The 69,140-nt window shown below is 39.6% G+C and overlaps 1 protein-coding gene across 1 annotated transcript; it reads right to left on the bottom strand.

The window, feature by feature from the left end:
- Positions 1 to 10,436: 10,436 nt before the first annotated feature.
- LOC124620789 (protein deltex) lies at positions 10,437 to 56,019 on the bottom strand. The gene is made up of 8 exons (XM_047147094.1): positions 55,606 to 56,019; positions 52,636 to 52,784; positions 48,516 to 48,690; positions 35,444 to 35,638; positions 31,209 to 31,420; positions 22,997 to 23,308; positions 17,010 to 17,152; positions 10,437 to 13,156 (listed from the first exon to the last, which is right to left on the bottom strand). Exons 1-8 carry the CDS (start codon positions 55,802 to 55,804, stop codon positions 12,817 to 12,819), a joined length of 1,725 nt encoding a protein of 574 aa, XP_047003050.1. The 5' UTR covers positions 55,805 to 56,019; the 3' UTR covers positions 10,437 to 12,816.
- Positions 56,020 to 69,140: the final 13,121 nt, after the last annotated feature.

Raw genomic sequence — 69,140 nt, 5'->3', positions numbered from 1 at the left:
GCTCCTCTGGAACTTCATTTCACTAGCTTGTATTCTACTTTTGTCGCTTTTGTGCATTACCCATGTCTCACTTCCGTATGCCAATATGGGGACAAAGTAGGTTCGGTATATAATTCCCTTGGATTTCTGTGGCACCTCCTTGCTCCAAATAAGCCCCCAAATGCGTTTGAAGAACTGCCCTGCTTTTCTGCACCTTTCATTTATTTCCATTGCGTTTCCCCCCTTACTTTCAATCATGCTTCCCAGGTACTTGAAGTTCTCTACCACTTGTAGTTTTTCCCCTCCACAAGTTATATCCACATTTGGCCTATTCTTCTTCCTTGTTGTGACAATTATTTCACTTTTCATTGCAGAGAAATGCATTCCATATTGTGCTGCCGTTGCCTCCCATACATCTAACTGCTCTTGCACCTCCTTCTCGCAATTTCCCCATAACATCAGGTCATCGGCAAAAAGCACTGCTTTCATTTTCTGATCTCCTATTGCATCTGATACTTGCTGTAGGATTTCATCCATAACAATAATAAACAATAAAGGCGAAAGTGCACTTCCCTGTCGCAGCCCATTTTCCAGCTTGAACCATGCAGTACGTTCCCTCCCCACTTTCACACAACTCTCACTTCCCTCATACATTTTTCTGACTTTTCGTGTTATCTCTTCATCTATCCCTTTTGCGTTCAGCACATCCCAGAGCTTGTCCCTATAGATACTGTCATATGCCTTCTCAATATCTAAAAAGGCCATGATTAAGTCCTTCCCGTACTCGTAGTGCCTTTCCTGCAGTTGCCTTACCACAAATATGAGGTCCGTTGTTGATCTTCCCGGTCTGAAACCATACTGCTCCTCTTGCAGTCTACTTTCAATACTGCTTCTTATTCTCTTCTCCAGGATCTTTTCATAGATTTTTCCACAGTGGCATAGCAGGGTGATTCCTCTGTAGTTCTCACATCTCCTTTTATCCCCTTTCTTGAAGATCGGGACTATAATTCCTTTCTTCCAATCCTCAGGAATTCTGTTCTCCTTCCACACCACCCTCAGCACTCTGTATAGCCACTGGGTTCCTACTTCTCCTGCTGCTCGTATCATATCCACTGTTATTTCGTCCCAACCTGGTGCCTTGCCCCCTTTCATCCTCTTTATGGCTTCTTCTACTTCATTCCAAGTTAGATCATAAATTTCCCCACTATTATAATCATCTGCTGCCTCAGGCTCTCCATCGCTGTTAGTTACCCGCTTGACGGCATTCAACAGATCTTCAAAGTACTCCTTCCAAATCTTTTTGAGCTCATGCATTTCCTCCACAACTCTTCCATTATTATCCATGATCCTCAGGCACTCGCTTCTGTCGTTCCTCTTATTTCTTACCATGGTGTAAAGTACTTTTTTGTTCCCTTCACTGTCCTCTTCTAACATTCTTGTCCATTTTTCCATCCACTTCTTCTTCTCCGCTCTTACTATGGTCTGTGCCGCTTTCTTGCTTCCCTTATATTTTACCCTAGCTTCCTCTGTTCGGGTCTGGAACCATTCTCTGAAGGCTTTGTTCTTTCGAAGTACTGCCTCTTTACATATGTTGTTCCACCATGGGGTTTCCTTACTTCTCCTCTTTGTGCTAGTTCTTCCGCACACAGTCTCAGCTGCCTCAACTAGAGCCCTCTTAAAATCTCCCCATTCTTCTTCCACTGTTCTCTGATCTTCCTTTGGCAGCTTCTTTCTGATCAGTGTCTGGTACTGGGTCCTCCGTTCATCCTCTTTCAGCATCCATGTCTTCAACCTTTTCTCCTGTGTGTCTGTTGCCCTCCTATCTTTTTTCTCTCTCAGGGTGGCTACCAACAGCCGATGGTCACTGTCTAAGGCCTCAGATGGAATGACCTTAACATCTGTGAGGCTGCTCATCATCTGCCTATCCACTAGTACATAGTCTACTACTGAAGTTTGGGACCAGTCTCCACTGTACCAAGTTATTTTGTGGCTACTTCTCTTCTTGTACCAGGAATTTGCGATCGCCAGCCCATTCCTCTTGCAGAATTCCAGCAACAATTTTCCTTCTCTATTTCGGTTCCCCCAGCCCTCTGGTCCCATTATCTCCTCGAATCCTTTCCTGTCTATGCCAACATGTGCATTGAGGTCCCCTATTATAATCTGATTACCTCCATTTAGCTGCTTTTGCATGTCATCTTCAAATTCCTCCTTCTCCTTTTTTGTACACCCCACCTGTGGGGCATATGCTTGGATGATTTCAATGCTTTTTCCTTTCACTCGTACTCTGGCTTTTATCATTCGATCATTGATACCTTCCACCTCCTCCTGCAGACCCTCTCTGACCACTATTGCCACTCCATTTCTTCCCCTCTCATTCCCTATCCAGTACAGTTTACATCCTTTACTTAGTGGTTTTTCACCAACTCCTCTCCACCTAGTCTCAGCAAGTCCCAAGATGTCCAATTTCCTCCTTTCCATCATTTCTACAATTTCTTCTAACTTCCCAGTTAGAGTCCTTACATTTTAAGGTGCCCAGTCGTAAACCATCTCGTAATCCTTTTCCATTGCTTGGTCGGTTTCCTTTAAATCCGTTCCGTGATCCGAGGCATGTTCCCTTTTTGAAAGCAGTTGATTTATCCACTACTGGCTTGCTAGGCCTATCGCAGCTTCACCAGAGCAACTAAAATGCTAATCTATAATCCCTTAAATTTAACTTCTCCGATCCCTGTGGTAACATGGTGTTCAGAGAGACACAAAACATATATACCTTCAGAATTTACCCCATTTTCTAGGCATACAAGAAGCTCATCTATCTTATTTTTCAGATCTCTAATGTTCTGATGAAACACATAAATTTTATTTCTTTGGATACTGCTACAGACATTATGGCACTGTTCTGTTTTAATCTCTTTCAATACTCTTTGTCTGTAACCTGGTACAAGGTACGTATTTACTACATAATTTTAACTGCAGGTTGTATCAAGTGTTTTACCCAGGAAGAGACTATCTTTTGATGAATTAGTGATTTTAGGGAGGGGGAGATTGTCATTTAGACAATATTTACAAAGCAAAAAACAAATATGGCAGCAAGATGTACATGCTAAACAATCTGGATGGTTTTATGAATAAGTGGGCTGTGTGTATGGGAATGCTTGACAATAAGGATAGAAAAACCATGCTGAAAAGGTCACTTTACAGTTGTTGGAGGAGAAATTGTTTGTTTGCCAGCATATTTGTGTGGACAATTCTATTACAATAGCTCTATGTTAGCTATAAGTTCTTTGAATCTGAAAAGTAATTGTACTTGGATATTAAGGGGCGCAGGGCCAGATGTTAACATATTACTTATGTGAATAGGAAACGATCTATTTGCCTAAAAAGCTATTACTTCATGAAACTGACATGCTACTTTTTAATTTGCATTACTTGTATGGCAAATTCTCATGGAAGCCTGTTGACAGCATATGTAGAAACTGTTTCAGCGGTCCTGGAGTCCGTACAATTAAACACAATTAGCAAACATTTTGTATAAAAATGACAATGGTCAGTATTTCTGAATTTCTTCTTTCGTGTGTATGATATCTGAATGTTATTTTCTAAATGTGAGGGGTGTTCACAATAAGTAATGCAACACATTCTTTTTCTGAAATCAGGTTTGTTTTATTCAGGGTTCAATACACAACATTATTCCCCACTAGTTTTGCTACAAAGCCGTATTTTTCAATGTAATATTCATTCAATGCAATGGCCCTATGCCACCTTACCGGGATTGCCAGTATGCCTGCGAGGTACCACTTTACTGGTTGAAGTCAGAGTCAACATCTTGCTGCATCAATAATCTGCCCGTCATCATCATACTGCTTCCTGTGGACTGCTTCCTGTGGACTGCATCCTTCACTGGATCAGACAGATGGAAGTCAGAAGGTGCGAGATCTGGGCTGTAGGGTGGATAAGGAAGAAAAGTCCAATGGCGTTTTGTGAGCTCCTCTTGGGTGCAGTGAGGAATTTGTGATCTGTCGCTCACCTCTGATGAATGTGTTCACATGTTCCAACACTGCAGGAGGCACAACTGTGTGTGGCCGTCACATGGGAGGTGGGACAGGTTTGTACGGCCTTGTAGAGACGATAACAGATGCCTCAAACAATGACTTCTTATGCTTTTGTTCACTGGCAGGTCTCTGTAGACATTCTGCAAGCACCTATGAATATCTGTGATGCTCTGGTTTTCCGCAGAAAGAAACCTGACAGTTCTCTGCTTGGAATGCCCCTCCATAGCAGATGCCATTTTGAAGACTACGTACAGCACCGCCACCTATTAGGACTTCATGAAACTATAAGGGCTGAAGGGGCAATATTTCACAATATCCCACAACAAATTCTGCATTTTTTAAACCAAAATTGGCCAAGGAAAAAAAAAATTATTTTGCATTACTTATTGAATACCCCTCATATTTCACAGCTGTTCTGTGACACACACACTAACATGCAACAGAATACTGTATTTACACTAGCTCTTGCTCTTTTGTCTTGCAAAAGTTCACACCTTCACATAAACACAAAACCACACAGATACCTAAACACTCACAAATGCAGGTGCATTGAGACTGTCTACCAATTACTGATTATCGGGGCAGCTGCCTGGGTAGATAGAGGTGGCGAGGGTTAGGGAAGGATGCACGAGGGGATAGTGAGGTAGGTCTTCAGAGAGATGTATCAGTGACTGCACAAGATGATGAAAGGGGTTCAGAGGTTAGATCATATAAGAGGTAGATGGGGGAGGAAAGGAAATGGCCTGTGAGGCCTACAGCAGTGCTTATTTGAAGCCTCTGTCTTTAATTATAGTGCCATTAGGTTCTTAGATTAATGCCCTACTTAGTGTGTTCAGTGATGTGTTTGGAGACTTTCACCTAAACAGTGTATTTAAACAATGACACACATGATCTGCCAGGCTAAACATCTGCACACAGGTAGTAGTTTCAAGACCACTATTGCTAAAATCATGTAGCATGGACCAACGAACGTGGGAAAATCGTCTTTCTCCACATTCACCTTGGTTTATATCAGGTAGATAGTAAAGATAAAGCAGAAAAGTGATGATGATGAGATAGTAAAGAAAGCTTAAGAGCTACTTTGTCTGCTTCTCATTGTTCAGCATACAGATGGCTTTGTAATGGTTGTTGTTGTTGTTGTTGTTGTGGTCTTCAGTCCTGAGACTGGTTTGATGCAGCTCTCCATGCTACTCTATCCTGTGCAAGCTTCTTCATCTCCCAGTACCTACAGCAGCCTACATCCTTCTGAATCTGCTTAGTGTATTCATCTCTTGGTCTCCCTCTACGATTTTTACCCTCCATGCTGCCCTCCAGTACCAAATTGGTGATCCCTTGATGCCTCAGAACATGTCCTACCAACCGATCCCTTCTTCTGGTCAAGTTGTGCCACAAACTCCTCTTCTCCCCAATTCTATTCAATACTTCATTAGTTATGTGATCTATCCATCTAATCTTCAGCATTCTTCTGTAGCACCATATTTCAAAAGGTTCTATTCTCTTCTTGTCTAAACTATTTATCGTCCATGTTTCACTTCCATACATGGCTACACTCCATACAAATACTTTCAGAAACGTCTTCCTGACACTTAAATCCATACTCGATGTTAAACAAATTTCTCTTCTTCAGAAAGGCTTTCCTTGCGATTGCCAGTCTACACTTTATATCCTCTCTACTTCGACCATCATCAGTTATTTTGCTCCCCAAATAGCAAAACTCGTTTACTACTTTAAGTGTCTCATTTCCTAACCTAATTCCCTCAGCATCACCCGATTTAATTCGACTACATTCCATTATCCTCGTTTTGCTTTTGTTGATGTTCATCTTATACCCTCCTTTCAAGACACTTTCCATTCCGTTCAACTGCTCTTCCAAGTCCTTTGCTGTCTCTGACAGAATTACAATGTCATCGGCAAACGTCAAAGTTTTTATTTCTGCTCCATGGATTTTAATACCTAATCCGAATTTTTCTTTTGTTTCCTTTACTGCTTGCTCAATATACAGATTGTAATGGTGAGAGGGATAATTTCATGGTAGTCTGTCTGTGTTGTATTACCACCTACAGGTTAATAACAACCAAGAATTATACGGACGTTGAAGGTGAATAAGTATATCCTAACAAAGATGCAGTCTTCCACTCGTACTGCTTGGTATTGAGGCATGGTTTGATTGACATGCAGGTGAACATCTGCACAAGCTAGCCTAGTTATCTAACTCTTAACATTCTGAGCATTTTGATCTGTTTTAAAGTATGGAAAACTGCTGCAGACTGCTGATAGAATTAATGCAGAAGCGTATGAAAAAATACAAACTTCCTGCAGAAGCAATTGACAAGTTTTCACTGATTACGATAATGGCCTGCACCGACCATTTAAAAAAAAGCACCAAGATTCCTCACGCTCATGCATTTACCACTATCGAACACCACCTTTCTCAGCGCCCTCAGGTGCCAAACCCACTACCTCATTCTTCACACACCTCAACTTACCAACTATATATTGACACACAACCACTTTTCCTTTGAGTGGAAGGTATACAGGGTGATTCTTATTAATGTTTAAAAATTCCATAGCAACGTAGATGGTGCTAATACGAATAATTTAATATAGGACACATGGGGGCCACAAATGTCAGGAAACAGCCCAAAAGTTGATGACAAATGCTGAACATGTGACATCACAATCAAAATATGGAGGGTATTCCTGAGTGTGTGCATGAAGGGACGACTGAGCAAAGCAATACTTGCATTCAAACAGATGGTGGAAATTTCAAACACCTTTTGTAAATGTGATCTGTTGTAAATGTAGAAGTTACAAAACTATTTCTCTCACTGTAACAAAGCAAAAGCTGTTCTTATTTTGTGTTTCTTTTTCTTTTCCTAGGTTTTTTTTTCTTTACAGACATTATATGGTAAATAAAACATAGGTCACTTACTGGTAATGATGCAATTTGGAAGCTTATACTCGTTTACTTGTGATGCAGTATGGTAGGTTTTTGTTGTACTGTACTTTTGCAATAAACCAGTGGAGACTGCAAAATCTGTAAATAAATTAATACCTCAATGTAAATATATAATTGCCTCATGCAATGAAGAAGAAAAAAAAAAAATAAAAAAATAAACCTGCTTGTTAGATGCATGACTTGAAATCTGAGCCCCATGAGCTCAACTGCTGCACATGCGACAAAGTATGTCATCTCATGACATCACACATTCAACATTTGTCATCCACTTTTGGGATATTTCCGCATGTGTCTTGCGAGATCTGTTCAAAAAATTCTGGGACTTTGTCCATAAAATTTTTCTGCACTTACCTTTTACTTAGTGTGCACTGTCTCCGAAATGCTCTTCTCCACAATTGATACACCGTTCCCAATGCCATTCCACATCCTCTAGCAGTCTTGGTATGCCTCTTGCTGGATCGTGTGAAGTGTCATCTGTGAATTTTCTTTTATCTCTTCTATCATTGCAAATCTTCATCCTTTCGACTTTGAAAAAGCCCGCAGGGGCCAGGGATGGAGAGTACGGAGGATGAGGCAGCACAGTGACTTCATTTTCTGTCCAATAGCCACACACCAACGGGCACGAAAGTGCAAGTGTGTTATTGTGATGCAAGAGCCATGAATTGTCTCGCCACATTTTCTTGCAGGTATTGAAACACATTCTGACAGTACCACCAATTAACATTTTGTCATTGTGGCATGAATTCATGATGAATTAATCCTTCAAAGTTAAAGAAAACTACCAGCATGACTTTGACATTTGACCTGAAGAACCCTTCCCGATCCATTGTGAAGACTGAACCTTGGTCTTATAACTACAGACCCATGTCTCACCACTAGTTATGATTCTTCTAAGGAACATTTCATTCTCATCTGCGTATCCCAAAAGCTCTTCACAGATTGCAAGCGAAAGGTCTTTTTCTGAAATCTCAAAATTCGCAAACTGTGCGACACAATGTTCTTATCAATAGAGTGCTGAACAATAACTAACATACATCCAACAATTAAACTTCAGGCAATTACACATTAAACACAGGCATGTGCAGGGATGCCAACCACATTTTGCTCCATCACACCATTGGCAGAAATTACGAAAGTTACAGAATTTTTTTTAACATACCTCGTACATTAAATTACTTCTCTCAGCGTCATCTACTCCACCTCAGAGGTTTTTAAATGTTAATAAAAATCACCCTGTATAAACAAATCTGCAGCACAGCCATGGGCACACACATGGCATGCTTCTATGCCAACCTCCTTAGAGGGCATACAGAGGAAACCTTCCTAGTCTCCCAAAACCTCAAACCCCTTGTCTGGTTCAGGATCAATGATGATGATGATGATGATGATGATGAAGAAGATCTGGACTCTGGGCCAAGACACCCTACCCTTATTCCTCCACAACCTCAACACCTTCTTTGCCATCTGCATGACCCAGTCCTCCTCAACCCAATGTGTCACATACCTAAACGTTCATCATCGCCTTTCTGATGGCTTCCTCCACACCTCTGTCCATCTTAAATAGACTAACCACTAACAGTGCCTGCATTTCAACAGCTGTCACCCTTTCTACACCATAAGGTCACTCCCATATAGCCTAGCCACTGATGGGCAATATATCTGCAGTGATGAGAACTCCTTTGCCCACTCATTATGCTGAATGTCTCACTAAGGTGTTTACCGACAGGCACTAACCCCTAAACCTAGTACACAACAGACTTCCTGTGCCATATTCTCTCTCAAATCCTTAATTCCCCCACTATCCACAAAAATCAGCTACAAAAGAGCATCCCCCCCCCCCCCCCCAATATCACTCTGGGCTGGAACAACTGAACAATATCCTTCACCAGGGCTCTGACTACCTATCTAGCCTCGAAATGAAGAACATGCTTACCCAAGATCTTTCCCACTCCCTCCTATAGTGGTATTCCGTCCCCCACCCAACCTACACAACATTCCAGCTCAACCACTTGCCACAGGGATGACATGAATGGCCTCCTTTACTCCTAAATTATTTATATTCTACCAGAACCACCCACTATATTTCTTCAAAAAACAATGTAAGATTGATGTGTTGTTACCATCAAAAATATTCCTTCATCATAGTCAATGGTCTTAGAAAAAATTTACTTCCAAAGACTGGCCAATTCTCTCACCAGTACAGCCTGACATTAGCAAAATGATGTGGTACTAAGACATGAATAAAGTATCTCAGTACCATACTCCACTAGAATCTAGTAATCAGGTGCTATACTGATGGTGTAATTCCTTCAGTCATATCCTGAAATATGATAATATCACAGGAAAAAAAAACTTGTTGAAACTACTATGATATCCTTCTTCCACCCAAAACAGTTGTTTTATATTTTTGTCCAATCCTATAAAAGTCTTATTCATGATTGCTTACACATACATCCTGAAAATGTAGTACATCTCATCCATATTACTGGTTACACACACAAAATGGATGGAAATGTGAACTATGAGAGCAGATTATGATCAGTTATTTGACCTGCAAGTTATGTCTATTTGCTATCAAGATAGAATCAACAGGCCTAGGTAAAATATCTACTCCAACAATGCCTGTTGTTCTGTTGCTACACATACTATGGAACATCATGAACATTGCTTTTTAGCACCTGGGTCAGTTGTTTCCCCCTTAAAACAACACTGCTTCGTAATTCCAGATAAGGAAACTAACTGACACATATTTGACTCACATCATCCACCTATTCTTAATTTATGTTCTCACCTCTCCAGCGAATTATTCTCCCATTTCCAGTTTGAACTTTCTAGTTACCTTCATCTATATTTTATTTCAAATGGTACCCAGTAAATACTTCAGCATGTAGCTATTATTTTTGAACTAACAATGACAACTCATTATTAACTGGTTTTAGTACCTGAATGTTGGCTATTCCATTGTCACTTCCAAATCCAATCCTACATCATACATCTCCCCAGATTCAGTTTTTAAAACAAAGTTCCCATTCCTCCAATAATTGCAAATATTACTTACATTCTCTCTCTCTCTTTTTTTTTTTTTTTTAATGAATGAGTTTTTAAAACTTATAAAAGCAAGACAAGCAACCATATATCTTGAGTCAGTGAACTGCCGACAAATTGTTCCTGTATTAGTTGATGGTAAAAAGCTGTTTCTCTCCTGTATTAAATATTGAAAAAAATTTTGGTTTAGCTTTTCTTATCCTAGAAAATGGGCAGTAAAGAAAGAGTATGTCACTAGACGAAAATGAAATGAGCTCCAGCTGATTGTTTATCCAGAATAGAGAGAACTGTGAATAATCATTAGTGAAATTACATTAGTTCAACCAATGAATATGAAATATTATAAAATGTAAACAATTTATTATATTCAATAAAATATAAATTCTACACAACAGCATGATAATTTTAGTGTAAATTTTTGTATCTAATTTTGTTTTCTATTTCACAATAAAATTTGTACATCTCAAAATATATGGCAATTCTCCATTAATCTCATTCTGCAACCATAAATGTCACAGAAAACTTAGGTAAATATATAGTAATACACTGATACATAGAATCTTATTAAAAAAAAAAAAGTGCAAGCACACATACATGCACACTCTCTCTCTCTCTCTCTCTCTCTCTCTCTCTCTCTCTCTCTCTCACACACACACACACACACACACACACACACCTTCACAGGATACATGTTTGTTTTTAATGCAGACACACACACAATATATTACACAAGTAATATGAACTAGTTAAAATGCTTACAAAGGATTAATGAGGTAGTCTGCAGGCATAATACTATTATTCATTGCAATATAAAGGCCACAAAACACTTATATAAACTTATTTGAATGATCAGCACAGTAGTTTAATTACCTGCATAAATATCACAGATACAAGGGGGGGAAACTGAAACTGTATGCTACATGTTTCACACTAATATTTTTAGTTTTTTGTTCATTATATTTAATTTGTTACAACAGGATAGTTGCAAGGGAGGATAAGCTGTAAATCAGATTCAATATCTATTTCAGAGATGAATGGTTATTTTCTTTGTCTTTTTTTGTAACACTAATACTTTCATATCATGAGAGCAGTAAATATTTAAAGATTAAGATTTTTTCTAAAAAATGTGTCATTCTTATAATCTGATCCTTCAGATATCTAATTTGAACATTATCATTTATGGAAATGAATATTACAAAAGGAAACTATATCCCATAATACTGTACAACACAAAATACAAACAATGTACATACACAGACAGCTGCCACAGAATAATTTGAACTGCATTAATACTACTTGTGATGAAACTAAAGACAACACGCTTCAAGGTTTGAGAACTTCCGATAGACACTTTTTTTTTCATTTCTTTTCATACAGGTGCCATGAATTAAGTTTGAACAGAGTGACAGTTGCAGCACTGATGAACCTGTAATTTTAAATCTGACCAAAGCACTAAAGCAGTGTAATGATGAGAAGGTTTAACTGAAAAGTATTCACACTGTGCTGAGAGTTACATAAAAGACATAACTGTAATCAACTTTAATTTGTTTCTAATTAACCATTGGCTGTCTGAACAGTAGCCTACTACTCAGAAGAGGGGTCTGATTTGAAATGGAATTAAACCATTTAAAATATTTTTGTAAATAACCTATTTTATGACTTGCAGAAAAATAGTAAACAATACTGGTTTCAAGATTAGTGTACCACAAGATAATATAAGGTCAAGTGGTAAGAAACCGGCACACAAATATATTTTTGCTTTGTGCTTAAAATGTATATGACTTAGGCCAATATTTGACCAAACAATGTGCCTACTTACTTCACTTACTAAATGGAACAACATCCTACAATACTGAGAGCTAGTTAACTTGAGAACCTCTACACCAGTATTTTATTCATTTTCTCAATCACAACTGTTACTCTTAGTCATATTTCGAAGCACTATTCACAAGCCAAACTTTTGGTAACATACATGATAGTCAGGGACTTCATAGCTACTGAAGAAAATTATTACAATATGTCTTTTGACACTCATACAAAACTCTTAAGAATCTTACTGTATAGACAATTAAAAGCATCATCCAAAAATTGTTCTGGCAGTTTACTTGTTATACAGACAGAGAGATGTGCTTCACAGACCCTATGTAAGTTTTCAGGAATCTAATTAAGAGAAGTCCTTATCTGCCAAATAAACACTGTTCAACCTTTCTGCAGCTTCTCCATTAACTTTTAAATAAGTATTTTTTTATTTTGTTTCTACTTCATATTGCACACTTCTTCTATAGTACTGTCTTAATCTCAGTTCCATGTTCTATGAAAGTCTTAAGATACATCCACATATACTTCAGAATTATGAAAGATCTTATAACCATCTGTTGAAGCTATCGGCAGCTTTTAGAGCCACAGAAAATATTATACGGTATGACAAATACTTAACTTTGTTTCAAAAACACAATAAGCACATTACTTCTACAAACAAAACGTGGATTTTTTTAAAGAGCATACTCCATTAAACAATGCTTCAAAAATTGTGAGACAGAGCTACTACCACAACTTGGAGAATTTACAAGGAAACAGTATTTCTCATTTCATTAAATGAAATGATTTTACATACATAAAAATCTTTTACTCAATGTCCAATGTATTATACATATTAACTTGCAATTTGGCACTTAAGATATTTGCATAAAATTTTAAATGAGACGAGTTTTTGAAAAAATGATCACAGAGCACACAATGCACTGTTATATTTACATCAGACAGAGAACACATTACAGGAACATTTTACAGTTCTTGATACAAACTCTCATCTGTAACTCCATGAGCAGCCAGTTCTCTTAAACAGTTGTCCAGATACCCTGGATCTGGATAACCATGTCCCATATTTGATAATCCTGGCTCAGTCTTATGATGTATCTCATTCCACGTTACCACATCTTCCCTGCCAGTAGTAACTGATCGCCCTATTGTAAATATAAGTCTCCGTTCAAATGCAACTGACAACAGTTTCAGCACTTTCCTCCCTTTCTCGCAATCAGGAAGATAGCATATTCTTGGAAATCCAACAGCATAGTATGGTCGTCCTGGGTTTGGATGCTCTGGGCCCTGGATTCCAGAAGCTATACTGAATTGGAAAAAAAGGAAAGATTGGAGCTTTGTCAAATACCAAGTGCAGAATGCGTTAGATATAACATTCAATAGGTCTATAATTGCTAAGTCGTCTTTTTTTAAAGGTGTATACAGGACTCATTAAGTTTTTGGAAGTATTACTTTTTAACTGCATAAATTCACTGCATAGACATGAAGTTCTTAGTAAAAAAATTCTATCTAGTCACTTGTTCCTCTTTAGACTTCTGCAGGCAGCATATATCAAATAATCAGTTTGCCTTCTAAAGATTCAGGATTCCTTCTACATCCATTTTATTTCTTTAAGACAAGGAGGTTTTGAATGCAAACTAAATTCAGCTTACGTAATATCTTTGACAGTTTGCTGCATATAAAAATCTTACAGCGTCAAAGAAGATTATGATATATCGGAAGTTATATCAACACCACTTATATCAACATCACTTTCAGCATGATACATTCATAACTTTTTTTAAAATGAAATGTTTCTAAATTATGTTAGAAGTAAGCCATTTCTTACTAAGTATATAATTTGACCATTTTATATTCATTTACATGATTTTACTCTTATTAGGTAAAGCTTTTATAAATGCTTATAAATCAATAAGAGATTATTAGGAGAAAAACTTGTCTCTATATTGAAATGCTGACTGAAAGCTGTCCATTCTTAATTATCAGAGTTGCAAAGTCAGTAATACCAATTTTCCAAATTATTTTAGTGCTATATAAAATACAAACTGTGCTCACCAAATTTTACATTCAGTTGTAGTCTAAGAGAAAATATATAAATCAACAGGCTTCCAAAAAGCCAAAAATGCACCCAGATGATGGCATTTTAAAGTGCTGATATCTCGACAGGTGAACACCTAGTCATTTTCAAGCCACAAGTGTGAAAAGAGAGTGCTGAAGAAGAAAATTTAAACACTCAATTGGTCAGACTACACTGCTCAAGAACCATAATATGAATATGTGGAAAGACAATACATGCATCATAAACCACTAGCACCACCACACAACCAAAGACGACCAACGTCAGAAGTTATTGATGCTGGACATTAACTACCAACTGTTGGGCAAGTAACATCATCTTTGTGCCCATGTTGTCTGACCAAGGAAAGAGTAAGATTCCAAGCAGAATTTAGCCAAAAACTTCCTCCTCTATTTATAAGGTCACTTGTTGAGTTTCTCCTGCTGTGTAAGAGGTTCAAACAACTTATTCTGGATGCAGATGGGTGACGCCTTTGACGACTGTCAATATTTTGACGAGAACACCCTGACATTTCACCTTCTAAATAGAGATAGAAGTTTCTGCTTAAATTCTGCTTCGAGACCTGCTCCCTCCCTGGTAAAATAAAGAGCCAAAGTTAATGCTACGAGCCACATTCAGAAAGTAAGTATATTAGATTTTTGTTTCTTTTAGAAGCATATTTGGAAAAAAAAGAGGATATTGTTGATACACTGTTAACCATTTCTCTAATAATCACCATGCTGTTCAATGCATGTGGTGTGCTGTAGCACAAACTTCTTTATGTCCTTCTTGAAGAACTCTCCTGCCAGCTCTTTCCCCCACTTCAGAACCTCTTTCTGCAACCCATCAGCCAAAAAGATAATTCCATAACTCATGCTCACCTTCAGGGAGATTAAAAGAGAATAATCTGAAGGCACCACGTCAGGCGTAAGTGGAGGGTGGTTCAAAACATCCCAACCATATGATTCAAAGAGTGCCTTCAAGGCCAAGGTTGTGAGAGGGTGGACACTGTCATCCGACAAAGCACACTCTTCTCGTCAGCATTTCCCTCCTTTTGTTCTGAATTCTCGTTTTGAGTTTTTTTAGAGTCTCACTATATTGTTGAGTTTTGGCAGTCTCAATCTCCCCCAGGCACAAATTTGACAAAATGATGCCTTTTCAGTCTCAAAACACTGAGGCCATGATATTTTTGCCTAACATTGTGGTTTTGAGTTTTTTGGCAAATGGGGAATTGGTGTGATACCACTGTGATGACTGTATCTTTGTTTCAGTTATGTAATGTTTCATTTCTAATCAAAACAGAGTTTAGAAAATCCTCACCTTCCAATTCAAGTCGCTCAAGAAACACACAGGTCTACTATCCTGAATTTTTCTTGCACTGCTCTGTCAGCTATTTTGGGACCCATCTTGTGTACAGTTTCCAGTATCCCAGTGTTTCTATGTCTTGTATAAAAGAATTCTGGAGAGTTGTTGAAACATCACAGAAATTTCATCCACTATCAATCGGCGATCTTCACAAACAGTTTCCTCGATTTTTTGCACCAACTCAGTCAAAATAGTAGATCTCCAATTCATCTCTTCACTATGAATATTTGTTCTGCTTCCACTAAATTCCCTATAGCACTTAAATGTACTCATTCTGATCATAACATTGGTTGTGAACCGTTACGATTCACAAAAAAATTTCGATACGTATCACTCCATCTGCAAGAAGGAAGCAAATCACAGCACATGGCTTGTGCTTGGTGGGATTTCTTACTGATATTTTTCACACAACTGGACACTATGATGTGAGTTTATGTACTATCGTGTTCCTGCAAAGCTTGCTCTGCTCAGGGGATCCCCGTCTACAACTCGGTGTTGACAACCCTAAAAAAAAACAAAAGATCCCAACCCATTACAGCCACAGTACACTTACTATTTTAACATGCCTTGCACCTCTCAGGCCACTGGCAATTAATAATCACTATTGATGATGCATGTGTTGCCTTCCTGCATGTGCTATATTATGTTGCTCAGTAGGCAAAGCCCTGCCTGCCGAGGATTTAAATTTCCTTGCACAGCACTCTGTCATTGCATTTGTGGCTTGAAAATAAGAGGTGTTCATCTGTTCAAATACTGGCACTTATGGAAGACATCACCTGTATGTGTTCCCATAAGTTGTTTGGACACTTTATGCACTGGAAGAAACTCAAGTTTCACTTCTGAAATTCCTCACTGCATTAAAACTTTATGCCAATATAAGAATGATTTAATATTAAAAGTACAGGATTGTCAATGGCTTAAATTCATGGTAATGACACAAACTCACTTCACTTCACTTCACATTTAAATTTCAAATTTAATATATGTCTTATCCCTTTCCAACAAAAATGGAAGGAAAAAATAGCTAAATTTCTTAAGTGCAGGAGGCTGGTATTTAGCCCCTGCTAGGTTTTGAGAACCTGTTACCAGTGAGGTGATTGCATACTGACTTACAGCTCAGTAAGATGAGCATGGGGAAATGAATCAATAGCCTTGCTGATGGAGGAGTTACACTTACTGCCTTCTAAAGTTATTTTGCAAAAATTGTGGCAAAGCCAGATCTGGATAATTACAACTAGTGCTTGAACATGGCTCTTGCATGTCACTCCAGTGATTTATTTGACACTCTCTCAATTTGTAATAACATTCAGAATACAAAAATCTTTGGAAAGTTGAAAGCAAAGTGGGTACACATTGGTATAAATATGCTGTTCTGCACTGCAGGAGCAGGGAGCAGGAAAAAAGGTATGCAATGAACCTTCCTTTTATAGGAAAAAATGATGGCACACATGTAATGGTATATTTCTTAAAGGCCTTAGTACTTCCCTGCTTTGCATTCAGAGACACTTCTTCCTTTTCCAGTCTTTGATAAATTTTCAAGGATTCCTCTTCTTTTCTGAATTTCATGCTCATATATGAGAGGTCATCAATTATCTACTTCTTTGATTGAAACTTTACATAATAGGCTGTCACCAAGCATTTTCACTTTATCTACATGTTGCAGTCTGTAGCTTTCAATTTTTGAGTTTGATATCACCTGCCTAGCACAGAAAAGTACTCAGTGTGATAAAATACTTACTTATATGTTATCTGTATAGTTCTAACTCCTTGATGTCCAGGCAGAGAATAATTCAAAACTGTCCAGTCCATGCTGCCTTCTGGTTGGTTTCCAAATTTCTCACCATATATTGTCATACATACAGGACACTGGATGAAGAGATTCTGCAATGCAATGAAGCAACATGTTCATATGCAGCACAAAACACACACCTCATAGTACATGACTACAGACATGGTTAGAATAACACTTCGCAAGGACAAAAAAAGTTGGTGAAAGGGTTTTTTGCATCTGACTTTATGTGATGTTGCCTAGGAAATTTGTTGAAGATTAATTAAGTGAGAAAAAAAAACACACACACACACACACACACACACACACACACACACACACACACACACACACACACACACAATTGTGTTAGTCTTTAACATTTCTACCATCAGCTTTCTTCAAAAATTGTCCACGAACTTTCCATGGATGCCACATTTTGGCAATATTTCACAACAAACAGGACTAAATATCTACTATGTAGTCAAGAAAGAAGAATTCTGCTTGTATTACTACGGAATTATTTGATATGGCATATTAGAACATGACTTTTCTAACTGTGTCCTTATGCTGTAACAAGTTTCATTAAAATATACCAGTTCATTGGACCAGGAGTTTACTTCAAAAATTTAATGTGCAAGGAAGGTGTGGCAAAAGAATTGAGGGTGGTGCTGCAAAACTGTGCACTTTAGCAAATATGTTCTATTAGTAGTAATCACTTTCGAGATGGAACCCACTTAACCCTTGATTTTCATTCGTTCCTTTCACAGCTCAAAACATTTCTGCATATTGTTTTCAATGAGCAGGGACATTCACATTTTGTGATAAATGGGAAATAAATGCAAATTATGCCTCAAAATGCAAAAGCATAAAATTATTTAATAGATGGTATTTTATAGTGATCTGTATCCATATGACCTATTTTATCAGAGATAGTTTGAAATAGCTTTATTTTCTGCATATAAATATTGAAAATGTAACTAATTTTCAGTTACTGATACTGTACATCATCTAGCGAAGCCTAATTTGGGAAGATAATGGTGTAGAACCTGTTTGAGAAACAAAAAGTGTACGAACGCAACGATGTATCAATAGGCACAAAGATCTGAAGCCGTGCCAACTGTGGATGGTTGAATGGTCTACTGAAGATACATATCATGTAATGCAATGCAGTAGTACTTAGCCATGGCACCTAGCATTTTACAACAAAGAAACGCATATGTTTGTTAGCCAAATCTCGAAAGATTACATAATGCGGAAACTTTTAATGTGGCAAATTAGGTGGCGGATGTTTTGAACTGTGGTCGCATCAAATACTGCTAGAGGTCGGGCCTGAACTACATTGTTAACAATACACTGCTAACCTCAACAAGCAATTGCATGTAGCCGTCCCCGAATGCCTTGTGTCATACTTTGCTTGTGGTTTCCTTTTCTTATTTTGAAAAAATTGAAGCGATTAATACTGGTCTATCACAGATTTCGATTATCATCCGTACAAAACCAGGTGAGCTTGGTGACATCTGTAACAATGTGTCAGTCCTGCTGTAGACTCCTGCCCTGCTAAAGGAAGGCAGGGCTTGTTTCCCTGCACCTTTCCCCTCTCGTCTGGCTGTCAAAATTCTAGTTTGTCTACACTTATGGCTATCTGCCACTATAGCCAATGATACCCACACTCTGTGCTGTAGTGACTGCAGCAAAATTCTTCCCAAAACATGAAAATACAATTACCATATGTTCAGCTCTACTTCTATGCAGAATACCTAGTCAGTTCAATATGTAGTGTAGACAAGTATGGATTGCACAGCTATGAATGCCCAAGAAAATTCGAAATTAATAGTCTGCCAATTTTGTAATCATCGAATTGGGTGGGAAAAGACAAGTAGTGTCCAGAACTCCTTAATTTGACAATGTATTCAGGTCACTGGTGGTAAAATGCTGCAGCTTTTCAACAGAACAATCATTCCTGAAAGCTTAAATACTGCCAAACCAAGAAAACAAAGGCATTTCGAAACAAAAAGGTGTTGAAGTTTTTTGCAGAAGCAAACAATGCAGTCAAAAAGTTCCCAATCAGCACTTTTTTAACAGTAAATTTCAAAGAACTGCGGCTTCGTTCATCTTCACCAATGTAATGTGACAACTTGTTATGTTAGTGCAGAAAAAAATGCGAATTTTGTCCCAAATAGATGCAAATTTTGCCACAAATAGATGCGAATTTTCCGGTCCCTATCAATGAGGTTGTACAAGAGCTCAGTTGCTTCTACACTGCAACAGAGCGCAAAATCATGTTAACTGTAAACTGCTCTTCCTCTGCCACCAAGATGACTGATTTTGATGAAACATGAAACTTACCACAGAGTAGGCAATTCTGTAAAAGATTACCATCAGAACCTGTCTTACTACAAATCTTTCATTTCAGTTCTGCCTTTCAGGTTTGTATATATCGCCACAAAAACTGCTAAATGTGAGTTGGTGTAATTGGACCAAAGGTTTTCTTGTCACCACTGGATCACCATCCAACACTAAGTTACCACACTGTCAAGATAGGTCAAACACTGATGTATCTCTCTGATAGGCTCACATTCCAAGTGCTACACTGTGTTTGAAGGACACTTCGAAAGTTGTTAGGAGGACTGAGTTCTGCTCATTTGTTCTGCCTTCACAGAATTATGATATTTCAAGAAATAATGATTTGGATTGGTGACCTAGTGGTTAAGTGTTGGACTAGAGTGAAAAGGTCTCCTGTGTGATCCCTCGTCAGCCCTAGGGTTTTTATCTGTCACTTATCACTTCTTTCCCTCTGATAATGTTTGTTAAAGTGAAAAATACCGAGTTGCACTGTGGTTTTTAATCCCTGTGTAACTGTAGGTCCTCCTATTTCTTACCTAGTACTCTGGGGATTCTTTCACTAGTGTGGCCTGCCTTAGTGGCTTGCTGAATTTAGACAGGAAACAACTATTCTTTCTGACGAAAGTTAGTTCATGTTTTCAGCATAAAAAAAACCTTGTTTCCAGAAGGAATTTTTCTCACTGCAGCAGAGTGTGCACTGATATGAAACTTCCTGGAAGATTAAAACTATGAGCTAGAACTTGACTCAAACCTGTGGACTTTTGCCTTTTGCAGGCCTGTGCTCTACCAAGCAAGTGCTTCTCAAATAAGACTCACAACCTGCCCTCACATCTTTGTTTTCGTCAGTGCTTCATCTCTTTATTCTGTGAAGTTTGGATTGTAAGGGATGAGGTACTGGCGGAAGTAAATCTACAAGGGTAGGCTGTGAGTTGTGCTTGGGTAACTTAGATGGTAGAGCACTTGCATGTGAAAGGTATGGGTCCTGGGATTGAGTGAAGGTCCAGCGCACAGTTTGATTGTGCGAGGAAGTTTCAAAATATCTTTGTGTTCAGAAAATTATTAAAGAGGATACACAATGCACCTATTCACACATTCAGTCATTCAAAACAACCCAGACTAATCAACCAAATCATCTTAAAATAAAGTTAGAATAACCCTCCTAAAGGACAGCCAAAAGTCAAGCATTTCTTGAAGAAAGGAAGAGGGGTCAGATTTTAACGTCTAAATCTACGTCCATTCTCTGCATGTCAGAGGGTACCTTCCATTGCACATCATATTAGATTTCTCTCCATTTTATTCACTTATGTGGATGGGAAGAATGTCTGCTTAAATGACAGTGTGTGTACTGTAATTAGTGTAATAGAGACTGATATGTAGGTGGCTAATTTCCCCAAGTAATAAGGTTCTTTAAACTTTGTAATTAGGCTTTCACAACTTAGTTGAAGGCTATTCCCAAGTTTCTGCAAGTTCAGATTTTGCAGTATTTCTCTGATGCTCCCCCACAAATCTAACAAACCTGTGACCATTCATGGTACCCTTATTTTTATATGTTCAATATTCACTGTTAGCTCTGTTTGGTATGGGCTCCACACATCTGAACAATATTCTAGGAAGGGTTGCATACGTATTTTGACACCAATATGCTTTGTATAATGACTGCATTTTCTCCTTACAGTTCCACATTACTTAAGTCTGCCAACTGCTTTGTCAATGACTGAGCCTATATGAGCATTACATTTCATATCCCCACAAATCGTTTCACCAGAATCTTCGTATGATTTGACAGATTCCAACGGTAACTCACTGACATTGCTGTCATAGAATGTACATTTCTCCATTTTGTGAAGCGCACAATTTTTAATTTTTGAAATTTCAATCAAGTTGTCAATCCCTGAAGTCTTATGAAGACTTGACTGCATGTTTGTGCAGATTTTTCAATCTGGTGTTGTGGTCATTAAAGACAGAAAACAAGCTCTCGTTGGACAAGGATGGGAAAGGAAAGTGGCTTAGCATTCATCTCACGTAATTCATGGAAACTGTGGAAAACAATCAGGACTGTTGAATGGAGATTTGCTCTTCACTCCTCCTGAAAACATGTCATACCTCAACCACTGTGTCATATTTCTCACTAGCATTTCTTGAGAAGCCCTAAATACACACTCTTCTGTTTGCATGTTACACTACAGATCCAGCCCAATATGGCTTCTTTGCCCTTCTCCATTCTAACAGAATAAATAGCTTTCTCATGATGATTAGCTAGTAGTGTCTGTACGATAACGGAGTATAACTGTTCAACCGTTCTAAGAACACATACCAAGGAGCTGATAGTAAGTGGTTTCAGAGGTTACACCAGTAGAATCAACTTCATGAAGAGCACTTAGGAAATATGTGAAGGTAATTTTTTGCACATTAGGAACTGGTAATACTGTATCAAATTTTTAGAATTAACCTTATATGTAACACAATCTACATCGATGAAAAATTGTTTAAATGTATGGTGCAGCATCTTCTTCTTCTTCTTCTTCTTCTTCCTCCTCCTCCTCCTCCTCCTCCTCCTCCTCGGTGTCACAACATGAAGGAAGAAAATACTACATTTCATAAAAAAATTAATAAAATAAAATGAAAAACCCTAACTCTTGACTGTCTTCTTGTAAAGTTCGTTTCTTACCAATCATTTGGTTTTTGACACTCCAACAGAAACCATGTTTGCAGACAAAAATTACTGGATTTCATACCCACCTCTATGCAAACAGCAGTTCTTTCTAAATGAGAATGCAGACTGTACATTTCAAAACTAATTGTAACTAATCACAGAATATAGTTGCAACATATTTTTACATGAAAAAGTTTCATTTCATAGATAAAGTGATATGCTAACTCACCAACCAAACTCACAGTAACATCACTTAGTTGCAGATGACAAGCAAGCAGTATACAGAGAGGTAAAGAGCATCGTACAGAACCCAACAATACAAAAAAATAAGGTAATAATTGCAACTGGCAAACTGTTTTGGGACTAATTTCATTACAATAATTATTACATAAATCATGTTTACATTGTACATAACTGAATAAAAATACCCACTGATGAAACAATGGAAAATCCAGGATGGAATGTAACAATATTGTGAAAAGGAAAGTTGCTACTCACCATATAGCGGACATGTTGAGTCACAGACAGGCACAAAAAAGGACCGTAACACAAATAATAGCTTTTGGTAAGTAAGGCCTTGGTCAGAATTAGAAGGCAAATACACACACACATACACAGTCACGCAAAAGCACGTTTGCATGAGTGTGCATAAGTGTGTTTGCCGTCTAATTATGATGAAGGCCTTACTGGACAAAAGCTATTATTTGTGACAGTCTTTTTGTTGTGCCTATCTGCGACTCAGCATCGCCGCTGTATGGTGAGTAGCACCTTTCCTTTCCACAGTACCCACTGATGATAACACAAAAGTGCTGAAACATGTTAGGGCCTTTATAAACAACAGCTATTTGTGTAATAGGCAGACCTGAAGTCGGTAATTTCAATAGTTACTTTTATTGAGAACTATACATCTAGCATATAGCTATATAGTGGGCACATATCTCACTCTGCCCAGTAATACCTTCCCTCCCGGTATCTGCCTGGTGAGCATAGAGTTGAGACAATCCAGATGAAGTTGATGGCAGCATCTTGTCAATGCCACAACCACACTACCCGAGTCCACCAGTCCTATCAAGCAAATGGGACACCGAGCATCAGTCCAACAACCGTCTTCTACTACTCGGACGTACTGGGATATAACATTGCTTGCTGGGTCAACACCGATTATTGTGCCACTCTCTGTAGGATATTTCTTCTGTTTATAAGCAACATTAGTTTTATGTCCACTTTCAAATACATCCTCACTTCCAGCACTGCAATCCAACAAATCCCTCTGTAAACAAACAAACAAACAAGAAAAAGCTAATGGTGAATGAAATAACAGAAAATTAATCAATTAAGGTTACATATAAAGGTTCCATGATGTACATCACATAGTTTATCAAGCAAACTGCATCTTCAAAAGAATTAATTAAGAAATTATCAGGTCTGTTTGCATATTTTAACATCAAAAACTCTTAATACAGTCTTAAAGGAGGGAAGAGACTAAATTTCTAATTGGCAAAGGCCCTCTTTCTTTCTGCAGAGTTGATGGTATTAATACATTGCACTACATTCAAAATTACAAAATGAAAGTGAGAATCAAATTAATATTTACTGCATCTGATATTATGATAATCGCATCTTCAGAACGGAAATAACACAGTGTGTGTGTGTGTGTGTGTGTGTGTGTGTGTGTGTGTGTGTGTGTACAGACATATATCTGTCTTTACATCTACATTCTCTGCTTGCCACTGTTCAGAGTGTGGCAGAGTTGCCATCCCTGTTCTGCTGTTCTGCTCCCATTTAGATATGGGTGGTTATTTAATCTAAACAATTTCTGAAGAGGTAAGAAAGAATTTATTCTGCCCAAACTATAGATCAGAGTAAAAAATAAAAAAAAGCAACATTTCAACAATACCTGTACTGTTTCACTGAAGGTTATGATATCTGTGACAATGAATGAACTAAATATTTTATGGAAAGGTCCATATTTTCTAAAATTTTACCCTCAAAGCGAAGATCTTACAGCTAATCTAGATGCCTAGAGTTTGTAATTATATAACAGTAAAATCCCATTCTCCTTAGCATCGATTATTGTTGCCAAATTCTGTTATACATTTGTGCTCAGAACATCTTACAGATACCCCAGCATCTCATAGCTACTAACCATCAAGGGCACAAAATGGTTCAAATGGCTCTGAGCACTATGGGACTTAACTTCTGAGGTCATCAGTCCACTAGAACTTAGAACTACTTAAACCTAACTAACCTAAGGACATCACACACATCCTTGCCCGAGGCAGGATTCGAACCTATGACTGTAGCGGTCACACGGTTCCAGATCACAGCAATGCACTCAGCTTATTAACTAAACAGAGATCAAAGTACTGAATCTGCCATTCCTGCAGGCAACAACATCGTCATTTTTTGTTTGAAAATGGGTTGGCCTAGTAACGCAGTATTGGTAGTTTTGAAGTGGTAGCACGATGTACCTGTAATATGGAGTTCATCTTTACTGATTACAAAAATTCGAGCGTCATTTATGATGCTTGGGAAAGACTTAAGATATGTCATAAATATGATGTCACTAAACTGTAAAATAAGGATTTATTAATGGAATAGTTTAGGATCTGCTTAAATACAGTAAAGTTTGAGAACACTATCTTCTCCTTGACTTCTTCTCTCTTAACATACTGTCACACACCAGCACTACAAAAGCAGCGGCACTAACTATAAGTTTCCAATTGTTTCCCTTTCTGTAGAGCTACTGAACAACGAATATCTGTTGCTCCCAGAGTGACACAATGTATGGCAATGTGCACATGTCTAATTCAACGTGATCATCATCTGGTGACTACTCCTTGACACCTCAGTGAGCAGTTTGCCTATTCAACATTCGGTGCGCACTAACTTGGTGCATGCCGAATACCATATGTCTGGTGCTGCCTCCTTGATTAGCTTTGGCTAACTTTTTCCTTGCCTTCACAACCTGTAATATCTAACATTTTAGTTTTTGAGTTCCCTATCTTTCATTTCTTCCCAAAAAATGGAAATTCAGTGGTTTTCTCTTGTTTTGTGAGCCTTTCCCAATTATGAAAGAAAAGAAGAATGACAAGTAAATGTTTTCTACAAAATGTAACATTATACAGCTTTCTGGGTACACTCTTGCTTAAACTTTCCCAGGATATTGCACCTGCACTACTATAGTTAGGTACAATGTCAGGTGAATTTCAACATTGTACTTTCCTTTAATCATAGTTCACATCATAACGATATTGGACATTTCCCCTTAGGCATTGCCCGTATTACTTAAAACTATTTATTTATTTATCTTTATAGAAGTGTACAAGATATAAAAAACTAGGATATTTGTGTTTAGAACAAGTCACAAAAATGAAATGAAATTATATGTGTAGTTGACCTGTATTTGTAGCATTTTCAGAGTATATGTTTCTTACAATTAAAATTGTATTGTGGAGAGAATGAGGTCATGTAGTTAATGCAAGTTTATTTACAGGTACAGAATCAAAGGTAAGTTTTATTAGCATTTCCTTTACATTATTCCTTGAAGTAATGGTTTTATTTACAGTGTATAGGGGTAGTTTGCTGAAGTATTTGCTGCCCATAATTCTTACCACATCATAATTTCTGTTAATGTTTGGCTCACCAAATGAATATTTACCTTGTTTCATAAGTCACGCCTGTGTGTTTCTTCTACTGAGGCAAACAAATCAAGTTTTTTCTTGCCCTTTTTCAAAAGAAACTGCTTCTATAATATAAGTACAGAACACAGGTAACATATTCACTTCTCTGAATATAAGTCTGTTGGTTGATCACATTGTTACTCCCTCTATTATTTTTACTGTGCTTTTATGCAAATGGAAAATAGTTCTGTGAGAAGCTCCCCCTCCCCCTACAGAAGGATGCCATATACTGAGTGTGTTGGTCTATGATAGTTCTCAGTGTTTTCATATCACATGACTGACTGGAAATCCTGAATATGTAGCATAGGCTGCCCAACTTTTTTAGCAGTTGATCTCTTATAGTACTACCACTGAAATGTACTAACAATGCAAACTCTCGAAAATTTTGCCTCTGCTACATGTTCAGTTGGTTTGTCATGACTTTTTAAGGTTTCTTGTCAGATTATATGAGTTGCCTTGCTTGTGTTTAGCAACATTTATTCTTCTGCAATCATGACAGTAGCTTTTAGATGTGTCATTAATCTTGGACTTCAGTTATAGAACAAGATAGGAATATCAAATTTGCCACACCTGCAAATGACACAGGAGAAGCACTTGAGAGGTTCAACGAAGGCCACCGATAAAAAGTAGAAAAAGGTCAGAGTATACCGCTGAGCCTTATGAGACTCCACAGTTTATCAGAGCTTCGTCTGAGAAATTTTTTTTCGGGTTCTGGGCTTATCATTTCTACCAACAGTTGGTGAAACAAAATGGAAATCTCACAGCTTGTATACTTTTGAAGCCAAAGAATTCTAGCTTCTGAAGTAACAGTAAATGATTAATAAGATAAAAAGCCTTCCTTAGATCAAAGAAAGGTGCTCAGGAAAATTCCTCCTGATTCAAGCATTGAAGAATCTGGTCAGTGAAACTGAAAAGTGCACCATTAACATTGATGTTCTTAGGAAATTTAAAGTGGTGTTTGGTCAATGATTCTATTTTACTGAGAAATGCTGTTATTTGATTGTACACAATTTGTTTCATTCACCTTTGATATAGCTGAGAGTATGGAAATAGGATGATCACTGCTTAAATCAAGGCTGCCCTGCTTTTCATAACTGGAATTACTTGGAGTCCATTAACACATATATTACATCCCTTAGGTGAAACAAATGGAAAATTGATTTAAATAATTTAGGAGTAAAAGAGAGCACTTCCCAAACAACAGAAGGTTGAGCCATCAACAGGAACACACATTGCCAGGATTGCATTTTGGCAGGTGGACTAGGGCAGGATGAGGGTTGTGTCCGGTGGAGTGGCTAAAGGGAGAAAGAGGTGCGAAGCAGAACGAGGGAATGGGGATGGGTAACTGGCAGCTAGGAGGGCAGTAGCATATGTGCTGGCTATGAATGTAAGAGGTAGGGGTAGCAGGAGAGGGGCTAGGCATGCAATACATGAGTACCAGAGCCTGTAAGGTGTGGCGCACAATGAAGATATCATTGAGGATTGGGAATAGTGAGGCATGACACAGGAAGGGGAAACTGTTGGGTACACGATGTTGGGACAGTGGGTTAATGCAGACTGACACTAAGAGGATTATGGGAGGGAAGGATGTTTTGTAATAACAACTTTCATCCACACAGTTCAGAAAAGCTGGTACTGGAGGGAAGGGCCTGGATGGCATGGGCTGTGAAGCAGCCATTTGAATTGAGCATGTCGTGCTCAGCTGTGTGTTGTGCCACTGGGCCATCAGCTTTGTTCTTGGCCACAGTTTGAAGGTGGCCAATAATTCTGGTGGGCAGCCAGCTAGTTGCCATGCCACCACTAAAAGCTATGCAGCGACTTTAGCAGAGTTGGTATATGAGATGGCTGCTTTCAATGGTAGCCCTGCCTCTGATGAGATAAGATAAGCCTGTGACTGGACTGGAGTAGGAAGTACTGGGTGGGGAAATCAGGCAGGTCTTGTACCTGGGTCACCTATAGTGATATGGTCCCTTAGGCAAGGGGTTGGGAATGGAAGTAGCACAGAATTGGATCAGGATGTTATGTAGGTTGGGAAGATAGTGATGGAATGCCACTTTAGGAGGGCTGGGAAGAATCTTGGGTAGCATGTCCCTCATTTCCGGGCATGACTGTATATAATCAAAGCCCTGAAGAAGTATATAGTTCAACTAATCCAGTTAAGAGGTAGTCCTCTGCAGCTGATTCTTGGAGGTGATGGTTCGATTTGGGGTGTGTGAGGATATGGCATGGGAATTCTGATTTCAGACTAGGTTTGCGGGAAAGGGGGGGGGGGGGGGGTTTGTGCCTGTCTTTGGCCATATAATACCTTCTGTATACTGGGCAAGGGAATTCTTGTCACTGCAGATGTGCTGTTATGTACTGGCTACACTGTGTGGAAGTGATTTTTTAGTATGAAAGGGGTGACAGTTGTCAAAATGTAGGTTCTGTTGATAGTTAGTGGATTTAATATGAACAAAGGTGTGGATAGGGTCATCAGAGAGGAGGTGGTCAAAGTGCAGGGAGGTGGCATGTTGGATTGAGGAGGACCAGTTGAAGCAGATGGGAGAGAAGATGTTGATGTTGTCGAGAAATGAGGATAGGGTGTCTTGGCCCTGAGTACTGACCACAAAGACATCACAATGAAACTGAACCAGATCAAAATTGAAACCATTACCCTCCAGCCCATGGGAGAGCACTCCAGACACCACCTCCATGAATTATGCAACCCACTGACACCGTACAGGGTCATACCTCTGTGTAAAACCCAGCTGCATGAGCTGTCTGATTCACTCACTTGTGCAAATCCTACTCCAGTCGTGTCAAAGGCTTATACTGTTCCATCAGAGGCAGGGCCACCTGTGAAAGCAGCCATGTCATAAACCCACCCCTCTGCAATCCCTGCACAGCTTTTTGTGCACAACATCACACTGAGCACTACATGCTGAAGTTCAATGGCTGCTTCACAAATCCTGTCATCTGGATCCTTTCCTCTAGTACCAGCTTTTCTGAACTACGTGGAAGGGAATCATTCTTGCAAGATATGCTTTGCTCCCATAATCCTCTGGTCTCAAAGTAAACTAACCCACTGTCCCCACATCCTCCACCCAACAGTTTCAACTTCCTGTGTGATGTCACTCCCTCCCAATCCAAGCCTCTGCATCATCTTCATTGTGCGTCGCACCTTACTAGTTCCCGATATATGCATTCGTGTATCACAGGCCTAGCACATCCACCTGCCACCCCTCCCTCTCGCATTCTTAGCCAGCACATGTGCTGCCTTCCTCTGAGCCGTTAGCTACACATTCCCAACCCTTCTTCCTGCTTCTCACCTCTTTCTTCTTGTCCCCTCCTAGACCATCTGCTGAACTGCGAAACTGGCACAGTGTGTCTAGCTGGCATAATGTACAGGCACAGGTAGGTGTGTGTGTGTGTGTGTGTGTGTGTGTGTGTGTGTGTGTGTGTGTGTTTTCCGAAGATGGCTTTGGCTGAAATCTCAATGTGTAACAGTCTTTTCATTGTGATCTGCAACTCAGAATGATTTCTTTGCAAAGCTAGTAAGTTTTCATTCTCTTTTGTGTGTGGGTGTAGACAACTCAACACTTCCGCTTTCGATGAGTCGTCTCCTTTACTCCTAAATTATTTACATTCTGCCAGAAGTTTCCTCACTGTGTGTAAGCTGATTTAAATGTCAACCTAGTTCTACACGCACTGACAATTTTAGTAATATTGCATAAAAACCTTTGCCATTGTTCAACTTTGGCTAACAATTTTGAACCATATATCTTAGTTTCCCATTAGAATGACTATTTCATTAATATGAAGGTTCGATGCACACTCTGTCTCCTCTAAAGATAATGCTCTCTCCTCTTAACAACCAAAAAGAATCTTTAAAAAATAATGTATGTTTTTCTGTTGTGTTAATTCAATATTAATGTAGTTAATGAGGACTGGTAAAAAAGATTCCATGATAGAGTATAACTTTCAATTTGAGTATTTTATTGTTAAGTAAAATTATTTAATTGGATAGAGGAAAAAATCTACTCACCAAGTGGCGGCAGAAAACACACATAAAAGACTGTTGTGATTTGAACAACAGTCTTATGTGTGTGTTCTGCCGCCACTTGGTGAGTAGATTTTCTCTCTATCCAATTAAATAATTTTATCAATAATTGATTGTTTTCATTGTTATTGGTAAGTAACACTGTACTGCAAATCACTATCAACCAAGGGCAAAAGAAAAACATGAAACATTAAGATGTGCATAATGTGGGAGTTTTATCCCAAATGGTGTTTTTTTCGATACGATACAGAAGAATAATGACAAAAATAGAAACAAAAACTGCACAAACAACAAACATGTAGCATTCAAATGACACCAACATACAAAATTCTGTTAAAGCTCTCAAAATGCTATGTACAATATCACAGTTCATAAACTAAGGGTTGAACTACTATTAATAAAGGAACTTAAGGGGGAAAGGAGAAAATTTTGACACAAAACGTCAATCCTGACAATTGGTCTAACATTTAGGTTTACATACAGAGTTAGTTTGTAAAGTAATAATGAGACTGGCTACCAAGCAGCACTCCAGTCGACAAGTAGCACACTCCCCATCAGGAAAAATAGTGCATTCACTGGAGCAGTGTTGCACGATTAAATTTTGCTGTCACCTGGGCAAAACCACTTCCGAGACACTTGCCTTGGTTAAGAAGGCTTACAAAGACAATGTCCTGTCAAGGGCCCACATTCTCTATTAGTTCAGTGAGTTCAAGAACGGACAGGAGACTGCTGAAGACATGGAGCGATCTGGATGCTGGTCAACAAGTGTTTTGCACAGAAATGTGGCAAAAAAATTGTAGCCTTGGTATGAACTGTCAATGCTGTGTTCTCCAAGGAAGTCCTTGCATGCTGCACAAAGCTGTCACATGATGGAAACCACTGGAGATTATCGATTGCTGGAAGCTCCCTCTTGACAACACTCCAGCCCATACTGCCATCATTGTGACTGCCTACAAGGCCCGGATAAGAATTGGAATCTTGCCGAGAATTCTTCCGGGTTGTATGACCGTGGTCCATGGAACTCTTCTACGGATAGAAGAGTTCCATGGACCACGGCCATACTAATCTTACTGCAGCCACCATAAGGCCTCAGTATGAGCCCATTAGGCTTTTTTCTGTTCCCAGAGCTAAAGAGAAGCTTGAAAGGTCACAGTTTCAACACGTTCCCACCATCCTGTGGGCTGTTACAGAGTTTGCAGTGATGTATCAATGCCCAAGGAGACAATTTTGAAGAATTTTAACAATGTTTATTGATCAGACCAATAAATTCTTTAGACCAGACCCAGTCTTATTACTTTGCAGACAAACTCTGTATTAAATTTCAGTTTTCAACATAAACAGATGGCTGCAACAATCTTCTCTCACTCTCTCAAACACACACACACACACACACACACACACACACACACACACACACACACACACACACACACACACAAAATTAGTACCTGTGAAACTCTAAGCTCCCCATCCTTTGACTCATGGCTAAGATAGGTGGAGACTGTGTCAACACTAGGACGTCGCCCACTTTTTGTGCTGCTGGAATCTGCATCTAATACTGATTCACTACCACTGCTTCCACGAACAGGAACTGCCTTAGTGGAATTTGTGACAGTCACTGTAGGTGGAAGTGGAAGAGAGTTGTTACTTGCTTTATTACCTGTAAATGATTAACTTAAGTCATTTTATGACACCATGATTTAAACTGTAATTGTGAATTTTAAGATTATTCCATAGGAATTGAGTAAGGGGTTACAGGACACAGAAAATTACAAATACAAAAGGAAAAACAATAGAGTAGGAAAAAAACCATTTTAACCCTTTTAGTGCCAAATACGATCTGATCGTGATCCAGATTTTCGGCGAAAAATGCCAGTAACAATCTGATCGTGATGCCTTTCTCATTCGCTAGGAAATACTAACAACTTTGCCTTCAAGCGCGGAAAAAATGAATGAGAAAGGCATCACGATCAGATCGTTACTGGCATTTTTCGCCGAAAATCTGGATCACGATCAGATCGTATTTGGCACTAAAAGGGTTAAATTTCAACATACTTTATGCCAACCAGTAGCGAATTGCACGAATTAAATGTGGCCTCAGCCGTTACGTACTATCTTCCCTGAATAAAAAAAACAGTTAATTTTGTTTTTACTGCTAACAGGAAAAAGGCCACAAACCCATACATGTATCAATCATAATGAAAGTAAATGGTCTCAGATGAGGATTACCATTCATATCCCACCTGTCTCGCTCTTTCCTCTGATATAGTAGGGATTATATTTTATTAAAGGCTGAAGGTAATTGTGGGTCTACTTGAGTCCTACTGTTCTGATGCAGGCAATGTACTTTTCCATCAGAGGATGAGGAAACATGATACAAACATCTCCCCACACAGATAATTTTTGTTGCTGAGAATTGTGCACAGGGTGTGGGGAAAGGGGGGGAGGGACAGATGGAGAAAAGGTAAATGACTTAGCAAATAGATTAATAGGTAATTGTAATAAGGCACAGTGAATACAGCTTTATATTTTGACAATAGGGTCGTACTTTATAGCTTGTGAAAAAAATAAAATAATGTCTGGTTGATTAAATGTGCATGTTTTTGAGACTGTGTATTTGTCACATTTAATTAATGTCTCTCAGTGACTGAAAATTAATAGTTTACATGAGCATTTTGTGGAATTAGTGCTAAATAATTTTGTACAGTTAATATATTTATTCACATGTTGAGTGCTCATTCTGGAGTTTATTGGACAATTTTATGTTCTAAAGTACACAGGAGTGTCTTCTTCTTCACACTTTTTCCCCTTCCAAGTTAAGATGGAAAGAAGTTATTCAGTATGAGCAAACTGCAGTGAAATGGGACAGCTTATCAAAAGGAACTGAAACTGATGTAAAATTGAGAGAGAGAATAGCACTGCTGCAACAACAGACAGTATAGTTTACTTTCCTTATTTGCAAAATGTATGGTGTCTTGTGAGACTGGTTACACAGCTAGGCAACTTATTTGACTGTTAGAACTTTCAGTCTGATTCACTTTCATACATTCTTAATACCTAAGATTACTAGCAAAAGTACATCACAGAATGAACTTCTTGATGATGTATTGTCTGTCTACCACGCACATAAAGGAAACCATATGTGAAACAGAGAACCTGGCCAGATAGCTGAGCCCATTGAAGAGCCCACTTCTGGAACATGGGGAGGACTGTTGGCTCTGGATCAAATCTGACTCAAGGATTAATGACAGTGGCCAGTGTGCTGGCCAGCCTGTATGTGGTTTCACCTACAGAAATACCAACCTGGTCATCATGTCCCACCTTGGATACGTGATGCACATATACTCTGACAAACTGTCATATCTGATCATGCAATGAACACTAAATGCTGATAGAATGGTTACACGAATTCCTCCCCAGGGCGGGAGTTTGCTGGCAGCAGAATTAAAAATGTTTTTGGGGGTGGCAACACCTCCATAATAATAGCCTGTATAGCAGGAGGGATGGTTCTCTGTTAATGCTGAAGATGAACCATACAAGTTCCAACCTGGCAATGACTGGATATAGAGCACCAGAAAGGAAGGACAGAATTTTAAACTGAGAAGCGGTATATTCCTGCAGAGAAAATAGCGAGAAAGGACGAGTTGCAATGTATGTTAGAAATAGCATGTTCAAATCTATTGTAGTCCACAATGTATTCTTATACTAAAAATGTAAAGAATTTGTTTTTGTATTGCTGCTACTGGAAACTCCATTTATAATTGTTGGAATGTACAGATACCAACTGCGAATGTTTCAAATATTTCTAGAAAACTTTGTATCATTATTATGCCACTCTGAAGACGAAGGAAAGCAAACAATAAATGATAATATGTTCACATTTTACTTTTCTCAAAGCTTCATATACAAGAAACATTTTAGGACTCTAACTTACCACTTATAACCTGAATTCCATGGATTTTTCCACCAGAATTTCACATGACAGCAGAATACTATCAGAAAACATATTTGTAAGTAAACTCTTAAATGTCTAGTCAGTCATGAATTTCACCTCCGATGATGATGCACAACTGGCTATACAAAATAAGTTGTCTGATCACAACGAAATGGTATAGTGGAAAACAGAGTGATAAATGAACAGACTAGAAAATATTTCAAAATATTGAAGGGAACATTGAGAAAAGTTTCGTGTCCAAGTCCTTCGCAATGCAGTCCTTGGCTAATCTTCCGCAACAAATTAGGATAAAATCCCAAGCTTTCAATCACTTCCTCCATCACCATTGTCAGAGATTAAATCTGTGATTACACTAGGGAGGCTTACATTTTTATTCCTGAAGGATGGCATCTGATTAAATGAGAGCATGATGACATATGGAGATGGTGCACGTTGGTGAGGCACCTTCTGTGTCAACAGATTACTTTTGTGCTCACTGTCCAGCATAATTTGCAGTGCCATCACTCATATTAGGCAGCAATCTATGTGAATTCTTCCTCTGTACTCTTTCTTTATCAAGTGCACACTTCCATGCATTGTCAATGTGTAGCAATTATTGAAATTGCTATCACATAGTCCAATTTCTATTGCTTCTCTCACAACAGAGTCCAATAAGCAGAAGTGTGAACCAGTATTCTCTTATGTTCAAACATAATATGGTGCTTACTTATAAGACTGTGTTCAGCTACTACCAATATTTCAGAATTCCTGTACTTAAGGTGAACGTTTCATTCCGAGGAAGTCTCATTTTCTCCAGTTCTTTCTCCTTTCATCTCTCAGATGAAGGAGCCCTGGATTCTGGATTATATTAACAGTATAGCTGCTTCAAATGTGTCAGACCAATATAGATTAATGACACCTCATTTCACCATCTATTTTTAAAGTGTGTTTTCCAACTGCAATAAAATTAATTTCAGAGAAGGAAAGGAACACTATGAGTGCTGATCAGAATGTTGTGGACATCAAGAGACGCAGAAATTAGAACGTCCTCTTCCTGAAACATGGGCACTTGACAGTTTGTAAAGCTTACAAACGAAAAGATAACTAAATGATAAGTTTAGTTACCTAGTACAATATTAAATACTGATAACAAAATAAAATACTCTTGACCAATAATATTGGTTGTGATCATTTATCTTCACATCAAATACCCTATAGTAGAAGAATAACACTTGAACCAGGTGATTTTATCAGTAACAAGTATCAATATCAAATCCAGTGAATATGTGAAAATATTTCATAGTAGCAAAAGGTAAGACAACAACTGGATCAAGGTCAACAGTCAGTTCTTGAAACTTGCAACACACATTTTATTCTGAAACAGTAAAATGTAAGTTGCAAAATAACTATACAACCTCATAATACAAACTCAGCATCTAATTAGTTCTTTCAGTTCACATCATTCAAACTTATTTCTCACAATCGGATGGAACATCCTTAACATATTACATTCTCAATAACATATATTCAAGATTAGATCGTGAACATGATGTACAGAACATACAAATAACTATCATGGCCTTTCAAAACCAAGGAAACTTCAATTTTCAGTCTCACTGCCAGACACAGCACCCAAGCTGTTCATAGCTATTAAAAAAAACTGAATAGCAGCCTGAACTAAATTTAAAACTTCCTTGGTAAAGAAATGGCATTTATTCATATTACAACAAAAATAAGTTTCTTACTCACCAAATATATTCAAGTTATTCAAGATACGTGCAATGTTACCAGCACCTTCATTAGACGTTTTCCCTTTCTTCACATTCTTTTTAATCCCAGAAAATGTCTGTTTTTTACTTGTGCCAACATTATCCTTTGACAGCCCTGCTGTTGTTTTCTGGGTAACAACTTTATTGCTGCTGGTGTTGTTACTGACCTTCCTTCCTGTGAAAACATTACATAAGTGATTACTGGAAAGTTATCTTTTACGATTTACTGTACCAGTTCACAGGAGGAGGAAAGCGAGCTTAATGTCTTGACAACAGCAACATCATTAGATATGGAAAGGAGTGAGGGAAAGAAGAGAATCCATTCTGATGAGTGATTTAAGAGATCTGAGAGAACTTCAGCACACTTAAATCCCAGACGGCAGATGATACTGGACTAACAGAAGCTATACATAGCTTGCTGGGCCATGAAATATGTAAGCTAATACTGTGGCATGCATTTAACAGCATTCAGAACAAGACATCAGTATACACAGAGTCCCTAACTTTCTTCATGCTGCCTTCATTTCTTCCAACATGGTTGAAATGCATGCAGCTGTGTTGATTTTCAGGTCCAACCCTTTATTCAGTTCTGCAAGCTAACATTTCTCATAGATCTTTCAGACCCGATTTTTTTCTGGGGGAACAAAAATTTTTCTTTCTACTCTTAGGTGATTTTTTATGATTTTAGATGCAAGATTTATATAAATTTATCCATTTTCGAAATATACTTTGTAAACTTGGCTTCTTTCTGTAGACTAAAGTAACTAATTTTGATATATTTACTGTTGTAATGAATAAACTGATCAGTCAATAATTACCATGAAAAATAACAATACTAATATTCAACTATACAGTGGAATGTAGCTAACCAACTACTTCCATTTCTTCTGGCGATCACAAGCTGCTGCACACTGCTACAATGACTTGCATATATTTTTATAGTAAACCCCAACAGTTGGCAGCACTCGTACATGACAAACTAGACTGAACATTCACGAATGTGTACATGAGGTTTCCTCTGTGGAAAAATATTTCTGTTGCAATTAAGAGACAATAAAAGTTACTGTACACAACTGTAGCCAGTGTTTCTAAAAGGGATAGTGTATTCATACTGTCTGCTATGAGAAAGATTTAATAGTGCACACAGGATATGTATAAGCAGACAAAGAAATACATAGCTGGCTGGCATCAGTGGAGGAAACCACACTATTTAATTCCTATAATTGTAATTATGAATAGGTTAGTGCTACTCATAATCAATTGTTAGCATACTTTACAGAAATAGCCTCCAGAGCCTCCTTTGGAGCTATTTTAACACAACAATAGTGACAACACTAGACTTCAAGTGGATCCCTGCATGCAAGATATCAGCCACCATGTGGATAGTCATCTACACAGACCAATAGACCGAGAAATTACTGTTTCTCCTTGATAATGTACAACTTGTTTCTTTCCACATTCCTGGAGGCTCTCCTTCATTACCAGATTTACAGAACATGATGTCTGAATGACTCAATGAATGATGAAGACTATAGGAAACATGGTGGGACAGTTTACTGCATACGCTGAAGATGTACAGCTGAGATCTAGGTACACACCAGCGAGGGGGTGTGTGAAGTGATCTGATGGATACAGTGAAGTGGAGGAAGGAAAAGATCTCTGTGGAGGATTTACAACTGAATTTCAGTTTAGAGTCCTGCCCTACATTGGGCGACAGTGTTAGAGTTGTTAGGAAGAAATATGTGACACTGAGGTCCAGGTTGCCCACAATCGGGGCCAAGGGAGGGCTGCACCCCCTCCCAACTATAGTATAGTCGGGAGATCTTCTTCCAAAGAAATGATTAAAAAGTTGGTATTACCTAGGTTTTTAACAGGGTTGGAAATGAAACTTTTTTTACAGCTTCTTACAACCAGCCATTCATCTTTCAAAATGTTAAAAATACTTGATACCTCCATGTTTAGCCCCCCCCCTTTCCCCTGCACAAGCTATTGTATGGGCACCCTTGGCTGAGGTAGTTAGAGAATTAGTGGATAGTGGAGGCACAGTTAAGTAGTAATTGACAACGCTGAAATTGCAAAGGTAGGATCCCAGACTACACCAAAAAACTCAACTTGTTCAGAAAACCATGGTGGCAAGTCTTACCCCATAATGGCAAACTAGGTCTAGAAGTCACACTGCCTGATGCCTCTGAACCACATTCCTGGTATCCACACTCCAGCTGTGATAAAACTAAGAGCCCTGCAGTACTGTTATAGATGCCAAGAAATATGACAGAGAGCGGAGTGCATTTAGTTTCCACATCCACTTTTATCTGACCTGATGGATGTGGAGCAGCTACAACTGTCTGACATCAGAGGTAGACCACGAAAGCAGGATTGTACACTACTTTGAGAAACTGGGTCCCTTAGAAAAGTTCCAGGTCCAGGTGGATCAGTGTACGACAATGAAAGAACATATCTGTGTTTTGGCAGGGTAGAATTACTGAAAGCCATGGTAACAGGTTCAAGGCAAGGCCCTTTGTATAGCTCCTTGGACTAGATACTTCAAATGGGATGCTACCTGAGAGCTGTACCAAATGCAAAAGTCATCTACATAAATTGTAGAAGTATCTGTTCATTCTGGGGAGTTCACGGGTCCACTGACAGCTTCAAGGAAATAGGTGATACTGAGGATGGAGCCCTGGACTATAACATTCCCCCACAACTGAGGGGAACTGAAGAATGTTCCAATCATGAACAATCAGTGGGACGAGAAGCTGTACATAAATGTCAGTGAAGTGCAACAAAAGTTCCAGCTGTGGAGTGTAATTAAGACATGATAGTGTCATATGTTTCAAGTAAGTTGACGAAAACCTAACAAGATGGTGGTGTTAAATAACTTACTAAAGTTGGAAAAAATTACTTGACAGTTGACCCTTCACGAGTTGGAACTGGCTTTCCCTCACCAGTGCACTCAATGTCACACCCGAATTGCTCATTGTTGCCAAACTGCCAAAACAATTGGTCAATTCACTTATAATTCCTAGTCCAGCTTTCTTTCTTGATGTTTTTGGGTACCGAATCCTGGATCTGGCCCTTCTATTTCACACTGCATCACGCGTGGTACCCCCCCCCCCCCCCCCCCACACACACACACACAAACACTCAAGCATGTGTACGTACACACTTCATGCACAGCACTAACCAGGCACTACTGGATCCTTCCACACAAGACACAATTCAGTGTCACATGTACAGTTATTATAATTACAGAGATTAGCTTACATCAGAAAGCTTTGCAAGATGCTGCATACAGACGAATTTTAAAAGGCTACAATTCATTGTTGCAACTGGGCCCCAGAGTCATAAATATAGCAACCTTACAAAGTTTAGTGGCGTAGCTCAGTGGTTAGCATGTTAATGCAATGTGTACAAGGTCGCACATTCGGATCACATGAAATACACCAATTTTTATTTTTTATTTTTCCAATCAATCAATATACTTTATTATTTTTATTCAATTACTTGGTTTAAAGATTTTTGTGTGTATGATACTTCATGATGATTTTCATCATCATACTGACTTTTATTTGCTCTCATTTCACTTCCTATCAGTATATTTTCATTTGGAATCTGCCTGTGTTGCCCATTACCTGCAACCACGTGCCAACCAGAACTGCCCATTGGTTGGTAACGCGATAGCTCATGTAGCCACTGTGATGAATGTTCAGGTACCACTAACCAATGATAGCAAGAAATTATGGTTAGCTTTTAGCACTGAAACTGAAATTTTTCTATCTCGTATTTGCTCATAGAGGTTAGCTTCAATCGCCCTGAAGAAAGTGATCATGATTTTAGTTCTGCTGCAGATTGCTGACCACTGTTTTCTCAGATACATTGCACATCACAAGCTTGTGGCTGAGTTAGCATGTGAGTTTAAATTCACGGCTACACAACATGTCATCCGCCAGTTCAGTCATTGATCATTTAAAATCAGCTGTCAACAGAGCATCACACATTTTTGTCATACCTTGTGAAGGCTGCTTCCAACATTGCTCTGCATTGCACATTAATAGCATTTGTAAAGTGACCTGCTGTGTTTGTGTGTAGCCTACAACCGAGTGGCAGCCGATGTGGAAACACTGTAGCAGCAAGTGACAGACGTCAATTATCAAATGATTTTAATTGGACTGTAGTCTTATTGCTGTTTCTAATCTGGCTGGGAGGTCTCTTGTTTACTGAACCTCCCAGAAACCAGACTGGCAGGTAGATAAAAGTCCACACAATTTGAGGGCCCAGATGCAATTAAAAGTTCTGAGAAGTTAATTTTACCAGTCTACATTTATCTGTTGGATCATTTGATAATGGAACAAGTCAGGGCTTGAGGCCATGTCATGGGACAAGTTGAGGCCACAAAGCAGTTCCTATCCTTTAAATGTTTGTTATGTGACCTGAACAGTATACAGTAAAGGTTGGGAAGATCTTTCCATCCCTTGTTTATATGCCTGGAAGGTGGGAGGGCAAGTGAGTCAATGATGTCACCACCATGAAACCAACAGCTGGGAACAGTCCTTGGTCATCAAAGGCCAAGTAACCCACAATGTCTGACCTACAACTGGGAGGGAATACGTATTCCCAGGAAAGAGATATATCAAACCAGGCATCCTTTTTCATTTAATTAAAAACTGAGCTCTTGTGTTGATTTTCATAGTGTACATCTTCAAGTTTGCCCTCTGGAATACCTGACAGGCTGGTCAGTCTGGAATGGGAGGTGACAAGACCATCAGGAAGAGGTCACTGTCACAGAGTGTGATATATACAGCCCTTTGTAATAAAATAACTAAGTTCAGTGAATAAAGAATAAGATCTATGGGCAAGAACAAGCTGTGTGCTGTCCTAAATTGGGTAAGGGACCAGTCATTGTGATAAAATTCAAACTTGTCAAGGAACTATTCAATGAAGAGGCCTCACTGGATGGTCTGGAACTGCTCCACAAAGGACTATTAGCATTAAAATCCCCAAGGAGGAAGGGGGTGTCACTATATCATATCCAGTAACTCACAGTACGGATTTCCCTCTTTAGCGGCAGGTAAATATTGCAAACAGTGATATCAACGATCATTCGAATCCACACAGCCACCACACACTATTGTGTTTGGAAGATGTTAAATACTTGTGTTGATCCACTGTGCCATCCAGAATGATAAGATTACCCAGAGAAAGCCACAAAAACATTCCCCAGATCACAATGCTCCCTCCTCCAGCCTGGTCTCTTCCAAAGATTGTTGAAGAATGTTTGCTATCAGACACGTCATGCCCTATACGGCAACAGTCATCTGTCTGATGGAGCATAAAACATGATTCATCTGCAAAGGCAACCTGTTGCCACTAGTTGACATCCAGTTGCAGTTGCGGTATTGGCATGCAAATTCCAGCCTCCGTTGCTGATGAAAATCAGTCAGCATGGGTACATGGTAGCCCCTTGGTTAATATAAATGGTCAGTTGCTCTGCATTTGCACATATATCCCACGTACACATCTCTGCTGCCACTGTTCACCCGTCATTTAAGGCTCGTGGTGCACCACAGTTGTCTCAGTGCTGGTTTTGGATAGCGCCATGCACCATATATTTTTAACCACAGCAGCATGCAAACAGTTTACAAAATTAAGTATTTGGGAACTGCTTTCATCCTTGGCCTTAAAGCCAATGATCATGCCCTTTTGGACATCGGATAAATCACTCTGTTTCTGACAATGACTGCAGTGTGTTCCGTGTACCCCAACACACTTTATATTCCTCCACTGCTAGTGCTGCCACCTGCCGACTGCGAGTGGTCACTGCACATTGAGTCTAACATAGGTGGTGATCACAATACTGTGGCTGGACCATGTACTATCAATGTATGTACTCTACAAGTCACCATCATATGAAACGTGGTGACCTGGAAAGATAGTGTACCAAAATCAATCCTCCTCCTGCTCTTAAGCTCATTCCGATAAATCGATTTGCCCCCTGCCCTTCTTATGGCTAAACATACATGGTCATTTCACCTTAAATTGTTCATGTTGCATTTAGTGACACTATGGTTTAACTTCTCAATGAATTCACTGCTATTTTTATCATTCAAAGAACATCTGCTTCTAAGCTGGTTTGGAATTATGTATGTGACTCATATAAGTTAAACTGTGTGCCCGAGTCAGACAAATACCTAGATACTCTATTCTTACAAGTGATATTTTCCAATGATCCCCCAAAACACACTTCACATCATGCGGCTTACAATTAGTGCTTAATCTCTAGAGAAAAGAAAAGTTGCAAGCATTATGACCACATTAATCAAAACATGTCTGTACCATCACTAATGTTACAAGAGTTCAATTGTGTGTTGAGAAAAGAATGAAGAAGAGTGGAAGACACAGCATCTGAACAATTATGTTGTCTTCCAAAGAATGAATGAATCTATAGCTAATTAATCAGCCTGATAAATGACGTATTCAGTCAATAGCAATTGCAACGAAGTATGAGGACTGGAGGTGGTGTGTAGATACCCAGCTGAAGTTGTGGTATTGGTGTGCAAATTCCAACCTTGCCACTTCCCCTCGTTCATGACTTTTTTTTTTTAGATTGGAAAAAGAAGAGAACAGATTTCCAAATCCACAGCAATGATTCTGGAAAGCTTTACAGTGGATTTGTGGCTACCTTTGAACCTCTTCTCCTGATCACAGGACAGCAAACACCCTTAGTTACTTCAGACCACAATACACACTTTTGAATGCTATCACAGACACACAAACCACACTCCAATGCCGTAACACTGGAGGTGGTGATGGACTAGCAGTCTCTATTCCTTTGCTGGAATTCTCCAGAATAAGTTCATTTTGCTAAATAACTTTCAAAATGTAAGTTACACAAAACACCCAGAATGCTGAATTTGAGTTCAGTTCAACAATTGTGCCATCTCACTGAGTTACCTGAGAAGAAATACAGATAAAAAAAAGAGAAGTAGGGGTGGGGGGGGGGGGGGGGGGGAGGGAGGGAGGGAGGGAGAGGGGGATGGAGGGAGGGAGGGAGAGAGAGGGGGATGGAGGGAGGGAGGGAGGGAGAGAGAGGGGGAGGGGGAGGGAGGGAGGGGGAGGGGGGGGGGAGAGAGAGAGAGAGAATTTTTTTTCCAGGGTGCAAAAAAACTGGCATCATTTACGCACCCATGTCAGAACTGAAGAACACAAAGACAAATAGGAGTTATAAAAAACTACACATTCATCCCAATCGACGGAAGAGAAGACAGCTAAAAACAGAGATGTGGAGAAAGATCTATAAAATACGCTATAGAGAAATGGAGGTCCAAAATTAAAAATTAAATGACTTCAGCCATACTGATAGAAAGTAAAATGCAGTCAACAGCCCGCACGTCATTCCCTAAAACAGCCTCTAAATCAGACAGAAAACACAAACGGGAACGTAAACGGTTAAAAAAGGGAACTCCATCAGGAAATGGCAGGCAATTAAAAGTCGAGTGCAATGTGGAGAAAGGGGTGGGGGAGCACCACTTAACATGACCACCTCGCAGCAGAAGGGCCGAGAGGAGGTCATCCAAGCTGCTGGGGGAGGCTTAATAACCCAAGGCTTATTCCCATGAAGGGAGGATCAGAGGCAATGCCAAAGTAATACCACCTCCTGACAGACGGCAACACAGTGATCATCGGAGGGAATGTAAGAACTAGTGGGCTGAGGTATGAGGACTGCAGCCTTGGTAGCAGCCTCAGTTCCTGTCAAACAGACATGACCAGGAACCCACATAAACATCAAAGTGGCTCCATCAAGAGTGAGCAAGTGACTGTTTTCCTGGACCGGTTGCACTAAGGGATGGATGGCGTCCAGCACACAGAGGCTTTGAAAGGCGCTGAGAGAGTCTGAGCAGAAGACACAATTGAAAAGCCTGTGTCGCCGGATGTACTCAGTGGCCTGATACAGGGCAAAGAGCTCTGCTGTAAATACTGAGCAGTGTGCCAGAAGCCGATACTGAAAAAAGTCAGTGCCAATGACAAAGGCACACCCAACACCACGGTCAGTCTGAGAGCAATCAGTGTACACGAAGGTACTATCGTGAAGTTCCAAGTGAAGGTCGTGAAACTGAAGGTGATAGAGCGAGGCTGCAGTAATGTCCTTAGGAAGAGAATGAAGTCCAATGTGAACACGGGCCACCGCACGAAGGTGGTGAAGGGTTCACACCCAACGGGAAAGTTGCAGGAAGTGTGAAATTAATCTGTTGGAGCAAGAGGCAAAAGCAAACTCCAGGAGGTAACAGAGAAGACGGACATGCCCTATACTGGTGATCAAAGGAGTCATCAAGGAAGGAGGTATAGGATGGATGGCCACACATGGCAGACAAACAGCATGCATATCTGCTGAGTTGAAAGTCACAGCAGTAGGACAGTAGTAGTTTGGCAGCTTCTGCACACAAACTCTCAACCAGGCTAGTGTAAAAGGCGTCAGTGGCCAAACAGATGCCACAATGGTGGATAGTATTCAGACGGTGTAAGAGGGACAGACATACAGATGCATCAACAAAGCACCCATAATCTAGTTCTGAACGACAAGGGACTGGTACAAATGGGGAAGGGTGGTTCGACCTGCACCCCAAGAAGTACCATTGAGGACACATTGGACATTGAGGGACCAGATACAGTTGGCTGCTAGGTAAGACATGTGGGAGGCTTAGGAGAGTTTCCTATCGAGCATGAGCCCAGGAATTTCGTAGTTTCAATGAAAGGAAGAACAACAGGCCCAAGATGTAAAGATGGTGGGAGAAACCAATCGTACTGCTGGTGAAGAAGCGAAACATACTGTCGATGCTCCACGACTAAAGACGATCGAGACGTTGCTGAAGACACTGCTCAATGAGACAGGTCTGTGGAAAACTTAATTGGATGGCAAAATTGTAAACAAAAAGGGAGCTGGAGATGCTCGGCAGGAGACAGGTCATTATAGGGTTAATGGCAATAGCAAAGAGGACGATGCTCAGGACGGACACCCGAGGTGCACATTTTTCCTAGATAAAGATGCCGACAAGGCAGAACCCAAATGCACCTTGAAAACTTGGTCTTTTAAAGATTTGTGAAGGAAATGGGGCAGGCGGCCACAGAAATCCCAAGTGTAGAAAGTACGGATGATACCAGTCTCCAGCAGGTGTCGTAGGCTTTCTCTAAATTGAAAAATACAGTCACACTCTGGGATTTCTAAGGAAAACCATCCATGACATGGGTGGACAAAGTGACGAGATGGTCAACTGCAGAACGACGCGTTCAAAATCCACACTGTGCAGTCGTTAGTAAATTGTGAGACTTGAGTCACCAGACCAGCTGGGCATGAATCATACGTTCCATAACATTGCAAACACAGCTAGTGACAGAAATGGGGCGGTAGCTACAAGGAAGGTGTTTGTCCTTACCGGACTTAGGTATGGGTATGACAGTGACTTCACGTGAGTGTCTGGGAAACGTGCCCTCTGCCCAGATACGGTTGAATGTATTAAGCAGAAAGTGCAAGAGAAAGGTGCCGCAACATCTGAATGTGAACAGTGTCTGGCCCTGGGACAGAGGATCAAGTTGAAGTGAGAGCATGATCTAGCTCCCTCATAGTAAAGGCAGCATTGTAACACGATTATGAGAAGAGAAGGGTATCGTCCGAGCCTCCTCCGCTCGTTTCAGATGGAGGAAGGCAGGGGGTTAGTGGGGAGAGCTGGATATCTCCAAAAAATGGCAGTCCAAGGTGTTTGAGATAGAAATAGCGTCCACAATGGCTTCGTCTGCTACTGTCAGGCCAGAAATTGGGGAATGCATCTTGGCTCCAGAGAGCTGTCAGAGGTTGGCCCACATGACAGAAAAGGTAGTGGAACTGTTAAAAGAACTAGTGAATGAAATCCAGCTAGCTTTTTTGCTTTCCTGAAGAACGCGACGACACTATGTGCCCATCTGTTTATAACAAATGCAGTTTTCCATTGAGGGGCGATGGTTAAAAACACAGAGAGCACGTCTCCGCAAATGAATAGTGTCACGGCATACCTCAGTTCACCAATGGACCAGGACAAGGTGTGGTACAGAGGAAGTGCAAGGAATGGGACATTCTGCAGCAGTAAGGATAATGGTTGTTAGATATTCCATCTGGACATCACAACTTGTGAAATCTTGTTCGTCGAAGGTCACCAGGAGGAGTAAAGTCTCCAGTCAGCCTTAGTAATCTGCCATTTGGATGGGCACACAGGTGGGGTAGGAGTCAGCAAACGGATAGCACATAGGAAATGGTTGTTGAGTATGTGTCAAAAAGAATGGACCACTCGAAACGATGGGCAAGCTGGGCAGTGCAGGATGTTAGGTCCAGATGGGAATAGGTGTGCGAGGAGTCTGAAAGGAATGTGGATGCTCCTGTGTTAAAGCAGAAGAGGTTAAGTTGATTAAGAAGGTCAGCCAAGAAGGCACCTCTCGGACAGGTTCCGAGAGAACCCCAAAGGGGATGGTGCACATTAAAGTTACCGAGCAGCAGAAATGGGTGAGGTAGCTGCCCAATAAACTACAGGAAGTCTGCCCTGGTGACATCAAATGACGGACGGATGTGAACAGTACAAAGGGAAAAGGTCAAGTGAGCAAAGAAAAGGCGAACTGCAACAGCCTGAAGATGGGTAGTCAGGGAGATGAGTTGACTATGAATGTTATCCTGTATGAGCAGCATGAAGTCCCCATGAGACGGAATGCCGACCTCAGGGGAAGGTCAAAATGGACCGAGGAGAAATGTGAAAGCTCAAAGCAGTCGTGAGGATGCACTGTTGTTTCCTGAAGGCAAAGTACAAGTACACACTGTGATTCTGAAAGCAGATGTAGATCCTTGTTGTTGGATCATAGGCCATGAACATTCCATTGGAGAGACATGATGAGACAAAATGAAGGGGTGTCACCTCGGCAGCTGGTGAGTGTCAGCCTGTGAAGACTCGCTGGTACAGGGCACAGAGGCAAGAGGATCCTGCTCCCCGAGGTCCACAGAAGCGTCGGTTTCCTTCTGAAGTCCAACACAGAAAAATAGTAGGTGGTGCGCACCAGCAACACGAAGCCGGCCTGGTGAGGGAATCACGTGGCGACGTAGTTGAAGAGGATATTCGAGTCGTCGAAGGAGAAGACCTTTTACCTTTGTTGGACTTCTTCAAGCCTTTCCCGGTTAGCAGAGGGAGACTCAGCTGTTGGTTGGCTGGAGGGACATAGAAAGTCTTCATGGGAGTACTCCTCCTTTCTGGCCTGCCGGTTCTGTAGCTGGTGACTTTGCCCCATGAGGCAAGAGTTTGATGGCTCGTTGCACAGCTGGACGAAGGGACAGTGATGCTTCCATGATACTGGGTGATTTCACAACCTCAGAGAGCTCTGAATTTGAGGTCGCATGTCTGCATGGCCATCCCTTCATGGAGTTAGATGTAAGAAGAATGATACGATAAGGGCTAGACAGTGGAATGCAGGGTTTTCTGCTAGCCGATAACTTGCAAGCGACTGGATAAGGTACTTTTTCCTTTATCCGGATCTCCTGGAGAGCCCGCTTATCAACATACATGGGACAATCTCGAGAGGTGGCACAGTCGCCACTGCAGTTAATACAGTGGGGAGAAAGAGGCAGACAGTCGCCCTTGTGCGCGTCCCTACCACAGGTTACATATTTGGCCGGGAGTCGACAAGACATTCGAGTGTAGTTGAAATGGTGACAATGGTAGCAGTGCATCAGGTTCGGACTGTGATAACCTCATAGCACCACTCTACCAAAGGTGAGAAAAAGAGTGTGTGTGGGCACTAAAGAGACATCTACCTTTTTCATCAACTGATGGGCGACAATGAAACCCTGATCAGAGAGGTACATTTGAATTTCAGCCTCAGTCACACTGTCGAGCAACCTAGTGTAAATAACACCACGGGAAGAGTTCACAGAGTTCTACGACATGAATAGGATAGCCGTGGAGAAGCAAAGCGGCAAGCAGTTGTTGTGCTTGAGAATCAGAAGTAGTATTCTAAAGCAAACTGCCATTCCGTAAACGTTAGCAGAATTTCACAGGGCCAGTAATTGCATCAACATCTCTCTGTATCATAAACGGATTTACCGATGTGAAAGACTGACCGTCTTCACTACATGAAAAGATGAGGAAGGGTGGTGCAGCTCGGAGGGTCTTTGAATCGGATGCTTCATTCCATTTATGTTCGGTAGATGTGGACTGCAAAGACGATAATTGGCTCATTGCGAGGAAATACCCCACGATTGCCAGTGTCTCTGATGGTATACTCCTTCCAACTGGGGGCCCCCTTCACAAGGAGATGCACCCGCCTTAGGTGATTGTTCACACCTCAGGTCACACCTCCCGAATACCTGACGGAGGGACAAATTGTTAATCTGGAAAGATAGTAGCTCAGGCAATCACCCCTCCCTGTGCCTGGCCTGCACCAAGGGCTATGTGCAAACTGCACCTGCCAACCTGTGGCTGGGAATTACGCGTTACCCAGTCACCTGTTACGCAACAGATGCATAAACTGGCTTCAGGAGCAGACAGGGAGGAAGAAGAAAAAAGGGGAGCCTCAAACACCAAAGCAGAGGAAGGATAGGAGAAGGTGAACTAAGAAAGGAAAAAGGAATGAAAAATAGTGGTCGAGACTGTTCTTATGTCAGCTACGAACAGTGTGGAACATTCCACAAAAACACCCCACACATGTTCCCCAAGGGAGGGGAAAAGGATAGCAAGGGGATAGACGTGCAGCATGGAATGGAAAGGATGCTGCAAAGGCCAGGGCCCTGTGGTAGCCTAGCACAGACCTAACCTACCAAAGAGTGGCAAGTTCCCCGTATGTGTGTGTGTGTGTGTGTGTGTGTGTGTGTGTGTGTGGAGGGGGGGAGATGTGAGTGAGAGGGGGAGGAGGTGCGCGAGAGAGAGAGAGAGAGAGAGAGAGAGAGAGAGAGAGAGGGGGGGGGGGGCGGGGGGGGGGGGGGGGGGGGGGGGGGGGGAGAACACGTATTTTCTCTTATGTAACTATATTTACTGAACAGGAAATATTACCTGCCACACTACCAATCTCTTCTGGCTGTACTTTCACCAATGGATAAGGAGCTTGTTGAACTCTTCTGATATTACGCACATAACCAGTGTTATTCCGTACTTGGGTCAGGTTACAAAAATTAATAATGTAGGGAAAACCACCATGGGTCTTGCTGATGTCAGTCGTCTGGTCTCCCTGAAAAATTAGAAACATTCAGAATCAAACATGGTAGCATACAAATAAATCTGTTTGTCCAGATGAACACATATAACAACAATATACAGTGTACAATAACCTGATTAAACAACACAGAGACTCCTGGATTTTAAACAAGTCACCACATAGTCAATTTTTTTTATAACTTGTTTAAATATGCTGCACATGTGTCAAGCAATACAATATCGCTACCTGAGAGAGAGAGAGAGAGAGAGAGAGAGAGAGAGAGAGAGAGAGATTAACTGCTTATACTTATAACAAGGTATAACAAATATTCATACACAAAACAAGGATAAAAATGTATTATTGCTACATAACCCAGCATCACACAAGATGTCATTAAAGACAATGAAACAATAAGAAGATGGGAGTAACTACCCATAACTGACCTTACCACTTACCAGTACAAGTAATGACAGTATTATGAAAAGGAGAGATTGCTACTCACCATACAGTGGAAATGTTAAGTTGCAAAGAGGCACGATAAAGATACTGTCAAGCAACTTGTTTGAGTCTTTGTTGTGCTTATCTGTGACTCAATATCTCTGCTATAAGGTGAGTAGCAATCTATCCTTTTCATAATACACCATTCCATTCTGGATTTTCTATTGTCTGATCTTATCAATAAACAAACGTTTTTCGAAATCGTTTTCGGTTGGCTCCATTTATGGTATCTATGTAAACAAGGAATATATATTACAAGTATTTTTATATTACTAAATGAATAAGAACAGATGTCTACAAATCACATAGAGAAGCCTTTAAGGAGCACACAGGCACATTTAATAAGTTATCAGATCAACTCATTCACAAAATGTAGAAAACACACACACACACACACACACACACACACACACACACACACACATATTCAGCTCATACATTGTCACCGTAGTCTCTGAGCATTGAGATGTGACTGAGATGAGTAGCGATTTCAGCTGGGTGGGTGGTGGGGGTACAAAAGAGGTATGTGGCATGAAGGAGGAGGGGTAGCATGATAGGGGTGGGTGAAGATGGTGTACTATGCCTGTGGGAATGTGCAGCGACATGACGGAGAGAGGATGGTGTGCTGCATAGAACAGCACTAGGTTGTTGTTGGGGGAAAAAGGGAGAGAAGGACACACAGCTATGCAGATGTGCTGGAGAGATTACAGATGTCTGGGAGATGCAGGAGGTTGGTAGGGGTCAGAGGCAGATGGAGGACAGGGACTAGTGAAGGTTGAGACCAGTGGAGATTACGGGAGCAAAGGATATACTGTAGGGAGAGTTCCCACGTGTGCAACTCAGAAAAGCTAATGTTGATGGGAAGATTCCAGATGGCATGGACTGTGAAGCATATTGTGTTGTGCTGCATGCTCAACAATTGTGTGGTTCAGCTGTCTCTTTGGCACCTGAAAACAAATCTGTTGTGTGTCCAACAGCACACAAGCAACACCATGGTATGCCAAACTACTCATGGACAACCTAGATGAATCCTTCTTGGTCACCGAGCATCCCACAACCCTCACCTGGTTCAGAAATTCTGGTGACATCTTCATGATCTGGATCAAGGATGAGGATACGTGACCCACATTTCTTCAGAACCTCAACACCTCATTAGCTTACCTGGTTTCCCTTAGCCCAATAACCCACTTACGTTGATGTCAATGTCCACCTCACAGAAACCTACCAGCCGCAAACAATACCTCCATTTCGACAGGTGCAATCCATTTCACACAAAGAAATCCCATCCATATAGCCTAGCCCCCATGATTGTCACATCTGCAGTGATGAGCAGTTCCTCTCTAGATATGCTGAGGGTCTTGCTGAGGCCTTTATAAATTGAAATTATAATAACCACCCTGCTCAGAAAACATATCTGCACCTTGTCTCAGGCATCACCCACCATCATCTACATACCTACTGATCTGTCACAAAGGAGTAATTCCTTCATGACTCAGTGCCATGCAGCAATAAAGCATTACGATATTCTCCACTATGGTTTCCTATCTCTTGTTGCCCCTCCCTCCCACAGAGGTATTCTGCTATCTATCCAATCCACACAGCATCCTTGTTCATATCTATTCCACTCTTGCCCCATGACTCATATCCCTGGAAAAGACTTTGATGAAGAACTTGGTCCACACATCCTCTCACTACCACCTACTCCATTCCTGCCACAGGCATTTCCTAACCCATCAAAGACAGGGCCAAAAGTGAAAGTAGCCATGTGGTCCATCACCTTAGCTGCAAGTACTGTACAGCAATCTATAAGGGCATAACCATTAACAAGTTCTCTGTCCACATGAATGGCTACTGCCAAACTGTGGCTGGATAATCCAGCTGATGAGCGTGCAGCGCAAAACAGTGTGCTTTGACTTCAGCAACTACTTCGCAGCCTGGGCCACCTGAATTCTTTCAATCAACTCCAGTTTCTCTGAATTGTTTGGGTAGGAACATTCCCTGCAAAATACACTTTGTTCCCATAACATCCCTTGTCTCTTTACTACCTGTCCTTCACATGTCTTAATCCCCTTCCTGTTCCCACTCCTGCCTGACACACACCTTGCATGCTTCCAGGGATTCGGTATAGCACCTTTCCCTACTCTGCTTCTATCATCTGGTGTTCCCTGCCCACCACAGCCTCCTGATGCTGCACCTAACAGCCCAGCATCCTGTTCCTGCCACATCTGTGTACAGTCCCACAGGCAGCACTACAGTATCTTATTCCACCTCTACCACCATGCTATCCCTCTCGGTATAGTGGTTCTTCACTACTCACTTCAGTCAGTCCTCAGCATCCCAAAATGTAAGAGAGAGAGAGAGAGAGAGAGAGAGAGAGAGAGAGAGAGAGAGAGAGAGAGATCTGCTACTCACCAGGTAGTGGAGATGGAGTTGTTGAGTCACAGACAGGCACAACAGGAGGACTGCTAAACACATGAGCTTTTGACCACAAGGCCTTCTTCTAAAGTAGGCAACATAGACATATTCATGCAAGCACAACTCGCACACGCCCCTGTCTCTGGTCACCTTGGCTTCAGTGGCCAGAGACATTGGTCATGGGTGAGTGAGTTGTACTTTCATGAATGTGTGTGTGTGTGTGTGTGTGTGTGTGTGTGTGTGTGTGTGTGTGTGTGTGTGTGTGTGTGTGTGTCTACTTTACAAGAAGGGCTTTTTGGCCAAAAGTTCACATGTTTACAGTCTTTTTCTTGTGGCTGTTTGCGACTCAACACCCTCACTAATGGTGAGGAGCACTCTATGCTTTTTATAATATTGTCGTTATTCCATTCAAGATTTTCCATTGTTTGACGGTCTTACTCCAATAGCTTGTCCAACAGCCTACTTTTAAATGTATGTGTCTGCTGCTCAATGCCCCCTCTATGTGGTGAGTGGCAATCTACTTTTAACTTGTACTGTTACTCAGATTTTCCCCTATATGACACAACTATAATTGATATGAATACGGCTAACTAACAATAATGAACATCATCTTAGTACCTGTTGATTAATTTACCAATTTATCCTAAAAAGGGGGGCAACTACTGATCACCAGGCATGAAAGATATTTCTAAACTCCTGATTAATGGCACTGCCAATTTTTGATTAGTATTCTACTAAAATATGTCTTGTTACCCAGCGACATGTAACCAGCTAACATAATTGCATAGCTTGGTAACTCTCATACCTTCAAAAACATTCAAATGGTTCAAATGGCTCTGAGCACTATGCGACTTAACTTCAGTCGCCTACAACTTAGAACTAATTAAACCTAACTAACCTAAGGACATCACATATATCCATGCCCGAGGGACGATTCGAACCTGCGACCGTAGCGGTTGCTCGGTTTCAGACTGCAGCGCCTAGAACCGCACGGCCACGCCGGCCGGCCTTCAAAAATGTTCTAATCATATATAGCTAATACGAAAATAACTTCGTATGTCTTACCCTTGCCCATGCTGTTTCTATAAGGCACTGGATATCCATATCGTAAGTATGCCAGTCTCCCGGGCTGTCACCAGCCCATTCCCACTTTGCTCCTTTTGCTGCAGGTGAATCCAGGGAATAACATTTCCTCCTAACATTGTGGGGAACACCTGTAAAGTAGATATCATTCTGTCAGTATAATTATAAATGAGAAAATATGAACCATGTAAAGCACAGAAAGTGAACAGGCATATATACAACTAGAGCTTTCGTAGACTGAACTTGACTTAAAGTATGCCACTGGAATCACAAGTTACATCCTTTCAGATCACAGCACAGAGAAATTATATTGAAATTTTATACATAAAATACAAGTCGGATCTCAATACTACAGAATAGTGGCAATGAAGCAAACAGTTAGCATTACCTTTAATGACAGATCTACACTGACAGCAAAAGAAAGCAACACCACATCATCTGGACAACAGTGTCATCAAAGTTGATCTCCATCTCAGTTGCGGCTGTTTCTAACTTGAAGTAAACATTAACAGAACATGCAGTAACTGTATCAGTCAAAAGTGTTTGTTTTTTCCCTTAGCCTTGATGTTAATAGAAGGTCATGCAAAAATCTGATTGGGTCCAGATTTGTTAAATGAACACATGTGATCCTTAGTCCTCACACTTACCCCTGTCACATAATACTACACTCACTGCTGTGCACCAACAAGTGTTCTCACTGGGTTGCAATGAGACTACTTTAAAAAGAGAACTCCTGTAAAGTGTTCCGACTAATACATTAGTGGCACTGTAATAATTTTAGTTTTTTATGTGAAGATCATGGCTGAGTCTGCTTGGAACGCCTCACCATCTTTTCCAATCCTTCCGACATTCTTCCCCTTTTACCCCATTCCAGTGTTGTTCTCTCTTCTTCGTAAACTCCTTCACTCCAACAATCCATCTGTCTGTTAGTGTCTCTCTAGGTCTTTGGGCTTCTACTCTCATTTTGTGGGCGTGTCTTTGGTACCTTGACCACTCCCATTCTTTTAACATGCCCATACCACCTTAATCTTGTCTTTTCTATGGTTTCTAGCGTGGGTTTCTCTTTCACAATTTCACTCACCATCTCATTCCTTACTCTATCCATTCTTGTTAGTCCTGTCTTATTTCTTTAAAATTTAATCTCGCAAGCCTGTACCCTGTGCCCTGCCTTTTCTTCACTATACATGTTTTTGAAGTACATGTATGTATTACAGTATAATATGCTCAGTACAACACTGTTTTCATTTTATGGTACATTCCTGCTTCAGGCCAGGAATCCACACAAAGTTTAAGCAAATCAAATTTATACAAAGGAAATGAAAATATAGAGTTTAACATTTTGTTGAGGATTAGCAATTACAGAAACACTACTTTGGATATACAAGATTGACAATGGAAATCGCCCATATTCTCCTCACAGAAACAACTCTCAGAATCAACTGGTTTTACACACACCACAGGAAACCTTAACCTCAGTGTTCCTCCTAAAAGCATATCTAGTGCTTCAACAGGTTTGTCATCCTACTAGAAACAGAGAACCCCTACTTGTCACATGGACTTTGGTAGTATCTTCACCACATCTGTGATTTGATTCTTATTGCTTTGCAACTTGTCAGATGGGTAATTGCTATACAGAAAGTGTTTACTACTCAACATGTGCTTTGTCTCAAGTAAGTAAACTGTTCCTTCTGATAACATCTGCCTTCTTGTGGAACACTCCACTGTTCCACACTTCTTGGCAATTTTACATTTTCTTACTTTTCCATCCCTTAACCACTTCTTATGGATTTTTGCCCTTTTTTAATTTAACCCCCCCCCCCCTCTCCACATTTCTTGTTTTTGGATATATCATATCAAGACCTTGTTAAGTTAAAAGTTAGAGCCAACACCCATTAATGAAAACTAAAGCTAACCCTAAATCTTAGCATCAGATTTCAGAGCCCCAAGCTGAATCCTAAATCACAATTCAGTTCATAGTGATTTTTATCATTAACAGCAAATATTATTCAGTAATAAATTATACTAGTAAGTGAGAGTAATAACTGAATAATCTATACAGATGCCTCTGCATGATCCACAATAGGGCCTACACAATATTCTTATTGCTCACTTTTTGTAAATAATTAGACTGACCATTAATTCCTATTTTTGGCACTAGATCATATTTTCTTGTTGGAGTTGCATATAAAATTCTTTAAGACATTAAGACAAACTGTAAGTTGTGAAGCAGTTACATCTCTGCTTAGGTGGCACCTCAGGCGTGTCTGGCATGGTTTAGTTTATACTTATGTCATCAGCAAACATTACAGTTTTCAAACAGTCCTTTAGAATAATTAAAAGATAATTTTACAGGGGTCAGGTAGCTTGTGGTAAATGAGGTGAATAGTTCCTAGTCCATTGCAAGCAATATCTACATGTTCTTCTTGGGAAAGAACTTTATCTAGGCCTACCTACAGTGAGGATATGCTTAGTGCATCATTTTGCATCAGGTTTATGGGACCTGTTACACCAACACAGCTCCTCTCCCCTGTGTACACCCTGCTCTGAGCAGAACTTACTTCCTCCATTCCCAAATAGTAAGAATCAAGAAAAATCGTCACACAAGCAATAATTAGTCACCCACCGAACAAAACATTTATAAAATTGAAATTCCTAGTTTATTACACATTTACTGGTGAAATGGTAAGAAGGTATTAAGCCAAAAAAGAAAGGAAACTTTCTGGCCAAAATTGAAGAACGATAGTTCTATACATTCCACGAAATGCATGAGTGTTTTTAGGATTATAGAACAGTCACTAGAAGACAGTTGTTTCTCGATGAAAGACTCACTGAGATACTTAACCAGCACACTGAGAATGAAGACTGGGGATCCAAAAAGTGAAAGAAAAATGAAATGTAGGTCGCCTGCAATAGCTATTTGTTGCAATTCATATAATTCATGTTATTCCTTACCTGCATCTTCGGAACACTGGGTTTTCGTTTTCAGATCTATGTAGTACTTCTCTAACGATGGGTCGGCGTCACTCAGGAAGACCCTTGTCAGTTTCTTGCAGTTAGCTCTTTCAAGATGCTGTGAAACCTCTGGGCTATACGGTCGCCAACGTCCGTGTCTATTTTCCCATTCCCACACAACAACAGCGTGTCCCGACATGATTAATTAGAACACTAATAGGAATACAGCAACCCCACAGTACCAACATTTCGTTTATCAGCAGTCCTTATACTAGCCATGGCGCTATTTTTGTATACAATCAATTCTTGTTATAACTGTAACAATTAACAACTGTGAAACAAAAACGTTAAATACCTATCACATACTTCACACGACACTTATATCATACTTTCAAACAAGTGTCAATGCACCAAACATACAACAACAGTAGCTTCAAAGATTATCAATGGTAAACACAAATCAGAGATTATGATTGTGTGACCCACAAATTGAGGCATCGTACGAGCACCGTACCGTCCCGTTCGATTCCGTTTGCCGTGGAAAGACCTCCAAGAAATGAACAGAATGTTGACTATGACAAATAGAAATGGATATTATCATTGGCAAGTAAACTAATACTTCACCTACGACGTATATAGATACAAATACAGGGACTGACCAAAAAGATGCAAACACTGCGAGAAATGAATACTTCAACATGAATGCAAATGCAAGCCGAAGCTGCATGTTGTGATGTGTTTCAGCACGAGTGGCACCTGTGCAATGTCCTAAATACGTTGCAACTATCAATAGTGGGCAGAACAATGTTCTGTGCAGTTGTAACTGCATTATGTTGGAGCTAAGTAAATTCGAATGTGGGAAAATTGCTGGTGCTCGTGTGGTGGGTGCTTCTGACCCAAGATAGCCAAAGTGCTTGGTGTTTCAAGCGACACCATGTCGTAGATTTATACCGCATGCACAGTTGGTTTGTTGATTCGGGCAGGGGGCCAGTCAGCGAGGACATCGGCCCAATCAGATTAGGAAAGGAAGTCGCCCATGCCCTTTCACAGGAACCATCACGGCATTTACCTGAAGCGATTTAGGGAAATCACAGAAAACCTGAATCAGCATGGCTGTACGCGGGGTTGAACGGCCGCCCTCCCGCGTGCAGGGATAGCGAAAAAACATCATCCGCTAATTCACAACACGGACGAAAGTATGTGTTGAATGACAGTTAAGGGTGGTCGTTCAGTAGGATTGTGACGAAAAATAAGGCAACGACAGCTGCTGTAGCTATTGTATAACTGAATGTCGTATTCCAATTCCAAATTCACTCATCAATGATGCAAATGCCCATAACCAGAAAACGTGATGCCGAAGCCATAAAACCTGACAGTTATACAACCAATTAATGCCAAGAATCAACCATAATTCTAAGTATCCAATATTTGACTAAAACGAGTTAATAAATAAAGACCGGCGGTAACAAGAGTAGAGGAATGAACAACAGGAGAAACAGGAGTAGGAGCAACCATGGCTAAAGGAAGTCAAGAAGAAAAAGGAATCAGAGCTCTTTTAGTTAGTTTCTTGCAGTCATTGAGAAATGGAAGAATGTCATTTTATCAGACGACTCCTGTTTCATATTGTTTGCAACTTCTGGCAGAGTTTACAGTAAAATAGGGTAAAAGAGAACAGTGGGGTAACATGAGCAACTTGGACATTCACCGTGTTAAGTGCACGTTGTGGCTTCACTGTTGGTCTAGTGATATTGTCAATGTTATTAGGATGTGGTCAAAGAAGCGCTAGTTTATTTTGAAAGAAAAAGTTGTTGAATTTGTTAAAGGGGAGTATGAACATTCTTTTTAATGTCAAGTGTTTAAATTACTGTTAAAATATGCCTCAATGAACTTTCATTGTCCTGAAATGACCTTCATTATTGAGTCAGTTTTAATGCTTTCGTAACATAACCTCAAATACTAATGACAGTCTTGAAAGTTCAGTGCTGCCAACACAAGTAATGCAGCTTGCGAAAGTTCTTTGAGGGAACTATGATGGGGTTAGATGTGATTTAGTTTTCGTTCCGTAGACGCAAAAATGAGGTGATTCTTGTGGGTGTGGAACATGTCAGAAAGTATAACAAAAAAGTGGAACATTTGAATATAATACTCACTTTCCTGATCATGTGTCAGGAGATTGTCAAGACATGTGAGTACATTACAGAAAACTGGAACTGCTAATATTTACATAATTATTACACTCTCATAAGGAATCATAGTTCTGCTCTTTAAATAAATTTATCATACGCAAAATACTGAATTTTGACTGTTGTGACCCAGTGTCTCAAAACTGAAATCTAACAGACATTTTTACTTAAGCAACTTAACAGTCCCTGTTAAGATATTTATCAATAGAGTAGATGGAGTTTGCCTACCAAAAAGTCTTTCAAGCTCTGTCTAAACGGTGCTTTATCTGAAACAAATCTTTTTAATGGTTGTTAGCAATTTACTGAGAATGTGTGTTCCTGAATATTGGATCCCTTTTTGAACAAAGGTAAGTGATTTTAGGTCCTCATGTATACTGTTATTATTTCTAGTACTGCTAATATTTATTGAGCTATTGGTTGGAAATAGTGACATATTCTTTGCAACAAATTTAACTAAGGAATAAATATACTGAGAAGCAGTGGTTAGTGTGCCCAGTTCCTTGAGCAGGTTTCTACATGTTGTTCTTTAATTTACACTGCAAGTGCGACTTGTTACACGCTTTTGTTATCTAAACCTATTGCTTGATTTGACAAGTTACCCCAGAATATGATCACATATGACATAATAGAATGTAAGTAAGCAAGGTATGCACATTTTTTATACTTATACCTCTTATATGTGTCATAATTCGCATTGCAAATACAGACTTAGGCGCTTTAGCAATTCTGTGGGCTGCCCTTCCCAAGTGAATTTATTATAACTGTAATCCCAGAAATTTAACATTGTTAACCTCTTCTGCCTGCATGTCTTCATATGTTATACGCATGCTGGAAAAGAATCTCTTACAGGTCCTGAACTGCATATAGCAGGTCTTTCTAAATTTTAATAACAGTGAATTACCTTTATACTGTCTACTAATATCAGTAAAAATTTGATTAGCAGCCACTTCTAAATCTGTACTTAACTTGCTATTTTTGCAATGTTTGTATGATCTGCAAAAATGGTTCAAATGGCTCTCAGCACTATGGGACTTAACTGCTGTGGTCATCATTCCCCTAGAACTTAGAACTACTTAAACCTAACTAACCTAAGGACATGACACACATCCATGCCCGAGGCATGTTTCGAATCTGCGACCGTAGCGGTCACGCAGTTCCAGACTGTAGCGCCTAGAACCACACGGCCACTCCGGCCGGCATAATCTGCAAAAAAACTTAGCTTCTCACAATGTAACAGATGAGAGTTCATTAATGAACACAAAAAAAAAACAATGGACCCAAGATGGAACCTTGAGGAACACCACATGTAATTAAGTCCCAATTGAATGAAGACTGTTTGCTTACTCCACAGGCATTTTACAACAACATCCTTTGTTTCTTGCAGCATTGCCAGTGAACTACAATGTTCTACTTTCCTCAATAGAATGCTGTCTTCATACAGACAAAGGCGTTTGACAGGTCACAGAAAATGCCAGCAACATCTAATTTGTTGTTTAATGAATTAAGTACATTCTCACTGTACATGTTAATAGCTTTCCCTATATTGGAACCCTTAAGGAATCCAAACTGTGATTTGGACAACATATTATTAGCAGACAGATGCTTAACAAGACACTTGAACACACCCTTTCCCAACTATTTTGAAAGGGTTGTGAAATTGATCGATAGTTTGATAGTATCTCTTTATCCCTGTTCTTGTAAAGAAGCCTAACTTCAGCAGATTTTAGCCAGTGTGAAAATGTTTTGCTGATAAGAGATTTATTACACAAATAACTTGGGATAGAACTAAAATGACATGAACACCATTGAATTAACTTTGTTGCTATTTTATCATAACCACTAGAGCATTTTGATCTTAAGGATTTTATGATGGGTGTAACTTCTTTGGCAGGAGTGAACGTCATTTCATTTCCATTTTACTGAAGTTATTCGCAAAGACTATTCCCAGATATTCCAATGCGCTGTTTACTGAACCTGATAACCCTAAGCTGTGAGTAACAGAAACAAAGTACTTGTTAAAGACATTTGCAACACTTTATGCGCTTGTTACCAATGCCACATTTATTTTTGGAGCTAACTGTTTGTCTTTCTTTTTGGCCCCACCTGTCTCTGCCTTCACCATATCCCATATAGTTTGTCTCTTCTTGCCCGATGTGATTTTCTTTTTCTCACAATAAAGCTGCTTAAATTTCTGGATCACTTGCTTAAGTACTTTGCAGTAGCCTTTGGAATGCATAAAATGTTAACATCAGAGCTTGTTCCTAGACAGTAGATAAATTAACATGGGATACTGTCCTACGTTACCCCCTTTGTATTTCAGTGTCCTATTTTACCTCCGTTGTTATTTATAAGCACAGTTTCAACATGTTCATAGTATCTTTTTTTTGTTTAAGGGGAACCATTATGACTAAAAATAAAAAAGAAGCTTGTGTCATGTAAACATCGCGATTTCAGTCATGAACAACTACAGAAAGCGCTTGATGCATTGAAAAATCAATGCACATCTCTAAAAAGAGCCGCTGAATTACACGGGGTCACCAGATACACTTTAGACCATGACATATGTGCTGTAAAGACTGGAAAAACATCGAGAGAGGTGGCGTAATGGTTAGTACAATGAACTCACATTCAGAAGGATGATGGTTCAAATCTGTGCCCAGCCATCCTAATTTAGGGTTTCTGCGATTCCCCTAAATCACTTCAGGCAAATGATGGGATGGTTCCTTTGCAAAGCCATGGCCAACTTCCTTCTCCACCCATCCCTAATCTGATGGGATCGATGACATCGCTGTTTAGTCCCCTCCCCCCAAATCAACCAACCAACTGGAAAACAGGGCAGCCTTTACACAATTTCTGAAGATGATCATTGATATTGTTGTTTTGTGTAGCTTCTGCTGGAGACCGGGGATTCCCTGTGATTTCTTTAGACATTCGTTTAATTGTAACATCATTCCCCAATCAGAAAGGGATTATTGAGAGAACATTCAACAATAATTTACCAGGCCAAGATTTGGTTTTATTCTTTTATCTCATCACAAGCAAAAACTCTCACAAAGATTGTCTCAGAATGTACAAAGATAAAGGGCACAAGTCACTCCTGAGATAATAAGTCAATATCTTAATGAATTAGATCAATCTCTTGAAGTTGTGGAACCACATCTTATTGTAAAATATGATGAGACCAATAGCACTGATGAATTAGGAAAAGAAGTCACTCACTGTCAGATGTTGTTGTGGACATCCCAAAAGAATTGTCAACTCAACTATATGTTATGTTTCACTCATGTTTTTGGGAACAGCTAGTAAGGTAGTGCTGCCTCGCTATGTGGCACATAAAGTTGGAAATCTGTACAACAGTTAAACAGAAGGTGCCCCAAGCAACAGTTTATAATACAAGCAAAAGTGATTGGTTCACAATGGACATTTATGACATGAATTTGAAATGGTAGCTCGGCCTTATTTCAGCCCCAAAAATTTAATTGGAGACAATCTAAGCAGCAATGTATAAGAAAAGGTAATACTTGAATGTTAGAATAACGACATCAGATTTGTTTTACTTCCTCCCAATAACGAAGCCTTATGGCAAACATTTGATGTTGTATTTTTCACAACTTCAAAAATTAAATGGAGAGATGTGATTTATGACTGGAAACAGTAGAACAGGGGAAGTTTTCGAAAGTACAGGTTCCCTGGACTGCTAAAGAAATGTCTTGATGAGCTTGGCGACAGCTGTGGAAAGAATCTGAAATCAAGGTTTAGAAGCACAGGAATTTTTCCTATAGACAAGGAACAACTGCTGAGAAAATTGCCTGGATCCAAAGCCACCAGTCTCAATCTTGATGGGAATGAAGCAGAATGGGTTCAAATCTTAGAAAATTTTTTTGAGGAAACCAGAAAAAAAGAAAGACAAAAAGAAATGGGAAAAGTTATATCACTGAGGGATTGTGCTACACTCACAGGTCCTGTGACTTCAACGACTTTAAGGAAACATGTCAACAGCAATGAAGATAAGAAACCAAACACATCATGCAGCGATGAATGTGACAAGCATTCACTTCATGATTCTAATTCGAATGGAAACATATCGCTTCTTGAAACGACTGTAGAGTAGTCAGCAGGAGAAAATGAAGAAGGCCAACTTCCATCTAAGAATAAAAGTTTCCTCCAAGCTATGTACTAGTAGGTGCATTTGTAGTCATAATACTTATGCATGACAATGGCACTAAGAACGAACATGAAAAGAATTTTGTGCGTCTATGCTTTTCACAATGAATGGTCAGGGAAAGCTTCAGACTAAGTTCACTAAGATGTAAAAAATCACATGTTACCAGATTTTGATGATTTAATGAAAGCCAAAATGACATTGATAATGGTATTAGTGACACTGCTAAGTGCATAACAAGGATGCTACAAGTTTCAATTTGAACTATGATCTGTTCAATTTTTTTATCAATGTAAATTTGAAAGTGTGACTAGTTTTTCATACTTAAATAAAATAAGATTCTTTTGTGTCGCAAATTACTCAATTCTGGATAACTTTCATTACCCTTCTGTTGCAAAAACCAGGTTTTTGTGAAATAAAACGTAAGTTTCCTATGTTACCCTGTTCTGTGAGGTAACATAGGACACCTGAATTTTTTTTAGGAAGGCTTTCAGATGTGAAACTAAATTGAAAACATTCACAAAATGTACAGACTACAAGGTCACTAGGATTCTGGACATAAAGTTATATGTATACTTGGGTTAAATTGGAGAAACCAGTAGATGGAAGAAGGTGTCCTATTGGCTCCATTTTATGGTATATTCCAAGAATGAAACATGGCAGAGGTTCAGTGATGATTTGGCCAGTGATATCATGGTATTCTGTGGGTCTACATGGTCATATTATTGCCAAAGATTACATTTTGGGTGATCAGATCCATCCCATAGCACAATGTTTGTTTCCCTGTGGTGATGTTGATGCTGTGTACATAGCTGACGGAGCCCAAGAAAAGCAAATTTTGAAATTTGAAGAATCTGATGGAGTCTTTATTGCTACCTGTCTCCTAGTCCTACTTGGAACGATTGTACAAAGGAAAACATTATGAACAGTGATTATTATATTGACTTTTCTGAAGGGATAAATATATCTTGTGCATGAATGGTAACATTTAAAAATACCATTGTAATGAAAAGTTAAGTTCTATATTCCAGAAGGAATATTTCATTTCACTCAGCTTATTGTGTGTTCAGCCTGATACATAGCCATTGGTAAAACTCACTTGAGACAACTATCTGAATGTAGGAGAAGTTGCCTGCATTTTATAATTACACACAATTGAAATTTAAACTAAAGCTCCCATTTTTTTCTTCTTCACTGTAACTACAGGTCATGCTGATTTTCTTTCTGAATTGTTATAATCAGTCAAAATTTCATTGCAGCTACCTGGTATGCTGTTTGACAGATGATTAAATAATGATAATGCTGACGTCACCCTCACTTGTTTTTTTAGAACTCTTGGAGAACGAGAAACTACATTTTCTGACAGCCTGAAATTAGTTCATGAGCCAACTGTGTATGAAAGATTTTGTTACCATTACTTTTCGTGCTTATTATTTATTTGTAAGACTATTGTCACTTCCAAATACTCTGTTAGTAGTAGGTCTACTGTCAGTATCTACTTTTACACTATAACAATGACTTGTTCTGGAGATTATTGACAATGGACACTTACACAATATCAGTCTCCTAAATGTGACAACAAAGAGGGATGTGATTTTTCCTGCGTATTCTTGTTCGACAATTATAATCATTGATATCTATTTTAGCTGTGGTGTTATTTTCATGTGACAGAAGTAAGCCAGAACCATAATGTGAGCAGTTTCCTTTTGCAATAAACCTTCACTCATTCAACAATATTACCAAATATTCACTCATTCAACAATATTTCCAACTACTGATAGTCTATGAGAACCAGAGTAGCTCCTAAAAGTCCTTTCAAATAAAGATTTTATGATTACAACAATGCAAAACAACAAATTAAAATCGTTAAATTTGGTTTTTCTCTGACACGAAAGCTAATGCGCCTCTCAATAAGCTCTACATATTCTGCATTGTCATTTAGAGTTGAACATTAGGACTGTCAGTATGCCGCTTTTTCTGTAATTGTCTATAAATAACTGGGAATATAGGCCCATGTTAACTGAAGGTCCCAGTTCCTGGCAATCCCTAGTAATATTCTGAGTTTATAAACAGTTGTCTGCAATTAGTTTTCCATGTTGCACCGGCCAACAGTTTTGTTATAACATTAATCTTGTTTATTGTTTTTATTTATTTATTCTTCACAATTATAGCCTGGGAAGCTAACATAGGCCAATAACTCGCATCTTTGTAAAATAAAAAATGTACAGGGTTCTCAAAAGGTACATTACAACTTTACTGTGTTATAGCACCTAAATTAATGAAGATGTTCACACCATGTTTGGCTTATCTGACACACTAATTCACAAAGTCTTTATGCCATTCAATCAGTTTCAACATGTGCACCTTTGGAGCATACACAACATCCAGCCAGTATTCAAGCTCTGTCTACAGTTGGTGCAACATATCTGCATCAAATGTGACAATGGCAGCAACGATTCAGTTCCTTAAATTATTGATGTGGTTGATAGGTGTTTGGTAAACTCTGTCCTCCATAGTGTTTTGATTAAATGCAGCTAATATTTACACTGAGAACTCTAGTTATTAGCAAAGACAGTAAATGCTTACAGAGAGACACCCTGATTGAATTTCATCCTTAATATGTTTTGGGTGACTTTCATTCAATTTCTTCATCTCTCAGCAACATCTGAGCAGAAGGGATTTGATTAGGCACCTTTGATTAACTAGCTCGCTCAATAGTATTAGTACACTGAATATACCAATATATTGTCAGAACGGGTGGCACAGGCTGATGTAAAGCGCTATTTTGAAAGGAAATAATAATAGTAATACAAACAAATTATTCACCACTTCAGTGTACTAATTTCTCAGTTGTAGTAATCTTGATCATTATTTCATTATTTAAGTACTCACCCATGTTTCATTCTTGTGTAATGTTCTTCAAGATATGATATGTAGCACCATGTAGACATACTGAGGCAGAGAACATCTATTAAGAAAGCACACCTCTCAGCAAAGGTACTATCATTTAGATATTGTTCAAGAGGACTTGCAGTTAGTTTTTACACTTGCACTGAGCCGGGCTGGCATGACATGTACAAGCCCAGCCCACACCTAGCCAGGTCAAGTTGCCGTCCTGGGTGTTCACATTTCACTTTGGACGGGAGGATGAAAAAGGGGAAAATCCACTTGCCGATTTTGCCAAAACTCTTTGTGATGTATAAGACTATGTGACAACATTTTCTCAACTTATTTGTTCTTTAAAAGCTTTACTTTATTCGTGAAGAAAGAGAACTACTACTTTTCTTTTAGTGTGATTATTTTAGTTGTGGAATGGTTCTCAATCGATTTTGAAAAAAAATGTACCATTTAAAAATATGGTTTTTGTACACTTGGTAGTGTAGCATCTTGGCTTCTTAATAAACCATTTACCTTTCAATAACTTGTAACAGTCGTTGTGAAATGATGCTATTTGTCAAACTCTTGCACTTCATTTGCAAATCTTATAGTGAAAAAGTTTGGTAGCAGGTAACTTACTGCTAGATGCGTTTTAGACCATACACAATTCCGAATGAAATATAGCTAAAAGTACATAAAAGTTTTGTATTGGTAGTGACGCCGATATCTGTCTCTCTTCACAAGTAAATGCGAGTTACTGACTGGTGTCAATGCCACGGTCGCAAGTCGAGTGAGTTCACACAGCTTTAGCTTGGTTTAGCGTAGTGTCAAAGACTGTAGGATAGAAAAAATAAATTACTAGCGATCAGTGCAAGCGTAGTGTCGGTCCTTGATGTTATTTCAATGATCCATGTCCAGAAAAATCCAAATATATACTAATTTTTCCCTCAGCAACATCCAATTATATTGAACAATCATCAGCTATGATTTTACAATGGGCTATACTTAATAAAAGGCAAACAATTATTGTTTTCTACATACTACAATAAGTAAAACGCATATTACGTACTTGGAGGTAGAAGAGAAGAACAAATTAATCTAACAAGGAACCACTTGACTGCAAGGTTGCGTAAGGCCAATGATGTTTATGGCATTCGATGCCTTTCACGATAATGGGTGCTAATGGCAAGAGGGAGTGGGACTGGAGGTATCCAATGGTGAACACAGCATGGGGCTATGGAGCATAGATGAACTGTTTGGTCAATGGGTAACTCACAGCAGTGCTACAATGTTAGTGATGGCAATGATAAACAAGGCAAACATTGCATTATACGAGGTGTGTTCAAAAAGTAAGGTGACTTTATATTTTTGTGAAAAAATATTTATTTATTGAGCAAGATCCATGTTGTCCACTTCAAGGTAACCCCCTCAGATACAATACGCTTGTGCCAATGCTTCTTCCTATCTTCAAAGCACTTCTCATAAGCAATTTTTGGTACAGCCCTGAATACTTCCAGCCATGTAGTTTTTATTTCCTCAGTCGTTGAAAACCTTCGTCCTTTCATGGGTCTCTTCAGTTTTGGGAACAGGAAAAAGTCGCAGGGGTCCAAATCCGGTGAATATGGGGACTGAGGAATGATTGTCATGCTGTTTTTAGCCAAAAAATCTCACAAGCAACGATGAATGAGCAGGTGCATTATCATGATGAAAAAGCTATGAAATTTTTCCACAGTTCCGGACGTTTGCGTACTGCTTCTCGCACATGGCGCATAACTTCAAGGCAATACTCCTTATTGACAGTACGATCTTGAGGCAAAAATTCATGATGCACCACGCCACGGTAATTGAAAAAAAAAAAACAGTGACCAAAGTTTGACATTTGATCGAACTTGGCTCTCTGGGATGCTTTCACTGGGACGATTGGGCTTTGGTTTCGATGTCATAACCATAAACCCATGTTTCGTCACCAGTTATGATCCGTTTGAGCAAATCAGGATCATCACTGACGTCATTGAAGAGCTCCTGAGTGATACTCATGCGACGGTTGTTCTGATCAAAATTGAGAAGTTTTGGAACAAACTTCGCTGACACATGTCTGATGCCCAAAACATCCGAAAAAATTGCATGACACGATCCGACCGATATGCCAACTTCCTCAGCAATTTCTCTAACGGTAATTCGACGGTTTGCCAAAACAATTTTCTTCATAGGTTCCACGTTATCATCTCCTGTTGATGCGCTGGAGCGTCCAGAGTGAGGTTCGTCATTGGCGTCATCTCAGTCTTCTTGGAAGAGCTTGTACCATTTACAAAAATTTTTTTTCCTTAGAGCAGACTCACCAACATTTTAAGTGTTTTAGAGCACTTGATTCCAATTTTCACTCAAAATTTGATGCAATTCTTTGCTCCATTTTTTAGAATAATCGAAAATAGCTGAGCACACTAAAACACATCTAACCTTCCTATCTGTCAAAAACAAACGAAGTATGCTTTACACTTCAAACTGTGAACATATTTTCGGGACATGTGTACCAACTAAACAATAACAAAGATAGATAATCATATTAAATTGCCCGCGCAATTTGAAAAGCCTCCTTGCTTTTTGAACAGCCCTCGTATCTACAGAAACAATTGCCGAAGTTGACATTTCGTCAGAAAGGAACCCAAGGAATTTCACAAAGTGAGGAAAAAGTGGCAGATGAAATATTAGCGCTTTTTCGAGATGAGTCAGTGGAATACGAGGTGTGGTATATGCTTGACTTTGCACACAATGTAGATGAGTAGTACAATGATGACGATACATGTTGAACAAGCGAGAGTGAAACTGAAGCAATTGCGAGCAATGCAGTTTGTCATCCTTGTCAGACAGAGAGCCACAAATCCTGTCACCAGTGAATCGTAGTAAAGGGCAATAATTGTCCAAGGAGTGGGTGCTAAACATAATTACATACATGGAAGAACAGCCGCAGCATCGTGTAAAAACAATTATGAATAGACTTCGAATAAGTCTGCAGCAATAAGACCGTGGAGTGCATAACAAAAACTATGGATATTTAAGGGAGCAAGAGGTACACTTGTTAGAAAAACCGATGTTTGCGTGTTTCAAGGATGCTCGATAAGATTTACAGGGTGTGCATGATAGTGACCTATGCGTTATGTACATCACACTATGTGCAACATAGATTACAGTGATTTCAAAGGGAGCAGTGAATGGTTGCATAACTTCAGAAAGTGCTATAGAACTGGAAGATGTAAGGTAACGAAACTTCAAACAAAGCATTAATTTTGACGACACACATCAAACTGTGGAATCAGGCTTAAAATTTATACATGTGGTAAACGAACTTATCTCGTCGTTCAGTAAGGAATTTGTTTTTAACACTGACTAATCGGAATTTGAAGAAGAAATGCATATGAAAGAAACCCTGGAAATTAGAAGTACCAGGAGAGTTGGATCAAGAACAAATAACATCGACACCTTGTTGCATTCGCACATAATTTTGCCGACTGTTAATCTGGATAGTAAATTGGTTGATAAATTATTTATTGTGCTGTGAGAAGCTGGAGGTCCTCTGCCTCCTACGATTTTTTTTTTGTGTGTGTGCGTGACCTTGTAATGGCGGCAAGGAATATTTACACCACAGCAAGCAAAAGAAGGAAACTGGGCGTAAAAAACTGCAACTATGGTATGAGCACTGCTTTTGGCCAATAACTGGTCAAAATAATTTACTTTTACTTGATTCCTAGTCTGTGAATAAAAATCATACTCATTTAGAGCAAACCATTCCTCCTGAAAAGTGCGTGACACTGCAATTCATACCACATGGAACCACTGGACAAATTCAGCTTCTGGATATTTGCCTTTTTCTGTGCGTATAAAACATATCATCGCACTATCTGCTACAACTAAAAGCATAGTCAGTTTCATGAGAAGCTCTATGAGGGACTGCTTCACATTTAGTTGCATACCGTCGCATTCCATTGGTTCTCATCGCCGCATTACACCAGTATGATTGTATATGCATTCTTTAAGAGCAGATACTTAGCTGAATCTCGTGCACGGTTTGTAGCTCGCAAGGAGTTCGCCTTCGATCTTGATGGTGTGAACCTTTGTGATCACTCTGGTGTTCGTGGTGCAAGGTAATGGTTTGTTGGAAAATATCTAGAATGTTGACGATGTGCATTTCGTGAAATGTAGTACATACATCTAGTAGGAGGTTGATCTCTGCAGTTCCTTAACACTCATTTTCTGGCGGCCTCTTGATACACATGGTGAGACATTAGCAGCAATATTTTTTTCTGGCATAATTGTTA

Source organism: Schistocerca americana, chromosome 1 (assembly GCF_021461395.2).
Source record: "Schistocerca americana isolate TAMUIC-IGC-003095 chromosome 1, iqSchAmer2.1, whole genome shotgun sequence".
Lineage (NCBI taxonomy): Eukaryota > Metazoa > Arthropoda > Insecta > Orthoptera > Acrididae > Schistocerca > Schistocerca americana.
Note: the sequence above shows the minus strand (reverse complement) of the source record. Positions and strands in the feature narration are given on the sequence as shown.

Bases quoted from the DNA above. Each gene is read 5' to 3' on its own strand.
- LOC124620789 (XM_047147094.1), bottom strand. From the start codon at position 55,804: ATGTCGGGACACGCTGTTGTTGTGTGGGAATGGGAAAATAGACACGGA. The intron at 31,421-35,443 runs GTGAGTAAGAAA...AATCATTTACAG, and splicing joins GAATAACTTGAATATATTTG to GTAATAAAGCAAGTAACAAC. The intron at 23,309-31,208 runs GTACTAATTTTG...GTTTGTTTACAG, and splicing joins GGGAGCTTAGAGTTTCACAG to AGGGATTTGTTGGATTGCAG.